This window comes from Lolium rigidum, chromosome 7 (genome assembly GCF_022539505.1).
Source record: "Lolium rigidum isolate FL_2022 chromosome 7, APGP_CSIRO_Lrig_0.1, whole genome shotgun sequence".
In the NCBI taxonomy this organism is placed as follows: Eukaryota; Viridiplantae; Streptophyta; class Magnoliopsida; order Poales; family Poaceae; genus Lolium; species Lolium rigidum.
Genome location: NC_061514.1, coordinates 130131685 through 130198092, shown reverse-complemented (window position 1 = coordinate 130198092; position 66408 = coordinate 130131685). Strand labels below are relative to the sequence as shown.

At 43.8% G+C, this 66408-nt stretch overlaps 4 protein-coding genes across 4 annotated transcripts; 3 read left to right on the top strand and 1 right to left on the bottom strand.

Annotated features, from left to right (window-relative positions):
• Positions 1-9551: 9551 nt before the first annotated feature.
• LOC124675392 (psbP domain-containing protein 2, chloroplastic-like) lies at positions 9552-11022 on the bottom strand. The gene is made up of 3 exons (XM_047211469.1): positions 10687-11022; positions 10366-10521; positions 9552-9998 (listed from the first exon to the last, which is right to left on the bottom strand). Exons 1-3 carry the CDS (start codon positions 11020-11022, stop codon positions 9747-9749), a joined length of 744 nt encoding a protein of 247 aa, XP_047067425.1. The 3' UTR covers positions 9552-9746.
• A 3787-nt stretch (positions 11023-14809) lies between these two features.
• Positions 14810-19378, top strand: LOC124673772 (probable L-ascorbate peroxidase 7, chloroplastic). The gene is made up of 12 exons (XM_047209812.1): positions 14810-15012; positions 15100-15228; positions 16960-17080; positions 17170-17270; positions 17368-17455; positions 17725-17792; positions 17870-17956; positions 18349-18423; positions 18510-18587; positions 18684-18788; positions 18933-18999; positions 19124-19378. The coding sequence occupies exons 1-11, from the start codon at positions 14848-14850 to the stop codon at positions 18951-18953; spliced, it is 1038 nt and encodes a 345-aa protein (XP_047065768.1). The 5' UTR covers positions 14810-14847; the 3' UTR covers positions 18954-18999; positions 19124-19378.
• A 3093-nt stretch (positions 19379-22471) lies between these two features.
• LOC124677416 (kinesin-like protein KIN-7E, chloroplastic) lies at positions 22472-33521 on the top strand. Its single transcript, XM_047213401.1, has 25 exons — positions 22472-22857; positions 22948-23045; positions 23819-23908; positions 24367-24419; positions 24682-24747; positions 24830-24883; positions 25242-25301; positions 25773-25851; positions 26181-26248; positions 26508-26567; positions 26712-26816; positions 27136-27240; positions 27411-27518; positions 27590-27736; positions 27994-28176; positions 29579-29746; positions 30379-30615; positions 31084-31224; positions 31342-31467; positions 31684-31734; positions 31828-31875; positions 31948-32175; positions 32261-32944; positions 33058-33147; positions 33319-33521. Exons 1-25 carry the CDS (start codon positions 22472-22474, stop codon positions 33337-33339), a joined length of 3456 nt encoding a protein of 1151 aa, XP_047069357.1. The 3' UTR covers positions 33340-33521.
• A 6739-nt stretch (positions 33522-40260) lies between these two features.
• Positions 40261-41667, top strand: LOC124669149 (zinc-finger homeodomain protein 8-like). The gene is made up of 2 exons (XM_047205828.1): positions 40261-41101; positions 41210-41667. Exons 1-2 carry the CDS (start codon positions 40369-40371, stop codon positions 41368-41370), a joined length of 894 nt encoding a protein of 297 aa, XP_047061784.1. The 5' UTR covers positions 40261-40368; the 3' UTR covers positions 41371-41667.
• Positions 41668-66408: the final 24741 nt, after the last annotated feature.

The window sequence follows — 66408 nt, the reverse complement described above, 5'->3', positions numbered from 1 at the left end:
TATGTGTTGTTTATGATCTTGCATGCTCTCCGTTGCTAGTAGAGGCTCGGCCAAGTTGATACTTGTAACTCCAAGAGGGGTATTTATGCTCGATAGTGGGTTCATGCCTCCATTGAATGCGGGACAGATGACGAAAGTTTTAAGGTTGTGGATGTGCTGTTGCCACTAGGGATAAAACATCAATGCTTTGTCTAAGGATATTTGTATTGTTTACATTACGCACGATACTTAAAATTGTCTCGTTGTTTGCAACTTAATACTCGGAAGGGGTGCGGATGCTAACCCGAAGGTGGACTTTTTAGGCATAGATGCATGCTGGATAGCGGTCTATGTTCTTTGTCGTAATGCCCTAAGTAAATCTCCTAGTAGTCATCATGATATGTATGTGCATTGTTATGCCCTCTCTATTTGTCAATTGCCCAACTGTAATTTGTTCACCCAACATGTTATTTATCTTATTGGAGAGACACCACTAGTGAACTGTAGACCCCGGTCCATTCTTTTACATCTGAAATACAACCTACTGCAATCATTGTTCTCTGTTATTCTTTGCAAGCAAACATCATTCTCCACACCATACGTTTAATCCTTTGTTTTCAGCAAGCCGGTGAGATTGACAACCTCACTGGTTAAGTTGGGGCAAAGTATCTTGATTGTGTTGTGCAGGTTCCACGTTGGCGCCGTAATCCTCGGTGTTGCGCCGCACTACACTCCTTCACCAACAACCTTCACGTGGCCTTCATCTCCTACTTGTTCGATAACCTTGGTTTCTTACTGAGGGAAAACTCGCTGTTGTACGCATCACACCTTCCTCTTGGGGTTCCCAACGGACGTGTGCTTCACGCGTCATCAGATGCGTGCACCGGAGTGGACCAAGGCGGCAAGCGCTATTGGCAGCGCATTGAGGATCTGTACCACCAGCTAAAGCCTCGCACGAAGAGCATGGCCGACAGATCCTACCGCTCCCTTGAAGGCCGATGGAACATCATCAAACCGGCTTGTTCTCGTTGGAGTGCTGCCATGGATCAAGTGGCCGACAACCCCCTAGTGGATGCGTGCCGGAGGACTATGTATGTTTTCCTTGTTTGTTGCTATCCATATTATGTGTTGATGATGTGGAAACATCACATACTATTGTTGTGCGGCCCAAGTATGCTCAAGCACGGTACAAGGACATGGCCGGCTCCAAGAACAAGGAATTTCAATTTCATAATTGCTTTTCCATCCTTCAACATCTTCCTAAGTGGAAGTTGAGGGACAATGAGCCAAAGTGCTAGAAGGAAGCACTGCTCACCATGGATGATGAAGCGGAGGACATGAGTGGGAGAAACGCCGGCAAGCCCGAGGGCAACAAGAAGGCCAAGGAGAGGGTCAAGGTAGAAGGCGAAGCAGCTAGCTTCCGGGAGAAGTTGGATCAACTCATGAAGTCCAAGGAGGCATTGACGATGAAGACATTGGAGACCAAGCTCCTCATCACCGAGAAGAAGGAGGTGAAGCTTGCCAAGGTGCAAGCAAGGCGGGAAGATGCCAAGTTGAAGGCCGAGCTTGACATGAAGATGATCGCACTCAAAGAAGCCAAGGCCATGAAGGAGCTCTTGGCCGAGGAGAGGGATATCATGATGATGCGCACCGACGACATGGACGAGGATCAGCTAGAGTGGTGGAACGAGACCAAGGCGGACATCATTGCGAGGAAGAAGGCTGCGCGTGAAGCTCGTGCTGCAAGTGCTCAAGGTGAGTCTCCGGCGAGTGGTGGCGCGCCGGCGATGGACTCGTTGATGGTTGATCACATTTGGGAACTTCCGTGGCTTGAACATTGCCTATGATCGCGTTGTGATGTTAAAAACTATGAATTATACATCACATATTTTGGATGTGCTATGTTTGATCTGAAATTGTTGTGCAAATTGTTGTCTAAAACCCTGTTTTGAGGGGTCGAAAACACAGACGAGCTAGCAGAACCCGTATCCCCACCCCGTAAAACAGAATATTCTGTTTTACGGGGTGGGGATAGAATATTCTCGTTTTACGGGGTGGGGATACGGGTTCGCTAGCTCGTCCGAGTTTTCGGCCGTGAAAATCGAATACAGGGCCCTCTACTCGCGTTTTAAGGGGCGAAAAAATACGGGGCCTGTTAGACATGCTCTACCGCCATCACCTGACCTGATCTCATCGAGCACGCATCCATGGTGAGAGAGGAGAGAACGAGGCCGGTGGATAGGAAGGGAGTAAAAGTCGATCACCGTCAAGGTAATATGTGCACTGGAAGACGGCACAGCTGCGGCCGCTGCTTTCCACCATAACCATGGCCACCACACGCTATTGTCGGAGCCGTCGATTCTGCCATCCTTGTAGGAGCCAGACCTCCGATACGTATTATGTAGATGCGTTGACGCCTCACTCCCCTCTTCATCGCTCATGGACCAGAGACCACCGCCGTCGCTCGCCATATCTGGGCGATGCCCGCCGTCGCTCGCTATCGCCGCCGCCAGAGTGGGATTGGGTTTGCGGAAATCCTATACACCGACCAGGTCGGTGCCTACCAGGCACCGCACACCCTGGTCGGGTATTGGGCCTGGCCCATTTTGACTTTTTTTGTTTTCTCTTTCGTTTCTCGTTTTTTCTTTTTTCTTTTTCTGTTTTCTTTTTTGTTTCCTTTCTTTTATGTTTATTTTTATTTTTATTCAAAATCGAAAAAGTTCAAATTTGAAAATAGTTCAAATTCGAAAAATTTCAAATTTTGAAAAATGTTCAAAATAAAATTGTTCAAAGCTAAAAATTGTTCATATCCGAAAATGTTCATAATCGAAAAATGTTCAAATTTAAAATATGTTCATTTTTGAAAAATGTTCAAATTTTGGGGAAAATCAAATTTTTGAAAAAATGTTCACTCTAAAAAATGTTCAAAATTTGTTCTAATTTAAAATTTGTTCCAATTTGAAAAATGTTTCAATCTGAAAAATGTTCAAATTTCAAAAATATTTAAATTTCAGAAAAAACTAAAATAATTTTAAAAAAATCAGGTCTAAAATGAATCAGCCGAAAAAAACGAAAAAAACGAAAAAAGAAAAACTATATTACCTGATGTTGTTGGGCCGCGGCCCAGCTGGCCACTTTGGGCATGCGTGGGGTGTGCAATACCCTGGAAACGCCGACCAGGTTGGTGAATATCACCTCCCTTTGGGGATCCCAAGCTCCAAAGAAAGAAGAGAGAGAGAGAGAGAGGTAAGCGGCCAGGCCAAACCCCAGGCCCGTTTTAGCGTTTCGGGGCCCAAGAAATATGGTGCATCCTAACTCGATGTGGTGAGTAGCAGCCCTGTAACGAATCGAGCCTTTTAAACGAGACCGGTCGACGTAACGTTTCGGTAACGCGAGTTCGGGAATATTCAGAACATCTGGACCCTTGGATGGCTCGATCGGACGGTTAGGAACGTTTAAACGTTGTGGAAGATCCTTGGTAGGCTAGTTTTACTGTTAACTAATTATTATAAAGCAACGGATATTGCTGAGCCAAAGAAACATAACCTAACGAATGTCTTTCTAAAGCCTAGTACTCTTTCCATATGCAATTTTCAAAGATCCACGACTAATTTGTTTATATTTGATTTTCATTAAACCTTTCCAAAAAGGTGAGTTAAGCAGTTTTGTTGTAAGTATTTGTTGTGTAGTAATTCTTGCCACACCTCATCTTCATTTAGGAGTTTAAACATCCACCTGTTTAGTAAGCACTTATTCTTTAATTCTAAGACTTCGATGTATAGCACACCCTCATTCATATTTAGCGCCTTTTGTAAATCATGATCATCGAAGAATCAACACCCCTCCCTGAACTATATGAGGAATGAGGCCATTAAATTGGCCATCCTCTTTGGCCCTCTTAATTATTGTTGCTAACATATCAGCGACAATGTTGAATAGAATTGGTGATAAAGGGTCACATCAAGGCTTGTTGAAAAAAGTGTCAATTAACCTTTTCATAGGCTTTTTCTAAATAAATTTTAAGAAGAATACAGCTTTCAAGTTTCCTTACCAAACAACTTACCAATAGGGCGACGCTCCCCGGCAACAGCGCTATAATAGTGTCTTGATAGCCTCCAAGTGCAGGAGATCAATTGTAGTACTTTTCAATAAGAAAGGTTATTGAACCCACGAAAAACTTACCAACTTGGGCTGGTATTTTTGTACCTAAGAATATAATATCATCCCGAGCTTGTGCATTTTGGTAAGCACGCTCCAGCCGAGTTGCATCGGCTTTCCGTTGGGCCTTGATACGCTCACTTGTTCGCACCCCAAGAACCGCCGACTCCGGAATACCTCCAAAAGCAATCACCTCCTCCTTTGGCTGCCAAGAAAAACTCCAGTGCCCCTTGCGGACTTATGAACCTCTTCGGCGGAGATAGGAGACAATGGAGGTGAGAAAGAATCAAGCCCAGCTCTCCCTTGTGGAGCATGTGGCGAGCTCGACATTGACTCCAAAGAATTGGAGACAAAAGAACAGAAAGAATTGTCACCGGACTGTACCAGCGTAGGGTACATATTCTCCGATGCCCCATCATTAATCTGTTGTAGATGAGACTGCTGCTGAAGAAGTTCCTCGGCCTGAAGCTCGACCGAAACAGAAACTGTACTCAACGGGCAGCAGGACGTTTGGCAGAGAAGTGTCTAGTTTTTCTGCCGCTGCAGCCAACGCAATAGAACTCTGCCGCGGTGCAACATCCGATAGAAGCACGTACTGTGGGCGATCAGCAGCCGGCGGTGCAGAGCGGGCCGCCTCTTCCTCATCCTCCTCAACCATCTGATACCATTTCTTTGATGGTACAGATTTGGACCCACGAAGAGAGGGGGAGATACAAGGACAAATCGGAGAGTCACATCGATAATCCACCGATCCAAACTGAACATGCTCAACCATCTCAACCATATCATCAGCTTTACTAGTATCTTTTTGCTGGCCTTCCGACCTCTGTTCTTTCGGAGTCTCAGTTTCAGCAAACTTGTCCTTATCAAGGTTCACATCATCAGTAGGATCATCGTCCTCCTTATTAGCATCATCCCCAGCGTTGTCATCATCCTGATCCTGATCTTGGTCAGCAAAACCGGCTGGTACGACAGACCCATCAAGCGCCTACACATGGAACTATATAGCATACCCTTCCCCCGAAAATGCCTATCGGAACCTGGCAACGCGCGAGGATGAAAACGGAGCCAATCAGAGAGCGACAGGCCTCTGATAACGTGTGTATTTTCAGCAGTATTTGTTTTGTATGTCTCAGGCCACCGACGTGTATTCGCATTAAATCCTCTGTCTTCTTTCCTCCTTCCTTCCCCACGATTCCTCCTAGATTTACAGACCGCCGCGCGCCGCATCCCCTCTTGGCCTCTTCCTCAAGCAGGTCGCCCCCACGCGCCCTCGCTCCTCCTGCAGCAGATGCTCGCCGCCCCCCACCTCCCCCCATCACCCGCTCCCGCCCCCGATCCCTCGAGCTCCACCTGGCGGTGATGCCGCAGCGGCAGTGCGGCGCTGCAGGGTTGGTCGGGCGTCGGAGGAGGGATTGTTGGCCGAGCTAGCTCGGGTGGCGGAGGCCGACGGGCGGGGCGAAGTGGCCGTCAAGGTGGTGTTCGGCTGGGCGCAGCGGTCGTCAACGGTGAGTCGCCGCCGGATACTCACCGGCACGCACGCCCTCGAGCTGCAGCGTGCCTCCTGGCCGGCGTTGATGACCACCACGACGGCTGTTCGGCGGTGCGGGCAGCGTTGATGACCACCACGGCGGCTGTTCGTCGATGCGGGCTAGCTCGGACGGAGGAGGAGGATTTCCTGGCCGAGCTAACTCGGGTGGCGGAGGACTCCGTCGGGACGCAGTGGCCGAGTCGAGGCGGCGCTTGGCCGCGGTGGGGGCGGCGCCGGATCCGTCTTCATCAGCCGAGAGACCCCCGCCACGGCGGCGGTGCAGGGCCGCGGTAGGGGTGGCGCCGGCTCCGGGCGCATCGGCAAGAAGACGCTCCTGTCGCTGTCGCTGGACACAGGGATGGTCCCTGACCAGATCGTGCCAAGAATCGCGAGCTCATCGCCATGGACTCGCCGACCGAGTTCAGCAACGCCAGGCGGAGAAGAAGGCGACCCCGACCCTGAGGATCTGGCGGCCGAAGTGCTCGCGGCTTGCGTGTGGATGGACGAGGCGAGGTCGACGGCGATGAGCTCGTGGAGCTCCCCCTCTGTTCCCTCGAGGTCGTGGCGGCTGGCCGGGCCGACGGCGGGGCTCAAGCACAACGAGTTCTTGCTGTCGATGCGCAGCTCCGCGCTGGCGTGCTGGTACTGCTGAGCTCCTCGCCCGCTTCCTCTCCCTCAAACGCATCACCGTGACGGACCTCAACTTCAATTTCCTCTTTCTTTTTTGTTTCTCTGGGCTGTGTTGGACAGATTTCCCTTGATCTTATTCCAATCTAGTTATTTTTTTCTTCCGATCCAAATGGCTGTAACAAAATAATGTGTGTCTTTTCTTCCGATCAAAATGGTCCTTTTTTCTTCCGATCAAAATGGTCCATTAATAGTGTTAACAGTTTTTTCATCATTAATTAATTTGGGAGAACTGCTAATGGATATTTCCGTATTTAAAAATATTGTTTCAAAAATAATGTTATAACACAAAACCATTCGTACAAAATGTCCATTTTAGAATTGGTATAAAATGGCATCTTTTTACATTCAACATTCTATCTTGATGTTCATTTTAGATTCGTACAGGCTCAATTTTTTTTTACTATTTCCACCATTAGGACAAAATGGTTTGCAAAAATCTCATCTCGATCTGGTAAGAAGAATGTGTATTTTTTTCTTCCGATTCAAATGTTTTAGCGGTAACAAATGTTATTTTGTTCATGAATTTATCCAGAACTTTGTCAACTAATTGGTGAATTAAATGAATCGATTTATTGACTTAATAATTTAAAATGCAACAACATTTTATTTTCCATCATTGTTTAAAAATTTGTGATCCAAATTTGTCGATTTTGACTATTTCCATCATTAATGGAGAAAACTGCCAACGAATCTTTTCATATTTTTAAAATAATTTTTTAAAAAATATTTTATAACACAAAATCATTGGAACAAAATGCCTATTTTGGATTAGTACATAACGACATATTTTAACATCCTTGATGTTTTTAATATTGTAACGGAGACATAGCAGGCAATAAATGGATTCGCGGGGCACTTGCGTACGAGCCTGCGACGCAAAGTAACTGCTTCTGCATTTACTATCATCCCACTTGCGTACGAGCCTGCGACGTATAAAAAAGAGTATTTGCTAATCGGAAACACACTAATGATTCGTATTTGCTGATTGCTATTTTAAGTGCTAATCGCGGGGCACCAACCAACGCGTGGGATTTTGACCTCGCCCGTTGCCAGGTCCCAATCGTGCGGGTCGACCCTTCCCCATCATAAAAATGATCCAAATATCTCGGAATAAGTTGTGGATTGGCGCAATCAATACGCATACGGGCAATGCCGTATTCACGAGTAAACTTCATATCAACCTCTTTTGATTTACCCACCAGAGAAACAACAGAAAATACCTAATAAATCCCGGCATAGAGTATCCGGGCATCCGAAAACTCTAAGCCAAATATCAAAAACTGCCCACTTGTCTAGCCTCCTAGACGTCCAGTCTTCAAAGTGCATAGTAATGGTTGTACCTTCAACATCCACAGGTTTAAGTCTTCTCAATCTAACCATGTCGGCTTTGCTTGGAAACACCACACGAAATGCATCATTTGCTACAAGTGTAATATCCCATTGGTGGTCCCCCTGGGACTAACCACTCCAGTCCATCGAAAGTTGTTGGATACTCATAGACCCCCCTGTAATACGAACCTTTCCCACCTGGCCACTATCATTCTTCTGTTTCATCTATACTCACATAAAACTTTCTAAGGAACAAATGGAGCCCAGCAGAACACATCCATCCATCCAATAGTGCTACTTTACCTAGTGGGATACTCCATTAGTCCATTGCAAAGATAGATAAGCCAGGAAGGCCTGGTCTCCACTTTCTTTTAGGAATTGCTTCCGCATACAAACAGTTTTCATGTATTTAAAGGTAAGGAGCAACCTGAGTGTTTTCACCCTTCCATGGTCGTCTTGCAAGGAGAAACAAAGCAACTGGGAATGACTCAAATCTTCCAGACAAACCCTTGCTCATCTGCATCAATTTCTAGACCACTTGATTCTGCATCTGGACTCTACAGCCTTCATTCAGAAGGTGGACAGCCTTACGGCCTTCTGGTAGAAGCTGGCTGTTTTGGTTAGAACCTTATCGGCATGTGGCATTTGATTCATGTAAGTTGCCTGTGTCCCTTGAAATAGTGTTGAATCAAACATTATAATGTTCCTAACTTAAATAATACCACTAAGCATCCGTTACTTTTGGTGCCTTTGCAAGACCTGCCAAAAAAACTGCCTTACATCAATCTTCTAAGCTAAAGAACATGGCATCTTAACATACTATTATTAAGCCACCTATGTAGAGATAGCCTACTAAGTAGTGGTACAACATGAGGTTTGCTAGGTTGAGAAACTGGAACTGAAAATTTGAAGCCACACTACATGTGCATGGTTTCAATCTACTATTCCTTTCTGCATAATACTACTATCTATATTAGTATATATTTCTAAAAAATTCAACCAAAGAACCGTAAGGGAGCTCAAACCTTGCCATTTCTCCAATGATGTTCCTCAAAGGCCATTTGACCACTTCCACACGTCAAGCACACAAAACAGAATGATCAGTCACAGGCAAATGACCAGAGTGTTAAGTGCATTGTTTAAGGAGCCCATCTTGATAGGGTGGGACGCAGATAACAGGAACTGGTGAAGAAAAGACACCCAGCATATTGGCTGGCTTAGACATCACAGGCCGAAAGGCCCAGATTTGAAATAATTCTCACACATGATAATACATGTGAATATAACAATGGCTTACTTGTCCACTCACCAAAGTACCCAACAGCAGCATGAAAGTGATGGACATGAACACCGTACTGATCCAAAGGAGGGCAACCCAAGGAGGGAGCTCAAAAAAGAATAAGAGTGACATGGTCTTTGCACTTGCAGCCAACGAAAATGAAACGGTGTAATCCCTTGATAATGTATAACCCACAGTACAAGAAGGAAAGATCACAATGTAGGCATGAACATAATTCAGGTTCAAGTTCTACAAATGTTATGAATTGATCAGAAAAAAGGTGAGCTAGCTGTATGTTCACAAGATGAGTCTTGGTGTGAGGAAGTGTTGGTATAATTTGTGAAATTGATTTCTAACAACTTAAGTTTCATTTTTCCATTGTAACTGATTGTTGCAGGAAACTCAGTGATGCATTACCTGGTTTCTGAAGGTGAGGGCAAGGAAAGGATATACGCCCAATCAAAGTGCAATCTATGAATGTAATCAATCTATGAAAAAGTAAAGGTCCTGGGAACAAATATTTGTACACCTTCGTACATAGTTTTGGTTTCTACAATAAAGTAACTTTCTAAATAAACATACAAAAGCACACAAGAATATATCATGCTGAAATAAGCTAATAACATTTACAAGTGTATTCGAAGAACAATATAGTAACCCATTCTCGTAACTCTTTTACAAATAAACATAAAGAACCAAACGTTTGGATTGAAGTTTGTAGAAGTGAATCTGGAGACAAGAAATGGAGACATGTAACTCCTTTTGAGAGGAATAAATAAACTATACATTATCAAATGAATGGAGGACTTTCTCAAGAACAAGTCTAGTCTGCTTGTCCAAGGGCTTCTCCTCGGTATCAGAGTGGGCTACATTGAGCAGGTAGAGCTTTCTAGAAGCAACAAAGGCCGCCGTGAAGATCCGCTTCATCCCTCCCCTGGTGCTATCCAGTGAGTACTCGATTTCGTACACTGTCAGGCCATCATGACCTGATCTCTCTCCAGTAGAAATCACCTCCGCGGATTTGGTACTTTCCTGAATCAAGGGAAAGGACTCAAACCAACTGCCAATACTAGCATTGAATTTCTCCCAAATATTAGCACTTGAACCTTTACCACCGGCTATAATAAGCAACAACAAGAGGAGCTCAGTTTTGAGCTTCAGTATGAACTGCTCGTTTGAATACATTTGATGCAATTGCCATTACGGCATTAACCATATGCAGATAAGAATAAAAAGAAGTTACTGTATCAAAAAGAAACTCTCTATACAGCACAACAGATAAGCAGTCACATCAAATAAGATCATTACAGACAGCCAACTAAAAAATACGGTAGCAGTATAGCATGGGGCCGGCAAATTGCAATAGCCCCAAACAACACCAAAGTGTTCAGGCATTTACCTTTTTCTTCTCTGCCTGCAGAAGCCTGTCCGCGACGAACTGCGGCGTACCAAAATCCGTCAGCGAGGAGAGGCGGACAGGGCTGACGACAACTCCGATGTTGTTACTCCCCTTCCCTTCCTGCTGAAACAGCGCCGTCGCGCCGGCCTTCTCCACCTTCCCCAATTACACAACAACAGCAACACACATTTCAGAGCTCTGATCCACAATCCTGACTCATCAAAGTGCACAAAGCTTCCTACGCTAATACATCACATTATCAGGTGCGTATTTACACTACGTTGCAGGATTGCAGCACAACGTGGCTTCAGTGCTTCGTACCTTGGGCCATGAGGCGGGCTTGAGGAGGGTGAACCCCTGGTCCTGGTCAGTGTACCGCTCCAGCTCCAGCACCGCCGCGCTTCCTCCTCCTCCCACGACCTCTGCATCCGTTTCCGATGCGGAGGCCACGGGGAGTTGCGGTGACGAGGCGAGGAAAGGGATGGCTGTGAGGAGCAGCGAAGCGGCGGAAACGGCCCGCCTGGTTAGGGGCGGAGGAGGAGAGGAGATGTCGCATTTGGGCGCGATGGTGCGGCGCGGAGGCGGGCGCTGGGTGCGGCGGGCGAGCTTCAGCGGCGGGCCGCGGCAAGGGCAGCCGACGGCGCCGACGAGTGGCATCGATTTGTAGAGGCAAGTTCTCGCTCGCGGCTATGGCCGCCTCTGCCGCTCCGTTCGTTATCGTCATTTTACGCTGGCTGTGGCCCTGCTAATGGGCTCTGCTCTTTTTCCTTAGTGGGCTGGGTGAAAGTGAAGCGGAAATGTGGAATAAACCGTTGTTACAGTTCAAAAGCTCACAGTGTACTCGACCGAAGAAAAAAAATGTTGTTACCGTAAGGCTATGGTTGTAGATAATACTCGGGTGAAGAATACCGAAGTCCTTGTTTGGATGTGCTTGATTTTGCTCATTTGTAATAAAAAGTAGTGTCCAATTTCAAATCATGTTTAGATGTACAAACATGGAATTGTAAATTGTGTTCCTTTTGGACAATATAGAATGATATAGCTGTATGAAAATAAAGATATATTGGAATATTTATATATCGTTTTTAACACATACATAACAAAAATACATCCACACTCTTGGACATGGGGGTCGCGCTCAACAATCAAAATGACTGCATTCGGAGCGGTGTGTTTGAATTGGAACAAACCCTTAAATATATGAGCAACTTACCATAAGATTTAAACTAGGAAAACAATAGATAAATTATGACCATGAAAAAAAGGTTGTATGAAAAGTAAAATAGAAAGAAAAAAAGTCAACTCTGTAGGTTTGGCTCTGGCGACATGGGCGAACCCGCCACCGCCGCCAATCTACGAGAGCTTGTCGGTTTGCCATAGGGCGCAACGAGACTTTGAGCGCATCACGCGACGTGAGAGGAAGGAAGGAGCTCGTGGAGTTTGACCCAGATACGGTGATACCTTGTCGTCTGAAGGGCCATAAAATCCCAACGGGAGGAAAACCTATATCGCAAAACTTCCACCACCACCACCCATCAATCTACAGGCGCTATGCAGGAGAGCAGATTCAACCTATCTATACTGGCGATGGCGTTGCAAGGGGAGACGAATGGGACTGGTGCTGGCCCGAACCAAGGTTCTGGGAGAGGTAGCGCTGCAGGCAGGGCACGGGACTGCCGCGGCGAAATAGCACCTGGTGGACATGATAAAAACTTTTGATTGGCAACTTTGCTCGAAAATTTTCCCCTCCACTCTTCCCCTCGAGGCGGCGGGAGGGCCTAACCCTAGCCACTGCCGAGCGAGCCCCCTAACACATCTCCACCTCCCTCGCCGCCACTAGGGCTTCAGCCGGGCAAAGCCTGCTCGTTGCCGGTGGCGGGGGAATGCTCGTTTCCTCTCGTGTGGGGTTGCGGAATGCTACCCCCATGAAGAACGTGATGCACGTCAGGCATCACGGCGGCGAGGCTTCCCAGGTGGGGCATCGTGACCTGGAGTTGAAGCGACGCGACGAACAATGGATTGTTGGTGATCCTTGGCGGCGGCGGAGGCGCGCCCTTGGTCGTGGTCTCAATGCTACCCTTTGGCTACCGTCAGGTGATAGTGGTGTGGTGCCGAGCCCGTTTCGGCACGTCGGTGCGCGGTTCACGGTGGTTTGGGCATGTCTGAGCCAGAAGGGCCACAGCTGTAGCACCCGTGGATGCCTTGCAGTCGGCCCGATGTCCTCAACCACCGTGTTTCTCGTCGCATGGCGGGCATGGCGACCTGGGTCGTCATCGATCTACCGGCCTTTTCCGGTGGGTCGGGCGCTGGAATGGGCAGTTGCGTGGGGACTCATTTTGAATAAAGGCGGTGGCACTAGGGTTTCTCTTGCAACAAGACAAAGATCTTCCTGATGCATGTCCTCCTTGATCTTGGACGGAATGTCATGTTCTGAAAGGCTCTTCCAATGAACTCTCATGGGCGTGCTATGTTTGCTGGATCAGGTGAAATTCGGTCATGCGCACTCATGTTTTTTTTCACCGTCTGGTTTAGGAGAGAGTGGCACCAAGCTCTGCTAAATCTATTGCCTTCATGGGATATGTTTCGTTCTATGGTGAAGTCAGAGATGGGGAATACCATAGAAATCAAGATTGGAGGACTAGTAATGGTAATTTGAGCCTTTGCGCCAATGAGGAACTTGATTGGAGTTTCGGGATTCGTAGCAGCGGTATGTAAGTGGTGGCGATAGCACATGTAAAGTTCAAAGTCTGAACATCCATGGCATGATCCTGCTGAAGGCATTGCTTTGAGAGCATGGATAATCTTCAGGGCGAAAACCAAAAATGTGCAATCGAATGATGACAGCTCTTGTGCAATGCTTCCTTCTTGGATGCAGTGATTTTTTCTTGGAGACGTTTCTTTTGAAGATCTTGGACTTTATGGTTTATCTTGGTGGTGGTTGGGATGCTACGAGGACTGCAACACTTTAGCAAAATTTTCCTCATTTATTAGTTTTTTTTTTGCTTATGTACTCATGATGCTACGAGAACTGTAACACTATGTTTTGATGCATAGAATTGAAAATGGAATTTAATTGGACTAGAAATTCCAAATCCAAGGTGAAAATGAATTGGCTTCCAACTCAAATTCCAAATTCTGTTGTTTGAATGTGCTCAAAATCTGGTGTTTGAATCAAGTAGTGTACCCAATTCCAAATCATGTTTGGATGTACAAACTTGGAATTTGATGTATTTCTGAATTTTATCCACACCACCTGGCCGGCCGGCGAAGCTGGAAGGGGTGCTCGTCCCAACGTGCTCGAGTTTGCCATGGCTCGCGAGGGAGCCGTGGCGGTGGCCGAAAACGACCTTTAGGGGCACGCGGCGGCGGTGCTTGCAGGGGCACACATCGGCGGTGGTTGGGGTGGGCCAGAGTTGGACGAATCTCCTCTAGGGCACGCGTCGGCGGTAGTTGCAGGGGCACGCCAGATTCGGATGGATCTCCTCCAGGGGCACACAGTGGCTGTTGCAGAGGCATGCGGCGATGGTTGCAGTGTCATGCGATGGTGGTCGCTCGCGTCGGGAGGGAGGCGGCGACGTTGCAGGGGCATGCGGCGGCGGTCGCTCGTGTCGGGAGGGAGGCGTCGACGGTCACGCTCTCTGTTTCTCGAGGGACGAAGAGGCACGCGAAGTTTCCATGGGATTCCGTGGATGTGGGCTTAGTTTCGAGGCTATGATTCAGAGGCCTATCAAAACGGTGAAAACTGACCACAAATTCTAGATTCGGTAATCCCGAGCCCAAATCTACGCATCCAAACACAATGGGTATTACGTTGTTGCAGAGGCTAAATATAATTGGGAGCTTCGCTATATGATACTAATATGTTATCTTTATGAAAAAATAACATAGAACCATAGCTTAGTTTAAGCACAAATCGTCTAATCAACCTAATGAGATACTATTGAGATATGCCAAAGCTAGGTGTTGGTCAACCACGTGCGAGCAACCATCATGGAGAAGTAGTTAGTGATGTTTTTAAATGAGAAATTCACAAGGAGTCAACCAAAAACACAGATGAAGACAAATGTTGCAAGAGCAAATCACGAGGGGCCACTAGACGAAGGCCATACGGCGCAACAAAACTGCCCCTTGCTCACACTTTTTCGTGGCATGCTGTTTGACTTGCTAACTTCGACTGAAATCTGGACGATCACAAGTCAAAACTCTGTCGAGATAAAATTCATTCTTTTTTTGGAACCGAACACATCCTGATTCCTGCCCGCGGCAATGCCACACGCCAGCAGCACCAGGCACCAGCTGATCAGTGCCACCTGTCCGTCCACCGCAAACCCTCGCCGGATCCGGCGCGCCGGCCGCCGCACCAACCACAACTGAGCTGGCTGCCCTATCAAACAAAGGCAGTCGCAGCTTCTCTACTTGCTGCAAAGTCCAAAGTCCCAAGGGCCACGGTCGAACCACACTCTCACCAACCCCGCCACCACCATGGCCGACCGCCTCGCCGCAGCCGCCGCCCTCCGCGCCGCCGCTCCGGCCCGCCCCTCCCCGTCCGCCCGCCGCGCCGGGCCATCCAGCTCCGCCTTCTTCCCCTCCTCGTCCTCGTCCTCCGCGGCTCGCCGCCTCGTCAGCCTCCGCGCGGCGCCCTCCCAGGTTGCGATCGGGTTCGGGGGCGGTTCAGGATTGTGCCCGGATGTTCCGGTTGCTGACTTGTGTTTTTCGTTACATGTGTGATCGCAGAAGGCCCAGGCGGCGGGGAGGGGGCGGTCGGTGAGGTGCATGGCGGCGGCGTCCGACCCGGCGCAGCTCAAGGCCGCGCGCCAGGACATCAGGGAGCTCCTCAAAACAACCCACTGCCACCCCATCCTGGTACGTTGCCGTATACCCCACACAGCCACGCCACGCTCTTACGTTACTAGAAAATAAATATATTCATTCCTTGCATCAGCGTCCTCATTTAGGACCGTAAAGTGAATTTGATCCGTAGAGCAATGCTGGGATTCAGCATCATACGGTACACGGTCCGCCTCTCTCAGAAATGGTTGTCAGCTGTAACCTCTTGCTCCATTTCTCCATCGATTGTTTACCGTGACAAACTGCAGCAAATTTTCTGAATCATACCAGCTGTGCCTCAGTTGTTTCTGTTGTGTTACTGAAGCCCGACTCTAGTGGCCAGTGATGCATCCCGTTCCATTTGAGCACTATGGAGCTTATTATGTCTCCTTTTGTGATGCATAGAGTTTAGCCCTTGTATACTGACAAAACTATGGTTATACATGATATTTATGTGCAAATGTAAACATGTACTTCGTAATAAAATGAAGTCTGTGAAAAAATTTGACCATGAGGGTATCAGAAAACTCTGGTTACTTAGCCATCAAACAGTGCAGACTGCAGAGTAGTTTAAAGCAATGTTAAGGAAATCGGTAATCATTAACTGCTCGGTCGGCTTGGGAGCAGCGATTAATCGGAATTCGGACGATTAACTGATTTAATCGGTCGGCTATTAATCGGCGCAACATACACAAATTAGCACTTAAAATAGTTTATGTAAGAAAAATAATAATATATGAGCCTCTATATGCCTGGACCTACTTGTCTAGAGCCTAATATCTCAGAAAACATGTACTCTTCTCCTCTGTGACCTAATCTTCAAGGTCACGAGCGCGTCAGGATCCACTAGCCGAAGCCGCATTCCTTCCTTCCACTTCTTCTCCTCTCACCTCTGAAGTTTATCTTCTCCCACCACCTACCTTGGGTACGACCCCTCTTACACCTCAACCACCTAACCTATTGAAGGCATCCTCGAGCTCCTGCACGAGCTCCTGTATCTGAGGTCTGGGCAACTGCGAGCAACTGGTCTAGGAGGGCAAGTAACTAGTTGGCGACAGTGGAAATCGAGCTCTTGGAGGCTGCAATCAAGCGGGAGCTTCGCAAAACCTACTTTATTGGGGAGGGGTAGCGCTTGTACTAGCAATATGCATTGAAAATTTTGTAACTTTTTTGACCAAGTGTAGTAGTTAATCGGGAACATAGCTAGTAATCGGACTTTCAGTATGATTAATCGGGCTAAAGGATTAACACAAGCGATTAATGATAATCGACACGGTCAGACCCCTAGTAGCGATTAATCGGCCTAGTAATCGCTGAATCGGCCTAGTTTTTGAAAAGTGGTTTAAAGAGAATTGTCCCATAATGTTATATTATAGTGACTACACTGGTACTTCACAATTAAGATCATCATCATCTGCACTCTTTATGCAGAACTCTCCTTTCATTTGTTATATGCCACATTTTCTTATATTTTACCTTTGTAACCGTCTTGGATATTTCTGCCCATTTTGCACTCGTAGAAGCTTAAGACACCAATAGAGATGCTATATTTTCAAATCAGCACCGTCGATTAAAACTTTTTAAAAAGAAAAATCAGAGAAATGAAACTTTTCATTTTGAAATTTGCAATTACCTAATGCATTATCTTGGCACAAAGTACTTTCGTTTTATCATGCTAATACCTATCAGGGTGTGGAGACTCTTTGAACTTAATTTTTCTATATCTGTTCCAAGATTATTAATTGTTATTTGTTTTACTGCATGAAGGTTCGTCTCGGATGGCATGATTCTGGCACATATGACCGGAATATTAAGGATTGGCCAGAACGAGGTGGAGCTAATGGAAGTTTAAGATTTGATGTTGAATTGAAGCATGGAGCCAATGCCGGTACAGTTACTTGGAATTTCACTATTACATTTCTTCGTTCCTCCTACGTGTACAGCTAGTAACTAAAAGTCCTGATTGTCATCCTTAAGGTTTGGTAAATGCTCTAAAGCTTGTGCAACCGATCAAGGACAAATATCCCACTATCACTTACGCAGATTTATTCCAGTTGGCAAGTGCTACAGCAATTGAGGTCTGACCTTTCCCCCATTATATCTTTCTAGGTTAGAATTAATTTACCAGCGCTCTTTCCAGACTTAATTTCCTTTCGTTTGTCAATCTGGTACCAGGAAGCTGGTGGCCCAAAGCTTCCAATGAAGTATGGACGTGTTGATGTCACAGGACCTGAGCAGTGTCCACCTGAGGGGAAGCTTCCTGGTTAGAAATTTTGTGTCCACGGCACATTCCAGTTTGTTGCATTCTGTACAAATAGCCCTCTCTCTTTTGAGTTCTGTAAATATGTTTTTAAGATACGGAACATCTCATGGTTGCTTGAAATAATACTTGGTATTTCCATAATCTTACTGGGTAATTCTATTGCCACCTCTTGCTAAATAATTTATAGAAAAAAAGATACCTGCTTGTTGCTAAATGCATTTAATATGATGATTGCTAATTCTTCAATTATGTGTTTTGTGTTTTTCCAGATGCTGGCCCCAGTGCACCTGCTGACCACTTGAGGGCTGTATTCTACAGAATGGGCCTTGATGACAAGGTGTGCAAATAATGATCTGAGTCACCTGTTTGCCCATGTTGTTATGTTTCTGAGCTGTGTGTACCCCGTATCTGCAGGAAATTGTTGCTTTATCTGGGGCACATACCCTTGGAAGGTCTAGGCCTGAAAGGAGCGGCTGGGGGAAACCTGAAACAAAATATACTGTATGTTTTTCTTAACTTTTTGTAGTGTATATGCTACCTTGGAGTTTTGATTCTCATGTTCAGTTTAACAATTGCATAGCATGTTGCGGTATCATTGACCATGTTGGATTTATTAATGCTTACTTCATACTCATAGTAAGAATTACCCTTAGGCCTTAATCTCTCCAGGGAGTAGGTGTGATTATTTTCAAGATTTGTACATTGTATGAGTATAGTTGAGCGTCTGCACTCCACATACATCTGATTGTGTCAGTCAAAATATGCATAAAAATCCCACACACTTTATAATATGCACTTCAAAACATAGAAGCTGTCTGCACTCCTCCATGTAATTATAAGTGCATTGTCTACGTGAGTAATGTTCATCCATTATTTTGTTTTACTTTTGACAGAAAAATGGCCCTGGTGCACCTGGTGGGCAATCATGGACACCTGAATGGCTGAAGTTTGATAACAGTTACTTCAAGGTAAGTGCCCCGATCAATATCTTGCATGCCTGGTCAGTTGATCTGATTTTGTTATAGAACTGACCAGCTACCAACAAACTTTATAGGAGATAAAAGAGAAGAGAGATCAGGATCTTCTGGTCTTGCCTACGGATGCTGCATTGTTCGAGGACCCAACATTCAAGGTGATCCTGATGCTCAAACTGTATGCTGTCGGTATCCTATGAAAGTGAGATAATAATTATTAAACTTACCGCCTAAAAAATCCACAACACTTTCAGGTCTACGCAGAGCAATACGCATCGGACCAAGAAGCATTCTTCAAAGACTATGCCGAGGCTCATGCTAAACTGAGCAGCCTGGGCTCAAAGTTCGATCCTGGCGAGGTCAGTGCCATTCTGCGCATAGTTTTCCAACACTCTGCCGTCATTCTGACAAAACCACTCCGCTGAGCTGTGCCAACCTTATCGTCCTTTGTGTTTCGAACTGATGTGGTATGTGGCTAACTGATCTTTGTGGCTATCGTGCAGGGATTCTCCTTGGACGATTAGCGAGCGCCGCGCGTGAACCAGATCCAGCCAAGGGCTCGTCCAAAAGGTATACGCCCCTTACCAATTTGTTGATTCGTGTCAGCTCTTCTCATCCAGTTGTAACATTGATAAAACAAAGTATTCGGCTGGTCCTGTCCACAATAGGCTCACTCTGTCGTCTTCCTTTGCAGGATCAAGCTCATTGTTCCTCCAATTCCGTGTCACCACACAGGACGAGGCATTTTCCCAGCTTCTTGTCATGCTACAAAATAGAGGTTTTTCTTTGCAGCTTCGGCAAGCCGTTAGATTTGGGAACTGAGCTCGCGAGTGTAAAAAATAATAGCGCATCTGCTGACAAACAGATTTGGACCATGTATGTGAAGTTGTGAACCTTCAGAGGGAGCACCCCTGATTCGATGAGGAATCCATTTTTATTCCGAATTTTATGTTACTGCTCTTCACGGAATGCTTTACTTACGTGCCTCTGGGCTGTGGCAGCGTGGTGTCATTTTTCTATCAGTCATGTGGCTCATCGATCTGCAATACATAAACCTCTTGGACCCTACGGCCTCTGAGGAGCTGCCTCCCAGCATAAACCAGGAGTAATTTCCATTTGGCGAGCCCCTCCGTCTTTGTCTCCACAAGCACATGGAATCTTTGAAGCAGTGATCCATGGGTCCATTTGTAACCTAACCAAATGGCCCCTGTCCACGGGTGCGTGCGTATCGGGGGATTAGATTGGACCGATCTGTTGCCCGTTGGTGGGCGTCCACCATTCAGGGGAGCAGTGACGGATAATAAGACGCCATCAGGACAGCAGCAGTGTCGCGAATGAATTAAGAATCCCTATGTGCTGTGGTGGTGTGGTGGTGCCTAGCTAGCCTGCGACGACGGGCGCGGCATTAACTCGGATCGGCCTCTCGTGCCCGCCACGTGCTCTCGTGGCGCAGGCGCACCCAGCCAAGGCCCAAAATTACAAACTCCAAAGAGTGCACACCTCCGCAGGTTCGGGTCTAATCACTTTCCCGGTGGGTGTAATCGCACTTACCGCTCCCTCCCGCCCAAATCACCCACAGTTTCTGTTTCCTTTTTTTTTGTGCTAACAATGGAATAGGCTTGGGACTTTTTTTGAACAGGGATGGGACCTCGAAGGATCCCGAAGCTGCCATTAATTAAGCGTCGATGGGAACATTTTAGGACCCTCAGAAAAAGAGAAAATTACAGCACAACCTAGCATAATTACACAAAGAACCCTAAAATAGAAAACATAAATGCCATCAAGTCCTTGGTCCTCTCCACCAGGATTGAGCCTCCATCACCGCACCGGCCTCCATGACTCCGTCGAGGACGCACCACTTCGAGGTGAAAATGACGCAGAGCTCCAGCGAGAAGCTCTTGAAGGGGCCTCCACCTTGGAGGTTGTAGAATCGCCACTAGGGCGATTAGAGGGGCCGCCATTTCGGCCACAGATCACGGCAGCGGACATAGCCACCTTGTGGTTCACTCCACCCTGCAGCAAGAGCCATCCCCACCACCTTCGAGATGCACAAGACGACGTGCCATTGCTCTTCATCCCCTCGACTCCACGATCGGCCGGAAGAAGCATCACAACACCTCGAGTCCACCGCGAGAGGTGGCCATGAGCCACAGCTTTATTGAAGGAGACGGTGCCCTTCTCCGCCTCCCTCAGCTCCAACCTCTGGAGCAGAAGAAAGAGAGAGCTGAGCCCTACTCGACCCTGCATCTGGCTGCACAAATCCAACGCCCTGCGCCAAACTACTAGCATCACACCACACACCGGCATCATGCTGAAAACGCTAATACTACTATGTGCACGCCGAGCATCTCACCCCTCTCTTCTCCAAGCGGCGGCACCATCGGAGATGAGTCGGGGGAGAGCTTGGGGACAGGAGGCGACTCTCAGCGCAGGCTGACGAGAGAGAAAGGGGAGAAGTGTGAGCCCCCCTAGATGAATTTGAGGCTCCCTATGGTACGAGGCTAGTGTCAAATGTAAGTCATCCTTGCTAACATATACTGTATTTTTTTCAACATGACCTCCCATCAGTTTTTCTCTTGAGAATTTCTCATTTTCTTCTTGCGCGAAGATCTATCATATCACACAACCTCCCCGTCGATTCTTTAGCCCGTAACTAGTAGAAGGGAACCATGACAATGTATATATGACCAGCCAACAAATCATTACCATTCACATGGAAACATTCAAGCTCATTCATGTATACCGTAAAATAGCAATTGTGTCCGAAGAATCTTAGAAATTTTGCGTTTCACTCAACGTACGTATTCCCTTGTTACCTATATATTTGTGATAGGCTATCCGACGATCGCCGCAACCCATTACGTCATCCACTTCTGCTACACTGCATGATCTAAACGGTGGGGTTGCACCATTGCGATCATGTCCTTATGTCTTCTTCTCATCCGTCGTTACTTTTTTCTTCTTTGATTTGAAGCATTTCTTTACTGCCCTTGCCTCCACCACCTGGTGCGGGCATTCACTGTCCTTCTCTTGATATGTGGCCAACCTCCCTCTGGGGAAATGTTTCTTGCCAAATCAAGTTACAATGAAAACTCCATGAATACCATGTTGATAGTTTTTAACAAAAACTCAGAAAAAGGATATGTTAGGAATATTATGTTCATTTGACATCAAAATTTGAAGTCAAGCTTATATTCATTTGGTATAAGAAAAAATGCATGAACAATATTGTTGTATCGTCTACCACTATTCATTGATGAATTTGTTTTCTTAGACTTCCGAGCTTGAAATTCTATAGGTTTGTAGAAACCCCTCTTGAACCACCGCGGATCCAGCATCTCTCAAGCCGGCTCGCCTTAACTCGAGTATTAGTTAGTGATAATGATTTGAACGAAATTTAGCACCCTATTGGATTTGGCTTCAAAGCCTTTATTGGTTTCCACCACAATGCTTAACATAGACACATAATGCATATTTGGAGTTTCTTAGAAACTTTGAAACATACTATACCTCCGTTTCAAAATAAGTGTCACAATTTATCGTTCCTTGGTTTTCGCTGAAAATTTTCTCTTGACGTGCACGTAGGGTGGACCTGCTATTAGACAAGTTTCATACCATGCGACATTGAATCTCATACAGCAAGGTGATCTCGATGTCTTGGGTCCTACACTCCTACCTCATCATTATCATTTCGTAGAAGACTGTTTTGATGTCCACGGAATCGCTGTTTGTTTAGCGCTATCATCACCATTCCAAACCACAAAGAAAAAATAAAGTCAAAATGTGTGATCCAGATAACAGCCGCCGGTAAGCGCACCACCGGTGGTCCAGCCCCAAACCCCAGAAATTTTTAGACCAAAGTGCCAAAAAGGCGGCACGACCAAATCGGCAAACGAGGCCACGGCGACCCAAGCTCCCCTGAGGAAGACGGCGGCGAGCGACACACCAAAGCAAAGCTCCACCCAGCGCTCGTGCTCGCCTGCTCCCCACCAAAACCCTAAACCCACCCGAGGTCCCCCGGTCCGAGCTCCGCTCTCCGGCAATGTCGTCGTCGTCGAGATCGACGCGCTCCAGCATCTCCCCATTCCGATCCCGCCGCTCGCCCGCGGCCGCGGCGGCGGCCGCGGCGCCTCCGCCGGCGAGGACCTCGTCGGGAGGCCGCGGGTCCACCCCGTCCTCCTCCTCCGCGCGGCCCACCACCCCGTCCTCCTCCTCGGGCGGCCGCCCCACCACCCCCTCCGCCGCCTTCGCGCGCCCCGCCACCCCGACCTCCTCCGCGCGGCCCACCACGCCGTCCTCCACCGCCTCCGCGCGCCCCACCACGCCCTCCTCGGTCTCCTCGCGAGCAGCCGGTGGGAGGGCGCCTCCCGTGGACGCGTCCAATGCCAAGGAGAACATCATGGTCACCGTCCGCTTCCGCCCCCTCAGGTGCGCTGCTGCTTCCTGCCACCGAGGAAGTGCGATTTCGAGTTTTCTGCTTGCGTGTTTTTTGAACTAATTGTGTTTGCTGGTGTGCAGTCCTAGAGAGATCAACAAGGGGGACGAGGTGGCCTGGTATGCTGACGGCGACAACATGGTGCGCAACGAGTACAACCCGAGTATCGCCTATGCTTTTGGTGAGTGCTCTTAACTTCGTTTCAGGTAATGCTACAATGCGTCAATGTGGAACGAGTGGCGCTAAGGAAATGTGCGCACAGGAAATGGAATGAATTAGTATCATGTTGGGGGTTTCTTTTAGAAATGAGGGTAGAGTCGTTTGATGACTACATGCTCTGTTGCGCTATCGAGTGTAACTGCAATGGGATATGCCAGTTTTTGTTAGCGAGAATGTTGATATGCTCTGGTAATAAACTGTTAAACCAGTTCCAGCTCTATAGGATGCCTCACCTTGGTCAAGCTTCCTTTCTATTATGCAAATATGAAAGCTCAAGAGAGTGATGAGAATGTGTGCCTGTCACTGAAGTAGCAAAGAAATGGTAAAGAGAAAATGTGCTATTGTTTTGAATCTGAAGTGATGTCCCACCAAGACAGTTTAACATTCTTTTAAGCGGTACATGGCAGACGCCCCCAGCATTTCATACACCATAAGCGCACACACATGAATATCTGCTATATGTGCCAAATGAGCAGGTAGACATTATCCCACTAAATGGGAAAGCACGAAAGTACCTGGAAAATTTGCAATGAACTAGTGCTCGACCAAAGGGTAAAAACTAGCGGGGCTGTCCGCACAACCACATAGCTACCCATCTGAGCAAGGCTCGTTTCGTAAAGCGAAAGCTGTTATTAGTGAACATAGCCTCATACTTTACATTTTTTTATGTCTGCCAGGTATGTGTAGTTTGCTGAAACCTACATTTTCCTTGTTTGCATTTGTGCAATTTTGCAGATAAAGTTTTTGGCCCAGCTACTACAACTCGCCGCGTGTATGATATTGCTTCTCAGCATGTTGTAAGTGGTGCCATGGAAGGAATCAACGGTACTTTTCAACTCTCTTATTGTTTGTATTTGTAGAGTAAGTTATGTTTGATAATGAATGCGAATTCAGCGAATCAGGAACAATATTTGGTAGGAAGTTAAGGCAATTATGTAGATTGGATGGATCTACATTTTTCTCTTAAAGCCTTTATGGGGAAGCTCCGTGCCATGTTTATATCCAACATTACGCCAACTCTGTTGGATCAGACATATCTCATGCCTGTCTTGCATGATTCTTTTGTTACAACCAATAGCTCAGAATTGTTAGAATTTTGGATTTCCACTGCTATCTATACTCCCTTTGCCCCTGAAAAGAAAGCCACCATTCCTCTACCTTTGATTAATACATACTCACTTAAATCATTGGTAATTGCTAGTGTTGCCTTCTCTTACCTGTAGTGTTGTACTTTTATCTTCCAAGATTTATTCAATTCCCTAAAATTGCTCTATTTCTTTCAGGTACTGTTTTTGCATATGGTGTCACTAGTAGCGGGAAAACTCATACAATGCATGTAAGTTTGTGCATGTTGTTATATATCTGCCATCTGTTCCCTTAATTCCTCCAACACGTCTATCGATGTGCCTCTACATACATATTTTTTCAGGAGAGGACATAGCTCTACTGTTAGCATATAGCTGTTTCCTCTTTTTTCTCTTATGTCTACTGCCTATCATGATACACTTGAACTTCACACAGAAGCATGTGCAAATCGTTTTTAGCAGCAGCAATACTGAACTCTCTTTCACCAAACGCTTGGATAACCTTGATTGCAGGGGGAGCAAAAGTCGCCTGGAATTATCCCGTTGGCGGTGAAGGATGTGTTCAGCATTATTCAAGATGTAATATCTTCATATGTTTTTGTCTATAAACATTAAAGAAATCAGGCTCACATGACATCATTATTTCTTATCTTGACCTCAGACCCCTGGACGAGAGTTTCTTCTGCGGGTGTCATATCTTGAAATTTACAATGAGGTGACTTATCTTGTCAAGCCATGCATTTGATTGCTACTCCCTCCGTTCCTTTTTAATTGACTCAGATTTAGTACAAACTTGTACTAAATTCGAGTCAATTAAAAAAGAACGGAGGGAGTACTAATTTGCAACTATTGCTACTTCATAGGAACAATATTGTCTCTTATCAATATACAATAGACATATAAGACCAGAATTGCTGCATGCCCCTGATTACCGTACACCTGATGCAGTAATGCTTACTTAGAAACAGGTTTAATATAGTGAGAGAATATGAAATTGGAGTCAACTTCTGAACTCACTCATTGATATGTTTAATGGTTGTTCATGCTTTTGGTTGTGTCTTATCACCTTGCAGGTTATAAATGATTTACTTGATCCGACAGGACAGAATCTTAGAATTCGAGAAGACGCACAGGTACCTGGTTGTTGGACCATGTCAATTAATCCTGTACAGCATAGCAGTCTATACTACATGGAATTTTATTTCTATCTCTTTTTTTTTTCCCGGGGAAACACAAAGCTTGCGTTTTAATACTCCCTCCGGTTCAAAACAATTGCCAAAAAATGGATGTATCTAGTGTGTAGATACATCCATTTTTTGGCAATTGTTTTGAACCGATGGGAGTATATTAAAAGGTAGAGAGTTTTTACAGGCCTAAGAAAGGCATACTTATTACTTATGAGTTCTTATTTCACATTGTGTGTTGATCTGTTTGATTCCTTGTTCTCATTTCTCGCTGACAAGTCTCTTTGTAATAAAGTAATAACTGTTGATTCTGTTTGATTCCTTGTTCTCATTTCTCGCTGACAAGTCTCTTGCCAATAACTGCTGATCTGTAGACCTTATCAGCTACTCATAATTTTATCACTCTTTCTATTCTCTTAGGGAACTTATGTGGAAGGGCTTAAAGAAGAGGTTGTTTTATCACCTGCACACGCACTCTCTCTGATAGCATCTGGAGAAGGTATTTGGTTTGTGTAGATAACATCCTTTCCTTTCCCCAGATTATCACTAATTGCATCCGAGGAGGTTTTCCATATTTCCATGGGGATTGCTTCATCTCCATGTTGGTCCTTGTGATTTTTTGTACCAAAACTTAAACCTGCAGTGATTTTTTTGGTGAAGTCATATACCTATTTGTGTATCTGTGTCCTTAACTATATGTGGCTGTGTGTGGGTGGGGAGGGGGGGGGGGGGGATGTGACATTTTGGCAATTCATTGATTGTTAGATCTTTGTACACCTTGAATCACATTAACCTTGTGCTAAATTGCTGATGAATTGCATGTGGCAGAGCACAGACATGTTGGATCCAACAACTTCAATCTCGTCAGTAGTCGGAGCCATACTATATTCACATTGGTACTCTCTCACTCTCTCTCGTCTCTGCCACCTGTCCTCTCTCTTGTACACATGTCTGTTGGCTGGCAGGTGTTTACATCCATCTGCCAAATAATTAGTGCTTATTGAGTCTGCAAAGTAATGTAAATCATTCCACGTAGCACTTTACCGAATCTAAAAGTCTGTTCTTTCTTCCAATGTGAAGTTGTTTGATGTAGCTAGTTACTATGGGTTTCAGCTCAGGTAGAATGTTTAAATTTACATTGTTACATGCCTGCAGACCATCGAGAGCAGCCCCGCTGGTGAAACTGAAGAGGAAGAAGTGAGATTATGCCAATTGGTAATTCCTCTCATCCAGTTTGCTTATAATTTCGTACCTTTCAATCATCTTACTTATTATCTTGATTTATTTAGCATCCAGCAGCTTGGTATAGTTTATGTTTTGTGCATGCTCTTATTATTTCCATCCATATGCTTTTGTCAGAACTTGATTGATCTCGCTGGGTCTGAGAGTTCCAAGACTGAAACAACTGGATTACGTCGCAAAGAAGGTTCATACATAAACAAAAGCCTGCTCACCCTTGGAACTGTACGTTTTCCTGCAACCTGCGCCCCTGAGGATTTCTCTTTTTGTGATCTTCTTGAGAAATTAATACAAGATGAACCTTGTGACCCATTTCATTGAGTTATCCCAAATCTGCTAGGATTAACTTGCTGTAGTTGCTCGCAGCACTAATAGAGACAGTGTTTGCATGCATGACTCCTTTGCTAGCTCCTACAACATGAATCCACATGATGCTTATCTCACATATAATTGACTAGTAGGAAGGGGTACTGGGGAAATGATCACATCGTTTTCATTTATTTAGTTCTTCTCATGGTAAGTTGTTGATGGAATTTCGTCGCAGGTTATTGCTAAACTTACAGATGGCAAGGCTGCTCATATTCCCTATAGAGACTCAAAGCTCACACGCTTACTTCAGTACTCTCTGAGCGGCCATGGACGCATTTCTGTGAGTGTTTCGTTTGTACAGTAACTCGTGCTTTCTCCCTTGTTAAGATCCTTTATTTACTTATGTATTTATTTATTGCCTTGGTTTTTGGAAGCTTCCCACATATACGTTTGGGCGTGTAAGTGTAAGCAACTTATGTTCGTATAATCTCACCCTTTTCTTTGTCACAGCTTATTTGCACAGTTACTCCTGCTTCCAGTAACACTGAAGAGACACATAATACACTAAAATTTGCCCACAGGAGCAAGCATGTCGAATTGAAAGCTTCTCAAAATAAGGTAATAATCAATCAGTCTGAAGTCCATATTCTAAGAATGATGCTTGGTACTGATGCTAATTGTCTTTCCAGATAATCGATGAGAAGTCCTTGATAAAGAAGTATCAGAAGGAGATAACATGCTTGAAAGAAGAGCTGCAGCAACTGAGACGTGGCATGATGGGAAATGGGTACATTCTTCCGACGGATCAGGAGGATCTTGTTAACTTAAAACTTCAGGTTTGTTTTGCATGTTTTTCAGCAACAGAGTACCTTCCTTCTTAATTTCGTGAGAAGTTATTCTCCACCAATATAAGTCACTGGAAGACTAACTTCTCTTCCACCTAAGCATCCTTGTACTCTATGCAATATTGAGACACTTACCTTCCAGATGGCATGCTGGAGATTAAATTCAACATATTCCATCCGTACATGAACTTGTTGGCCTTGCTTCCATCCAAAATGATTAATCTTTGTAATTTCTCTTTGTGTGATAGCTTGAAGCTGGCCAAGTCAAACTTCAGTCAAGGTTAGAACAGGAAGAAGAAGCAAAAGCAGCATTGATGGGTAGAATTCAGAGGTTAACAAAACTGATATTGGTGTCAACCAAAAGTTCAATATCCGCAAATGTTTTAGGAAAGGCTAGCCTCCGCCGACGGCATTCATTTGGCGAAGATGAGGTTCTTAAGCTCAAGCTCTCTTCTTCTTTGTTTGGTTGCAACATCTTAGTCCATTAATCCAACTCAGAGTAAATTCTGAAGAGCCTTACAACAAAATCTGGCATAGAAACTGAGAATATGGTGCAAGTGTGAAAGAGCAGGATTGCTGCCTTTTCTGTTCTATTGTTTTTGTGGATCGATTTTGAGGATTTACTTTATCTCACTTTTCCTGACGTTGCAAGTTGCAGCTTTTGTTCACACTAATATGTAAAATGTGAGGTTACTTTGTGATGATGCATGTTTCCTACTTAATGCACAGCTTTATTGTGCTGTATGCTTCATAATTTTTGGGGGTGCCTCAGATTACGAGTGCTCTATAGTTCTCAGCTGGATTAATTTAATTAAGAAACGAAAAAACACATAGTTCATCTCGAAATTTAGCCTACCATACCAAATTTCTTATTTTGTTTGCAACTTCTAGTTTTCAGTTCCATTAAGATGTGTGGACTTTTTGGCTGTGCCTTGGTTCCTGTGAAATCTTTATAATTTTTTTATGTAAGCTACTTGCCAATATATTTCCATAGGTCTCTCTACTACTGTTTTCATTAAAAGAGAAAAATAATAATGAAAAAGCACCAATGCACTGTGACCTTGGCGAGTATTCATTTGTACGGATGTGGGGCACCCTATCTTGTGGCCGCTTAGAGCTCCGAAGGTGGTAAGGGTGGTTAACGAGAGGATGAGTTCGTAGTCTGCGCGCAGGTGTCATGATGGAGTCAAGAGAGATAACAGAGGTAGATTAGAGAAATAAAAGAGGCAGGGATTAGCATTAGGAAGATCAAGGGTTTATTTCTGCTTGCCCTAGAACACACTGGATACACATCCTCTTATAGGAGGACCAGCCGCCAGGAGACTGGTATTCAAAACTGACTCCAATACCTGTAGTCCACAACTAGGACTCTATTTTCACTCTGACACAAACCAACTCACGGTAGCCTATTTTCCCTAATTATTTAATCCGGCAGTAATTGAACTGGACTCTAACTATGGCTATGGCTATGCTACTAATGCCACAACACCCTACTAATCCCATTTTGTACAAGAGATCATAGTTGATGGACCCTGGCCATATGCAACGCGAACACTCTTTTGGACTGTACGTTACCTGAATGATTGAGAGCTGTATGTATCTGAAATGCTCATCTACGCACAAGTAACAAATCGAATGGAGCATAAAAAGTTGCTCTATAGTAAGATTTTGAACTGCATATTATGTTGTATATTGGCGCTTTTGTAGAAGGAAACAATATTTCTTATCGTAAAAAAACACTATATTTCCTGATGATTTACCCTGCTTCATTCATTGGGGAGCGCCTACTTTCTTGGAGAGTGCCTATTGATCTTATTTGGTTTCATTTTGCAGCTTGCTTATTTACCCGACCGAAAGCGGGAGTACGGCGAGGATGATGATGTTAGCCTTGATTCAGAGTTTTCAACTGAAGCAAAACTAGATTCTCATACTTCTGACGAGCCTATTAGGTTTGATAGAAGGAATCGCAAACGTGGTATGCTTGGTTGGTTCAAACTAAAGGTGATTTTCTTGCTATGTACTTATATAGTTTGTGTTTCTCAGCTTCTATGTTAAGTTTTGTATTGCCATCAGTGATCTTCTGTTCTCTCCTGGAAAAGGATTGTGTGCTTACAGTAGGCAATATAGCTTTCCTGGTCGTTAGAAAAAGATACAATTCCTGGTCGCTAGGTTGCTTTATTGCAGTCTTCTTGTTCATTTTATTCTAATTTGTTCGTTTCATATGTGCTTCCCTCTACTTGCATTTGCTTAATTTTTAAAATGCCTCTCCCACGATAGTAATGCAGTACACCTAGGAATTACTTGCTTGTGGGCTTCTAGACACTGAAAGATGTGGAAGACCATGTACTGTGGACTGTGGTAGAGAAGTATTCGGTTTTGGTGGTTGAGAACTTGAGATCACAAGTATCAGCTCTATCTTCTAGCTGTTTGAAGATGTGTAGCTCCACTTATGTGTCCCTCTTCTTTTATATATACAAGGAACAACTCGTCGCTGGATGCTGTCTAATTGTTCGAATATCTTTGTTGATGTTTCTTATAGCTTTGCGAGCTGTCTTGTCTTTATAACTTGTACTCTGGCTTTGATATATAAGTTATAGGTTCAGTCATTAATATATTTTATTTTACTTATGCAGAAGTCAGAGCAATTATCTGGACTGTCAGCTAGTGTCGATAGTGACAGCACAGCTAGTGGCTCGCCTTCCTTCTCCAGATCATCACAGCAAAAACACCTATTGCTTGACCTGAAGGATGGTCACAGGAAATCTGTGACTAGGAAAGCAGATGATCCAGCACTTGGTGATTCTTTTCTAGAGAGGACTCAAGCTGGTGATCTATTTAGTGCTGCACCTATTGCTCGACACCCATTGCCGGTGAGTCGGTTTTCTGACTTTTTACACTTTCCCCATTTCCTCTCACTCTACTTCACTGCACAATTCCAAATTCTTGCATTCCTTCTGTGGAATATGCTGGAAACCTTCCATGTTAAATTGTAATAAAGCATTCTAGTTCTGGATTGCTGCTTGCTGAAGAACACTGGCTCGTGGGTAGCCTACAAAGTGCTGGTTGTTGCCCATTTAGGGAATGTGATTCCACATTAAAATAAGTCGATAAGTGGATTCATGTTTAATGGAATTTGGTTACAGTAAGTTTACTTTTGGCTCTGAACTGTGAGATCTTCCTTGTCCTATGCTCCTTGTCTGGCTAGCACTTCTGGCTTGAAGCAGCACGTGGTCTGTGACTTCCTTGCTAATTTGAGATTGACCCATGTTGTTTTTGTTATAGAGAGTGCTCTGCTATATTCACTGATCTGGACACTAACTGACATGTTACATGTATAGAGTGGAACAACTATCGTGGATCAAATAGACCTTCTTCAAGAGCAGGTCAAAATGCTGGGTGGGGAAGTCGCACTTTCTACAAGCTCACTCAAAAGGTTGTTGGAGCAAGCAGCCAACAACCCTGACGATTCACAAATTCATGTAAATATATCTATAATCTTTTCTGAGCTAGCTGGGCATATTTATCTACCCTAGATCCTCAGCCATTTATTTTAAGAATATCCTTATCTGAGCATTCCCGTTTCTCTTTTTCTACAGAGCCAAATTGAGAGGTTCAAAAATGATATCGGTGAAAAGAAATCACATATGCATGCGTTAGAACAGCGTATAATGCAATCACTGGAAACTACAGATGACCCAGCTATTAGGACTGAGATGTCCCAGGTAATAGTTGCCAAGTGATGCTAAACTGGAAAGTTTGAATTCATCTGATGTTGACTTACATGGAATTTCTAGAGATTTTCGTTTGAGCATATTCTACTTATGTTTTGGTTTGTTAGGTCTACCTTAACTTTCTTGATCTGTGGCTAATGAGTCATATGCTACAGTGTTTTGGATTTCTTTGTTAATGATTGAAATGTTTCCTATAATATTTTTCAGACCTTTTCAAAGTTGACCACGCAATTGAGCGAAAAAACATTTGAACTGGAGGTTTGTTCAATGCCACTTTGTCAGCTAGTGTTTGTTTCTCGGATTGATATCTATCATAGATTAATTACTGTTTTACCTGGGTGGTTTCTCTAGATCATGTCTGCAGATAACAAAATCCTTCAAGACCAGCTACAAGCAAAGGTGAGAAAGGGTGGGAGAACAACTATTTTTCTTGTCCAACATATCAGTCTGACGTTTTCTTTGTTCAAATAGGTATCGGAAAATGCAGAACTCCAAGAAGCTGTTGCGCAATTGAGGCAAGAGAACAGTAAATTATTGAAGGCTTTTAGGAGTGAGTCTGCTACGCAGTTTAGTGAACCATCGACGGCAAGAAGTGATTCTAGGGATCAGGCAGATGAATTCTCAAGTCATGCAAACATTCCCTCTAGAACAGTGGAAGATAATAGGGAATCACCATTAAAATCTCAAGTACTCATGCAGGTAAACATCACATGCCTGCAATTCATCTTCGTCCAATTTTGATTGTCACTTGAATAGTTGAAACCTAAAAGAATCAATGCTGCAGGCTGCAGAAATTGAGAATTTGAAGCAAGACAATCTGACGCTGACGGAAGAGAAGGATGGCTTGGAAATTCACAGTCAAAAGCTGGCTGAAGAATCATACTACGCAAAAGAATTGGCAGCTGCCGCTGCAGTTGAACTAAAGAATTTGGCTGAAGAAGTCACCAGGCTTTCTTATGAAAATGCAAAGCTGGCTGCAGACTTAACTGCAGCAAAAGAGCTTAATTCATCGGTTGCAAGGGGCAGTATCCACAATGACACAAAACGCCGTGATCAGGAAAATGGATATTTTGCCGAGGAGATGCAGAAAGAGTTGGTTGCTAGTTGTGAGAGGGAGGCTGCGTTAGAGGACACATTATCCCAAAAGTCCCGGCGAGAAAATGAGCTTTTGAAGATAATTGATGATGGGAAGTGCCATGAGCAGGATTTAGAAAATGAGCTGGCAAGCATGCGGGTCCTTGTTTCGAAGATGAAGAAAGAAAACTCTCAGGAGGATTTGTTTGAATTCAAATCAAAGCAAAATGGCTTTCATTCAGCGAAGAATGATACCGGCAGAACCCTAAGCGAAATGGAAGCTTCGGATAATTGGAAATATGATGGCGTCAGTACTCTAGAAGAAGCAAAAGCTGCGTACAATTTTGAAAGAAGGCGCTGCAAAGAGTTGGAAAACGCAATGTCCAGATTGAAGGTAACCATATATTTACTTTGCTAGCAAGCTTACTTATGAACAACTGAACACAATATGTGGGGATGACTTGGCTGCTTCCGTTCTTCTGATGCACCTGTATTGGACCTTTTCAGGGTGAAGACATTAGAGGGTTAGAGGTTAAAGTCCTTGAAGAGCTACAAAACTTTCATGTGGAAGCACTGTCAAGGATTTGCCAAGAAAAGGTATTCTTTTCCATCATCCATATCTAGTTTGTACTAAGTTTTCTGAACTTTCTGCGGGATGTAGAGCATGCTGCATTTATTTTGCGGAGTGCTGCAGCTTGACTTAAGCACATATTGAGACAAGGGCTTCCTTTCACCCCTACTTACTACATTTTCTCTTCTGATTTACAGATGGCAAAACAGATGCTATAGCAGGCCTTTTTTCAAGTTTAGAGGCTGCTTCCACCTCTCCTCATGTTTGTCGGCTGCTGTTTATTCACACCATATATTGCTGCTACAGCCGAAGCAATGCTGATCCTAATGCGTTACGACTTACCACACTGGAGTAGATAACCTGGAACGGCCAGCCCTCGCCTGTGTCAACAGAAACAGAGGGGGGAAGCAAAATATAGTTCTGACTTCTTGCCCTGATGCTAATCTACCGGTACTTACTCTCCTGTACAGTTTACTGGATTAGAAAGACCCACTTGTAGATTTGTATCAACTGGCCGTATGGGCTAGCAAAGAAGACGCCCAAGGCCTAGCTAGACCGGGCTTTTGCCAGTTGTTGTTCGCGGTACTTGTAGCCTGTGTAGACGGACACGTGATCCCCCCACCCCCACAATTGAACGGATGAAACTGTAGGTCCTCTCGTACTTGTTGGCTGAAGCAAAGCTGCAGTTTTCGCATATTACTGTTCGTTTTATGTCTGATCGCCGTATCATCGGCGTTGGACATTATGTCGGTTGACTTCAGTGATGAGCAGCAGCACGGATTTCCGTCGCTACGGATCATGGGATGCGAAGATTGGAGGCATCCGTGGAGACGATGGATGCTGGGTTGGTGGTGGTGGTAGTTGTGGTTGCGGTACGGTGCGGAGAAACATTTTTTCTTCTTGCACGGTCGATCCAGGAGACCAGTCGTGTGCCTGTCGCCCGGGAGCTACGATCCATGTTATGTGGATGTACGCCTGCACCATTGACAAGGAAACATGAAGCTCACGTGGAGTGTGTCGATTTGAAGGCTGAACTACATTTATCTTTTTATTCTGAAAGACTCAAAAATTATATTTTAAAGTTTTTTTAAAAAATCGAAACAAAATTCTGGAGGTAGCCAATAATGTATGCTAGAATGATGTAAAATCTCAATGCAAAGTGATTTGTATTCCAGGCTATACGAAATTGACAAAATCTGATAAATCTAATAGTCTTGAAATGTGTACTATTCACTCTAAAATTTATCAGTGTTTATCATTTTTGTGTAGTCTAGAATATAAAGTATTTTTTATGAAGATTTTACATCATTAGCTATCTCTAGAATTTTAATTTTTTTATAAATAAAATAAAATACGAATACTAAATGTTTAGCCCGGTCTCCATTTTAAGTATTCCTATTATGTGGCAGCCCGCTATCGTGCACTAAACGGTCTCGAATTTGCTCAGTAGACTAAGAACTGGGGTCCTCATTGCAATGCCTTCTGAACTTGAGGGATGTTGTAAAAAGTAAAATGTCGTTTGCAACAGAAACTACGGGTGGGAACACTTGACAAACAAACAGCAGAAAACTCAGGCAAATAAGTGAGAATCCATCCAATACAAGACTAGAACAGTCTAACTATTCACACTACTAGCACTAGCAAATAAGTCCACTTGGTAAAAAAGGCTTCTTGTCTGGAAAACGAAAAAGCAAGAAGACGCGATGATCATGCCCAAGTTCCAAAACATGTGCAACATGATCAACGACGTGGACAAGGCAGAGGGTGAGGGGAGCTAGGTAGGGAACAAAAAGCTCAGGCGGCATCGATCAATCGGTCAGGGCTGGAAATCCAGAAAATTAAGCCGAGGGGGAGGAGTGAGCAGGTGTAGAAATGATAGCCAAGCGTCAGCTTTTTGATCCGCGCAAGCAAGGGCAGGCAAGCAAGCGAACAAAACCTAAAGCTAAAGCCGCACGGCAGAGGCCAGCAGGGGAAGGGACGACAAGATGTGAGCTACCTGACTCATCAGGCCAGGGTTCGAAAAGAGCAAGCTACTTGTACTAGCTCTGTTTACCCATAGGCTAGGTACCATGTTAACCGGCGTGGGCCGCGTGCTCTCTGCAGGGCGAGTGAGTGAAATTACACTGTTACCGCATGTTATTACCAACGGGTGGCTGCTGGGAAAATATCTAGTGGTACCACACTTCACATGACTATGATATAGCTTTTTGAAATTTAAATTTACAAGCGTCTACAAAATTCAGAAAATATTGTAAGTGTCCAAAAGATGTGCCTTTACCATATATTTGGTTCTGAAAATTCTGAAGACTGTAAACACGTGTTTTGTGAGCATTGATATTATTCTTTTAAATTACTAAATAATGGTAATGGAAACATGTAGCCCCCTAATAGCTTTTATAAAATGGCAATTGTTTCAGCGACTTGCGGGAAACCGAAGGGTGCACGCCACCTGTCCGCGTGCGTGATCACAAATCCACCCAAAATTCAGGTCATCCTTTTTTTTTTTGAAACAAAAAAAATTCAGGTCATCCTATTAAACCGCGCGCCTGAACACCAACATAAAACTACTCCCTCCGTCCCAGCCCACATTGAATAGAAAGAATTTCACGTTAAGATTTTGCACCCACGAATAAAAATAAAAATTCAAACTTTAAAATACTCCGTATGATTTTTTAGTTTAATTTATAAAAAGTAAACTACTGACTGGACCGGCGGCCCGGCGGGGCGACATGAAAAAAGAATGCGGGGTGGGACGTGGAGGCGCATTGATTGCCGCTCCTCAACTGTGACTGACATCACGCGCACGCAGGTGGCTGGCAGGCACGGGCGGGCGTGCATGCAGCTTACGTGCGGGATAAGCGTAGCATTTCATTTTCATTTGCTGCTACACTCACCCAAACCCAAAACCAACCCAGCACAGCACACACGAGAAGAGAAGATCCATCCGATCAATCGATGGAATCGATCCGGAAGCATTTCATGCCCGAGAACCTACCCACCGGAATCCACCGGAGTACGTACGTGGTAGTAGTACTAGCACTCTAGCAGCATCGATCGGGATCTGTACGTAACCTAACCACGCGCATTATCACGGATGGATATCCGCTTGTCTTGATGACCGTGTACTACCGTCACTGTAGCTGCCGTGGATTGATTGCAGGTGCGGGAGCGAGCTGCGAGCGCCGTGTGACGGGCTTGAATGAAAGGAGTAGTTATTGCGCTCAGCCGCTGCAAATGGCCTGCCCCCGTCCCCTAAACTTTCTGTTTATGGCGAGGCCGCCCATCAGCCGCAACGCGTGATCCCCCTTCCCGTCGAGCATCTCCTCCGTCGCACTGCAGTAATGGCGCTTGATTATCCTCGATGCGATCTACGTACGCGTACCCATGGAGAAAGCGGGGTTTGCATTCACATTGAATGGAAAAACGGATAGCCCTACGGTTTAGCCCGAGCGAGCGTCATATATATTCTGTTTTGTTTTCATAATTCAAAAAACAGCATTTTAAAAAAATGTCACAGCATTTGTTTTCATAGATCGTTTCTAGATATTTTTGATCCTGCAAAATGTTGCTTTTTATTTATTATTTTGTACAGATGGGCTATGTTTTGATGGCTAGATGGCTTTTCCCCCTCTGCGTAGTTCACTCTTATCCCTCCATTCTCGAACAATTATTCATCTATCATTTGTCATAATTCAAATTTTATCAATAACCAACTTTATAATAGAACGGTGGCTGTTGTGGGTATACTTTATAGGTATGTCAGCGACGTGGTCTAGATTCGGTAAGCCCGAGTGACCCACAGATGGTGGTGGTGACTTACGGCCCACCGAGCGGCCCAGTTGCTGTTGATGAGAAGATGAAGAAAATCTAGCCCAGAAACAGAAGCCGGATCCCAACCGATATACGCAGGAGTCAGATCCATGAAGCCCATGAAGGTGTCCAGATACATGATGACAAGTTAGATGTAGATGGATCCTTGACGTGCACGATAATGTATATTCCATAGTTACGCATCTTGTATTTCGGTTAGGACTCTCCGTAAAAATCCTAGATCTTGACACCTTTATAATCTAGATTTCAAGACACAACCACAACTCATTGTAACCACACGAAAGCGCCCAGATAATTTCAGACAAGCAGCAGTAGACCCTGCCTCCGAGCAGCGTGTTCCAAATCTGGGTTAATCGCGTACCACCGTCCGATAGCTCTCCGCCCAATGTCCTCTACTTCTTCCCCCCCTTTGTGACGACCTCTTCTCCGTTACCGTCGATTAGGCAACGACAGTGGCCGCATTTATCACGCTAAATCAGTATCACCTGATCCATTTGAAATATTGTTTCGCAATGTACCGATTTGATTTTTATATGTTGCTAATTTTTATACATATATTTTCTTATTAAATTTCAAAACTAAAATAAAAGCAAAAGGTATACGTACACAGTGCACTCATTTAAGGAACGAGAGAGTAGAGCACTAGTGAAACAATGTCCTAGCATCAACGCCAAGCAGGCCACACGAGCTGCAGCAGGATCAGACAAATGCAGGTGGGGCACAGAAGATCTCGGGTCGCTCCCGTGGCAGTTAGCCCATACCTGACTCATCCCCCCACCACCCGACCCCGTCCGATCGCATCACCGCCGTCCGTCCGCGCGGGGCCCACCTCATCATCTGACACCGCATAGTGCACCACGGCACCCCCACACGTGGTGGGCCCGGGAGGTTTACTGTACTAGCCGGTAACAATAGTCTCAGCCTCCCAGTACTCGCTCGACACGTTGCCGCTGTTACCACGCATCGTCTCGTCCCGTCACCACCGCCGTCTCACGTGGCGCCTGCAGGCCCGGGAGGCGCGCTCTTAAGAGGCCACGTGGCACAGCATCAATGTGACCTCGCTAGCTAAATTAAGGCAAAACATGACCTCCGTACTTAGACCAGCCCCATTAGTATCATACTACCTCCATTTCAAGGAATAAGGCGTCCTCGTTTTACGAGCTTTTTGTTTAACCAAGAATTACTTCAAATAGATAAAAATTATTTGTATGAAATTAATATCATTAAAAAGTGCTTTTCAATACGAATCCAACGATACTAAATACATATAATATAATCAAGATTTTGTTGCTCAATTTTTATGGTCAAAGTTCGTCTTCAAATACGCGTGCGCCTTATTCCTTGAAACGGAGGTAGTAAGTAGTATCATGCATGCTATGTTGGTAAAAATCTGATGTGACACACCAATTAATGAGGTGAGAGATGGGAGTGGTATCATAATATGATACCGTATCATAGCACGTAAAACTAGAAAACTTAGTGGCAAACACATCATGTACACAAATCTGCATTGAGATTCTACAAAACATTAAATGTGATGATACTATGATACTATCTTATGATACTATGCATTATGAGGTAGTATCATAAACTAGTATCATGTGCATGATACTAGTGTATGATACTTTCCATTGTGACTAGTCTTAAGCCGATTGATTTTCTAACTACTTCTTCTGTTCCTATCAAGAAGGATTCTAAATTTAGTACAAAATTAGACTTTTTTACAAAGGTTGACTAATGATATAGAAAAAGGATGAATTTTTTTTACAACATTAATTAAGTATATAAAAATTGGGCACGTCAAATCTCGGACGACTTAGACTTAACTAAATATCAGCCAGTTGTAACTCATATGCAACTCATATGCTAGCACGAATCTTAAACCAAATTCAACGGCGTCGATTTTTATCTTTGTTACAACCTAGGTGTAACACGTAAAAAATCTTACTCCCTCCGTACCGGTTTAACTTGCGCGCACGTAGTTCAAGAAATCTCTTTGACTATTATTTTAGTCAGTAAAATATAGAATATATGTCACAAAAATTATATTGTTGGACACCTTGTTTGAATACGAATTTAAGATATAGATTTGGTAGAAATATAATTTATATTTTGTTGAAAAAATTAGTGGTCAAACTTCGTCTTAAACTGCGTGCGCCTGTTAAACCGATATGGAGGAAGTTGTGAACCCATTTGCAACTAGTAGAAAAATTTCAGTTGTAACTCACCTATAACTAGGAAAATTCTCAGTCACAATTCACTTACAAGTGTCATATCAGCACGAATACTAGGCAAATCTAATGGTTAAGAAGTCGATCGAGACAAACTAGTTAGATTTTTTTATTGTGAATCTGGCGCTTTAGCAAATCCATATGACAATATATTTTATTGTAAATCTATTGATATTGATTTGATATAATATATATACTTCCTCTGATTCATATTAATTGACTTCAATATGAATGTATGTAGAACTAAAATATGTCTAGATACGTCCATATTAGAGTCAATTAATATGAATCGGAGCGAGTAATATTTTTATAACAACCAATGGTTATACTTAGATGTTGTTGACTTTGACAAAATTTGTGAGCCTACTTTATTTAAACAGAGGGATATAGTGTTAATGTCATTTATTTTGATCGCATTGTTTTAGAAAACATAAGAACACAGAAAACCGCATAACTGAGATGTACTACGTCACATCAAGTGTATTGGATTTCTTAAAAGTAAAGTTAGAATGATGTTTGGGCTTATGCTGAGATTCCTATGAAATGAAGCTAGATGAATGAATTTCATATAAATTTGGTAACCCAGATCCTATGATCCAAAAGAATTTTACCGAGAAATTTACTTAGGATTCTCCCACGATCCTATGAAAATTCTACAATCACAAGGAGGCCCTTAAAAATTGTACGGTTGCTTATATGTGTTTGGGAGTAGCCTGATCAAAAATATTCTGTGCAGTAAAGATCACATGTGCTGTTTGAACTTGTGCTCTGGTTAATCAGATAATGTACAGTAAATATCACTTTACTACAAGTACCGCCGCTTTGATTCTTTCCAGTACTACTATACTGTAGTAACTACTCCCTAGTCCGATTAAAGTAACGTTATTCTTGCTCATTCTTGAGTACCATGACATCCAAAGTCGTCGCATTAACGAACTAATCTAATCCTTGACTCACACCTGATGGTATAGCTGACTGTGGTCGCTGCAACGCGCAGATAAAACCCCCTACCTAGCTCCCTCCTTGGCCGGTGCTCGCATCTCTTCTACCGCCGCTTCGAAAGCGATAGCCAAAGCCCTCCTGATCTTCCAGCAAGCTAGCTAGAGCGGTGAACAGAACACGCGCGTCCACGAGCGAGCGAGTGGTGGTGGTGAGGCAGCGTCTCGTGCGTGCGGGCGGACGGACATGATGGATCACCTGAGCCTGGTGCCCTACGAGGGAGGCAGCAGCGCCGGCGGTGGCGCCGGCGGAGGGGCCAAGTACAAGGAGTGCCTGCGCAACCACGCGGCGGCCATGGGCGGGCAGGCCTTCGACGGCTGCGGCGAGTACATGCCGGCGTCCCCCGACTCCTTCAAGTGCGCCGCCTGCGGCTGCCACCGCAGCTTCCACCGCCGCGCGGGCAGCGGCAGCGGAGGCGGCATCACGGCGCCCTTCTTCTTCAGCCCGCCTCCTCCGCCCCCGCCCCAGCACCACCACCACCACCCCGTGCTGCAGGGCTTCGTGCCGTCGTCGGCGCCGATGCGGCCGCCGCAGCTGGCGCTGCCCTACCACGCCGTGCCCCCCGCCGCGTGGCACCACGGCCTGCTGGACCCCGCCGCAGGCGCGCGCTCCGGGTCGGAGACGCCTCCGCGGGCGGACGACTGCAGCCCCGGGTGCGGCGGCGGGAGCGGGAGCTTCGGGCGGAAGCGGCACCGCACCAAGTTCACCCCGGAGCAGAAGGAGCGGATGCGCGACTTCGCGGAGCGGCAGGGGTGGCGCATCAACCGCGACGACGGCGGCGCGCTCGACCGCTTCTGCGTCGAGATCGGCGTCAAGCGGAACGTGCTTAAGGTGTGGATGCACAACCACAAGCACCAGCTCGCCTCGCCCACCTCCGCCGGCGCCGCGTCCGCGGCAGCTGCGGCCGGCATCGGTATGGGCGTCGGCATGGGCGTTCATCCAGGAGTCCATGTTGGCGCTGGCTCTGACATTGGCCTGGGCGCGGGCACTGGCCTTGGCGTAGGCATGGGCAGCGGCCTTGGCGTAGGCATGGGCAGCGGCCTCGGCGGTAGCATGGGCGCCGGCCTTGGCGTAGGTATGGGCGCCGGAGTCGGGGACGGCGACGGCGATGATGACGACGACACGGACGACGACTCGCCTCCACGGGCCGCCGTGTCGTCCCCTTCCCCCTCCCCCATCAGCGTCTAGCAATGAGCACCGAGCTAATGTTTCACTCGGGTAGGGATTATTAGGTCTAATTAACGTACTGTCAGCATGCAGCCTGTGTAAGCGACCCCCTGATCTCCCGCATGCCTCCCCCGCAGCGGCCGTGCCGTACGCCGTGGTACCGTAACCAAGCCGAGGGCTACTAATTCTAGCTTAGCTAGTAAGCGCTGCTGTTCGTTTCTAGGCTCATTATTTTTCTTATCTTGCTTTAATCGTAGTACTCCTAGCTGAAGTGAGTGAGTGACTAATCCTGGTAGTCCAATCAATCAAGATTATTAATGCTGCGTTAATCTGTCCGTGGCTGTGCCAGCGCTTTGGGGTTAGTGCCCCGGAAGCTTCTTGGATCTGTTGCAGTTTCTGAATTTCAGTGTGTTTGTTTGGTCTGCGCCGGTCTAGGTAGCTTTAGACTCTGCCATCGCCGGTCCTGCCGTGGCGGTGGCCGGTGGCGGTGGGTATGGCCGGTGGTGGTGGCCTGAGGCTTTTGTTCCCATTTGCGCCCTCCCGCCCGGCCGGCGGGCCACTCTCCGGCCGGCAGGGCAGACCTACCAGCTACCACCACGCCGGCCGTGGTCGTGGTCGTGGTGGAGCCGGAGCTTGGCCGAGCAGTGCGGTTCCCGTTCCAGTAAAGCTTTCACTGCTCTTGTGTGGTGTCAGTTGTTGTGTGTCCGTCCGGGCCGTGCCGTGTCGATCGAGTTGTCTTATCGGCGCCCTCTATGTCGCCTCAGGCATGGGCGTGTGCGTGATGATGGAGATTAGGCACGCATCGTGGCTTTCGGTGCGGGGCAGGATCCGACACGATCTATTCCTCTTCTCCGAGCTGCTGATTTGATTTGGCCTCTCGCGCCGACTGGTTTTCTTGTCGCCAAACATTGCTGCAACCCTGCCGTGCCGCTTAAGCATCTCTATCAAATCTTGTAACCGGAACTCGAAACCAAAACCACATACATTAAATTAGGTAAAATTGCAGCAAATGCGACGATATATGATATTGTTTCCTAACAATGTTCGCATCAAACATTCAAAATATGCGCAAATCGTTGTTTTTACGTAAACATCCACTCGCTGTAGTGGCATCCACCATAGCCGTACCACCATCACATCCACCGCGAGTGTCATTCACTAGAGTTTCATAGCATTCTCCTTGTAATGATCTCGAGCCTTCTCATATCCCACAATTCTTTAGTGAAGGAATCCATGTTGTTCAGATCTAACATCATCGTCCTGTTCTCCTCCGCAGCAGGGTCCATCATTGCCTTCTCCTCTAGAGCTAGCATCCTCTCCTTGAAGTCACGAATTACTTGTCACCTTGCTTGCTTCATCTTATTTTTCTTCTCGGTCATGGCTTTCTTTGCTTCCAAAGTCTTGAGTTTCATGTTTTCCTTTCACCTCACGAATTCATCGATTTTGGAAGCCAAGTTCGATGCTTCGGTTTGAAGCTTGATCTTCTCCTTGGCCTTCTTGTTTATCCGGCTTCCCCTCGTTGGACCCTCCTTCCTCATCACTTGCATTGTCCAACATAGCATAGATCCTTTCTTTGGTGGTGTTTCTTGCTCCCTCAAATTTCCAATTGTCAAGATGCTCAAGCAACTTTCCAACAATGTTGTAGCATGAGTGGTCTTCCTTTGGATGCCGACATTGCTTTGTACTTCTTCATTGCAACTGTTTCCTACATTCATAATCACAATCACACAAATGAAAAATGTAACGTAAAATGCATGTCTTGCAACACAATCACAGAAATGCAAAATGCGAAGCACTCACATAGTCAACGATAGAGACCACTCGGAGGTGCGTTCCGAACTTGCTCCATTACTCCACTCCATCAGCTACAACAAGCCTTGATCATAGCCCTCCAGCCTTGTTCGGATCGATAAGAGATGTAGACCGTTGTGGCCAATACCACTTCCCGGTTTAGTCAGTGTCGTGCACCGCATCGATGGATACTTGCGACCATACCCGCACCAAGAAAGTGTCTTTGATTTTGGTGCAGCTCACAACTCTCTTCTTCTTCCCCTTTGCCACATCGAAGACCTCCTCGTCGATCTCCTCCACCGTGTCTTGATGGTAAGCAGTACCATCCTCAACCTCTTCGTCATCATCCTCCCCATCCAACTCATACACATCAAGGGGCGGCTCGGTAATGCTCACCTCGGCCTCGTTTCGCATATCCAAGAACGAGTTTGGGTCGTCGTACCTCGGGAGCATTTCAACGAACACGTTGGCGGCACCGACGTCATTGTCCTAGGATGTGTCGTTCTCGGCCGCTGGTGGAGCGGGTGGAGGAAGGCTGCTCGCTTCATGGTCTGTTTCCTCTTCCCGCCGTCTACCGTGTTCATCTATGTCGCTCCCATCTTCGGCCGAGCTCGCGGAACAGAGTTCGCGCAGCCTTGGCTGGGCCAACAACATCAGCGGTGGCTGGGGAAGCACCTGGGGCGATAACGTGGCTGCCCCCGCGCCTCCTCTTCTTAGAAACGGCGGGGGCACCCACGTGAACTGGCGGAGCCGCAGGAGGTGGTGGTGGTTCACGTTGCGTGACCTGGTTGGCGGGAGCTCAAGGAGGTCCATGACATCGAGTTCGGCTAGCGGTGGTGAAGAGGCGGATCGGCGCTGGCGATGGCGTGGAAGCGGGAAAGGGAGGGCCTAAAACTTCCGTCCGACCAAATCAAGATGGGGAGTGCAGAGCACGCTTGGTTTCTCCGGAGAGATAGTGTAGGGTAAGGAATTTTTAGAGCCTGTTACATTTTTTACGGGTCGCATCCTTTTATGGGGTCTGATCGGCGGGCTAAACCAAACGAAAACCAAAACTTAGCGGTTATTTTACAGTTTTGGGCAATTTAAGAGATGGTCTAAGGTTCTTGTTGTTGCCCTTTGTCGATATCTGCATTTGTATATTATTAATCCACGAGGATCTCTCACAAATCTCACTCGAATTCTCAGTTTTTTATTGGAATTTAGCCTGATCTAGTGGGATCTCACCTAGGTCGCACTTATGGCTTATTGTATTGTTTGAACTATAAAGTTTTGGTATCTCTACCCCTGAGGCAAGTCTTCATGACATGGGCCTCTAACGCCAAAAAAACTTGTAGGCATATCGTAATATATGTAGACATATATGTGTTACTTTTACTTGCAAAATATTAAAATTAACATCCAACCAGGTATTCTTGCTATGAGATGTAATAGTTCTTAAGCAGTTACACAATGTCATATTGATGCATCTCACATGTATTTGATAAACATATTTGTTGATTTTGTAGGTGATAGTCCTCCGCTAGCGTGGAGTTGGTGGTGACGATGCCTTCGGTTTCCCCTCGTATGAGGCCTAGAACTAGCATGAGATCTGCCATCTCCCGGAGAAGGAGAAGATTTTCGCCTCCACCGTCTTTGTAAATTTCGGGTAAATTATGGCGTAATTATTTTTGCGATACAAGCTCCCCATAAAAGACGAAGGTGAGGCAATACACGAGGGCCAGATGCTGCCCTGGCCGGCAAGGGTATTAGGCCGCGCCATGGGGCCCATCTTAGGCCTCGTGGCCCTCCCCGTTGACTTCTTGTATTATCCTCAATTTAATTGAGTCCTTGAAACATAAAAAATACAAAATAGCAGGTTTTCTGCCTCTCAGTAATTAAATACCAAAATAAAGGACTTTATAAAAATCCTCTAAATCATATAAATAAGTGAAAATAATGCAATGTCAATGCAAATAACAATATAAACTATCATATATAACACAAATATGATGATATAAAATTCATGTATTAGAGAGATACTTACAGATGAATTTCAATGAGTGGTTTAAACCCCACAATTCTACTACATAATACATTCAGGAAGGAAACACCAACATCTTGCTAAGGTGAGCTTCTTCTACTTATGAAATCATGTTATGACGTTTAAGAACTAGCTACTCATTAAGTGTTGCTTCGCTTTTGTTATGACCTTTGTAGGGTTAATGGAAGGTGAAGGAACAACGAAGAGTTGCCAAACCATTCCTATTCAAGAACGACCACATCGTAATCCTTAAGTTCAAGCATATCTATCTACCTCATCTACATGATGATGTCGTGTTATCGTCAGGGATGAGACTCTCTTTCAAGTGAGTGGAGAGATATACATCCTTAGTTACTATCATCACCATTCCAAGTGCTTCAACACCTAGTGACACGCTAAAGTCGGATATCATAGAAGTATGGAAGATAAGAAAGAAGAAAGCTTGTGTGAAGCACCAAAAGCTCTAGCCTCGGATGACCGGAATCTTCCGCCCTCACTTACCCCCGAGATTCTGGCCTGCACGCACGTCTCAGAGAATAGGGTCCCAGCCCATGTACCCCTTGGTTGTCCCATGTATGCCCTATATACTCTCTCCATATGGGAACCATTTTCCTTTATAGTATATATAGGCCCCTACCCCCCTCATATGTGAGATAAGAAAGATGTTAAGATATAACTAGGCATGTGCCTATTTCTCATGGGGGAATCCATCTGCCCTTTCCATAGATCATCCATGTATTTTTTTGCGAATTCAGAGAGCTTTATTGATTAACTGATAGGATTACAATCACTCGTAAGAGTATCTACGAGAAAGCCTGGGTTGTAGTTGATCCACAGACATCTCTTCCTATCAACACTAGCCTGCTTAGCACATAAGTGGGCAGCCATGTTTGCATCCCTCCCAACTGAAACAGTGCTAAAACTAGAAAAGGCTCTCCTAATCTCCCTAATCTCTTGACAAATAGAAATTAACTCTGATCTATTTATACCATTTCCATTACAGAAATTGACAGCTATCTGTGAATCACTCTCAGTGATCACCCGGCTGTAATTCCTCTCCATGGACAATCTTGCACCATCAAGGATAGCCCTTGCCTCCATCATAAGAGCATTAGCACCATGCTCATACCAGATAGCTTGTCCTCTAATTAAACTGCCCCGGTGGTCACGGACAACCAACCCGGTGCCCCCAGACATTGTGGTATCAAAGAAACTAGCATATGTACTGATTTTAATAACCCCTTCCTCGGGTGCTTTCCAACATTCTTTTTTCTTTGGAATTCTCTTCACCTTCTCTTTCCTAACCTGAGACAAATCGATAGTGGTCTGCATCACCCAACGAACTGAATCAGTCACTGACCTATTGAGTTGTATCAATATGCTCTTCAAGGATTTCGTCTGTCCCCCATGGTGATTGTAGTAGTGCTTGGTCTCTCCCTTTGGAAGGATTCTATTTAAGTTGTTACTCACTCTCTCCATGAGTGATTCGACCACCTTTTTGCTGATCTCTTGCATGGGATTCTACATTACAGTCTCTCCCTCATGATTCTATTGGTATGTTGGTTCGAACCGTTGAGGCCAACGCGATTTGCATTGAGGTGTCCGTTTGTATCTTGTTGCGTTCTCCATGCTCTTCACCTTGTTCTTCGCATTCTTCCCCAAATCCACTCTAATCCATAAATATCGGTCCACCCTAGGTCTTGTCCCATATCAAGCTCGCTCGTGAGCATGGACTTGACGTAGTCGAGATAGACGCGGATTCCGGCTTAGAATGCTTCAAGGAGGCACCCAATTCCTTGATCTTGTCGCCATCATCTCTTATGAACTGGCGCACCGCACCGAGCATCTCTTTTTTTTGTATGAAGTGATGAACTTGGTCTCATAGATCTTATATGTCTGGGCCTTGAGCATGGTGTACAAGGTCTTGGACTCCGGCAACTATTCCTCATGATGATCTCCTGATACATCTCCAACGTATCTATAATTTCTTATGTTCCATGCTAGTTTTATGACAATATCTACATGTTTTATTCACACTTTATAATGTTTTTATGCATTTTCTGGGACTAACCTATGAACAAGATGCCACAGTGCCAGTTCCTGTTTTCTGCTGTTTTTGGTTCCAGGAAAGCTGTTCGGGCAATATTCTCGGAATTCGACGAAACAAAAGCCAAACCTCCTATTTTTTCGACGGACACACGGAGCCAGAAGGGCAAGCCCGGGGGAGGCCCACGACCTCTTACCCATGCAGCCGCGCGGCCGGGCCCATAGGCACGCCGGCGTGTGGGGAGCCCACCTCAGGACTCCACCGACATCGCCCCTTTGCCTATTTATTCCCCCACGATGCGAAAACCAGAGAGATATCTATCATACTCCAGAAAGACTCCCGGAGCGTCGCCGCCATCGCGAAACCTAGTTTCGGGGGGTCAGAAGTTCCTGTTTCGGCACCCTGCCGGGACGGGGATCGACCCCCTGAACCTTCTCCATCGACGCCACCGCCTCCATCATGCTCCGTGAGTAGTCCCCCCATGGACTACGGGTTCTAGCAATAGCTAGTTGGTACTCTCTCTCCCATGTACTTCAATACAATGATCTCATGAGCTGCCTTACATGATTGAGATCCATCTGATGTAATCGGTGTTGTGTTTGTTGGGATCCGATGAATTGTTACATTATGATCAGTCTATCTATAAAGTTTGTGAAGTTATTGTTACTGCAATCTTGTGTTTAATGCTTGTCACTAGTTCACGAGTGGCATGATCTTAGATTTAAGCTCTATAATTATTGCTTAGATTGTATCTACAAGTTGTTTGCACATGTCTATGTCCGGAACCCGAGGCCCCAGAGTGACAGCAACTGGGATAACTGGAGGGGATGGCTTAGATATGAGGATCACATGTTTTCACAAAGTGTTAATGCTTTGCTCCGGTGCTCTATTAAAAGGAGTACCTTAATTACTAGTAGATTCCCTTGAGGCCCGGCTGCCACCGGCTGGTAGGACAAAAGATGTTATGCAAGTTTCTCATTGCGAGCACGTATGACTATATATGGAAAACATGCCTACATGATTAATAAACTGGATGTTCTATCTTAATGCTATAATAATTATGTCAATTGCCGAACTGTAATTTGTTCACCCAACACTTGTTATTGGAGAGTTACCACTAGTGTAGATAGTCTGGGAACCCCGGTCCATCTTTCATCATCAAATACTCACTCGGTCCTATATGCCATTAGAAGTAGTATCAACTATTTTCTGGTGCCATTGCCTCTGTGTTACTGCTACTGCTGTTGTGTTACTGTTAGTATTGCTCTCATATTACTGTTGCTTTCACATCACACCTGTTACTAGTGCTTTTCTAGGTGCAACTGAATTGACAACTCAGTTGTTAAGGCTTATAAGTATTCTTTGTCTCCCCTTGTGTCAAATCAATAAATTTGGGTTTTACTTTCCTCGAAGACTGTTGCAATCCCCTATACTTGTGGGTTATCAAGACTATTTTCTGGCGCCGTTGCCGGGGAGCATAACTCTACTCATAAGTTCACCTGGGGAGTACACTCTACCTCTCTCTCTGTTTTTATTTTATTTTGTTTTGCTTAGTTTACTTTTGTCTAATTTATTTGTGCTTAGTTTCTTTCTGTCTAGTATTATTTTGCTTAGTTTACTTTTGTATAGTTTGTTTTTGTCTTTTTTTATTTTTTTTATATACACGTAAATCCATAAAAAATTGAAAAACCAAAAAATTAAAAACTGTTGTTATGGAAGAACCCACAACCTTTATGGAGCTTATAGAATTATATATGAATTATAGAGAATCAAGAAAGGGTAAAGTCATGAGTGCCGTGTTAGAAAAATTGAATACAATTGCTAAAATCTTGCTTAAATGCCATGATATAAAATGTTGCTCTAAACAGGATACTAAACATCTTAAATTTCAATGTGTTTTTAGTGAAGAAGTTTTAATTGTGAACTATCATTGGAATAACTATATTCATCTTGGGTTCGAGAAGTAGAACAATTTGTTTTATTTATGGGAGCCTCTGAGATAGAATCCTTCGTGGCTAAAAATTATGAAACTTGTATTGTTTGTAAGGACCTTAAAGATTATGTCTCTTCTATCCTTGATTATTGCATAGAACATTACAGCAATAATCCATATATCATTGATTATAAAGAGAGACTCATTCATGCACAAGAATGCACTCACAAATTGCAGGAACCTGTGAAAGAAGAAATTAATGAACCTGAAAGCTCATTAGATGAAAAAGAGGAGGAGAGTGATGAACAAAAGGAGGAAGAATGGATTAGCTACCCATGCCAACCTTCTAAGGAAGTAACTCTTTATCTCTTACACTATTTGATTGTCCTCCATGCTTACCAAAGGAGGATGAATGTTATGTTCCTGTGGATTCTCTTGAAATATTCCCTATGAGTAAAACTTATGAGAATAATTGTGCTACTGTTATCTATGATAATCCATGCTATTTTGATAAATCTTATGATAATGCTTTGTTTGTGCCTGATATCGAAATGCATGGTACTAAAGAGTTTTGCTTAGCAAATGTTTATGATAAAGCTCTAGATGATGATCATATGTTACTTTATAACATTAATTGTACTACTAATGAAAATGGGATTGGAGAGGTCTTGACTTTATCTAGGAGTCCCATATCTCTTGAGAATGATCAATCATCCTGTTACAAACTTTTAAAAAGTGGGTTTGAAAATTTTGATCCCACTATTTTTGAGCTTGATAAAAATTATGTGTTTGTAGATCATGAAAAACATGATGTATGTGATAGTTATATTGTTGAGTTTGTTCATGATGCTACTGGAAATTATTATGAAAGAGGAAAATATGGTTGTAGAAATTTTCATGGTACTAAAACACCTCTCTACATGTTGAAAATTTTGAAGTTACTCGTGTTTTATCTTCCTATGCTTGTCACTTTGTTCTTCATGAATTTATTTGTGTACAAGATTCCTATGCATAGGAAGCGGGTTAGACTTAAATGTGTTTCGAATTTGCTTCTTGATGCTCCTTTTGCTTCATTTTCTATTTTCATGTGAGCATCATTAAAATCTTCGCGCCTAGCTGAAAGGCGTTAAAGAAAAGCGCTTATGGGAGACAACCCATTATTTTATTTCTGCAATTTTTGTTTTATATTTGAGTCAAGGTGCTTGTTACTACTGTAGCAATACCTTTGTATCTTTATTTTCTTTCATTGTTGTGCCAAGTAAAGTCTTTGATAGAAAGTTGATACTAGATTTGGATTTCTGCGCAGAAACAGATTTTTTAGCTGTCACGAATTTGAGTTTTTCTCTCTGTAGAAGAATCTAAAAATTCTGAAAAAATTCATGAGTAACCCACATATATGTACGCAACTTTCATTCAACTGGAGCTTTTCCATATGAGCATGTTAAGTGCCTCGAAAAAATTCGTCTTTACGGACTGTTCTATTTTAACAGATTCTGCCTTTTATTTCGCATTGCCTCTTTTACTGTGTTTTAGTGGGTTTCTTTGCTCCATTAAATTTCAGTAGCCTTGGGTAATGTCCAGAAGTGTTGGGAATGATTGTGTCCTTGCTGAACATGTGAATTTTTGATTATGCACTAACCCTCTAATGAGATTTTTTTGAGTTTGGTGTGAAGGAAGTTTTCAAGGATCAAGAGAGGAGGATGATAATATGATCAAGAAGAGTGAAAAGTCTAAGCTTGGGGATGCCCCCGTGGTTCATCCCTGCACATTTCGAGAAGACTCAAGCGTCTAAGCTTGGGGATGCCCAAGGCATCCCCTTCTTCATCAACAACTTATCAGGTCACCTCTAGTGAAACTATATTTTAATTCCGTCACATCTTATGTGCTTTACTTGGAGCGTTTGTGTGCTTTTATTTTCGTTTAGTTATTTTCATTCTCTGAATAAATCGGATCCTAACATGCTTGTGTGGGAGAGACACACGCTCCGCTTTTTCATTTGAACACTGGTGTTCTTCGTTTTATTTTTCATTTTCATGACAAAAGCTGAAAGCCGCTACACTTATTACTATTTGGTTGGAAACAGAAAATGCTTCATGTGGTAATTGGTATATTATCTTGAATAATTTGATACTTGGCAATTGTTTTGAGCTCTCAAGTAGATCATGTTTAAGCTCTTGCATCATGTAGTTTAAACCTATTAGTGGAGAACTACCGTAGAGCTTGTTGAAATTTGGTTTGCATGATTGGTCTCTCTAAGGTCTAGATATTTTCCGGTAAAAGTGTTTGAGCAACAAGGAAGACAGTGTAGAGTCTTATAATGCTTGCAATATGTTCTTATGTAAGTTTTGCTTGTACCGGTTTATACTTGTGTTTGCTTCAAACAACCTTGCTAGCCAAAGCCTTGCACCGAGAGGGAATGCTTCTCGTGCATCCAAAACCTTGAGCCAAAACCTATGCCATTTGTGTCCACCATAACTACCTACTATGTGGTATTTTTCTGCCATTCCAAGTAAATACTTCATGTGCTACCTTTAAACAATTCAAAACTTTATTACTCCTTATTTGTGTCAATGTTTTATAGCTCATGAGGAAGTATGTGGTGTTTTATCTTTCAATCTTGTTGGGCAAACTTTCACCAATGGACTAGTGTCATATACATCCGCTTATCCAATAATTTTGCAAAAAAGAGCTGGCAACGGGGTGCCTAGCCCCAATTAATTAACTTTCATTAATAATTCTCTTCACATGTTTTGCCCTGATTTATCAATAAGCAACTTAATTTTGCAATAGACACTCCTCCATGGTATGTGAAATGTTGGAAGGCACCCGAGGATTCGGTTAGTCATGGCTTGTGAAAGCAAAAGGTTGGGAGGAGTGTCATATATAAATAAAACTAAAATACATGTGTAAACAAAAGAGAAGAGGGATGATCTACCTTTCTGGTAGAGATAACGTCCTTCATGGGAGCCGCTCTTTGAAAGTCTGTTTGACAAGGGGGTTAGAGTGCCCACTACCATTCGTTGACAACAACAAACACCTCTCAAAACTTTTTTTTTATGCTCTCTTTATGATTTCAAAACTTGAAAAGCTCTAGCACATGATTTAATCCATGCTTCCATCTGCGAAGGGCCTTTCTTTTACTTTATGTCGAGTCAGTTTACCTACTTCTTTCTATCTTAGAAGCAAACACTTGTGTCAACTGTGTGCATTGATTCTTACATGCTTGCTTATTGCACTCATCATATTACTTTGTGTTGACAATTATCCATGAGATATACATGTTGAAAGTTGAAAGCAATTGCTGAAACTTAAATCTTCCTTTGTGTTGCTTCAAAACCTTTTATTAAGAATCTATTGCTCTATGAGTTAACTCTTATGCAGGACTTTTTGATGCTTGTCTTGAAAGTACTATTCATGAAAAGTATTTGCTATATGATTCAGTTGTTCAGTCATTATCTTTTTGATAGCAAACTATAGACCATTGCTTTGAGTCACTTCATTCATCTCATATGCTTTACAATAGTATTGATCAAGATTATGTTGGTAGCATGTCACTTCAGAAATTATTCTTTTTATCGTTTACCTACTCGAGGGCGAGTAGGAACTAAGCTTGGGGATGCTTGATACGTCTCCAACGTATCTATAATTTCTTATGTTCCATGCTAGTTTTATGACAATACCTACATGTTTTATTCACACTTTATAATGTTTTTATGCATTTTCTGGGACTAACCTATTAACAAGATGCCACAGTGCTAGTTCCTGTTTTCTGCTATTATTGGTTCCAGGAAAGCTGTTCGGGCAATATTCTCGGAATTCGACGAAACAAAAGCCAAACCTCCTATTTTCCGAGGGACACACGGAGCCAGAAGGGCAAGCCCAGGGGAGGCCCACGGCCTCCTCCCCATGCAGCCGCGCGACCGGGCCCACAGGTGCGTCGGCGTGTGGGGAGCCCACCTCGAGACTCCACCGACATCGCCCCTTTGCCTATTTATTCCCCCACGACGCGAAAACCCGAGAGATATCTATCATACTCCAGAAAGACTCCCGGAGCGCCGCCGCCATCGCAAAGCCTAGTTTCGGGGGTCAGAAGTTCCTATTTCGGCACCCTGCCGGGACGGGGATCGACCCCCGGAGCCTTCTCCATCGACGCCACCGCCTCCATCATGCTCCGTGAGTAGTTCCCCCATGGACTACGGGTTGTAGCAGTAGCTAGTTGGTACTCTCTCTCCCATGTACTTCAATACAATGATCACATGAGCTTCCTTACATGATTGAGATCCATCTGATGTAATCGATGTTGTGTTTGTTGGGATCCGATGAATTGTTACATTATGATCAGTCTATCTATAAAGTTTGTGAAGTTATTGTTGCTGCAATCTTGTTGTGTTTAATGCTTGTCACTAGTGCACGAGTGGCATGATCTTAGATTTAAGCTCTATAATTATTGCTTAGATTGTATCTACAAGTTGTTTGCACATGTCTATGTCCGGAACCCGAGGCCCCAGAGTGACAGCAACTAGGATAACTGGAGGGGATGGCTTAGATATGAGGATCACATGTTTTCACCAAGTGTTAATGCTTTGTTGGAGACATGCCCAAGAGGCAATAATAAAGTGGTTATTATATATCTTTATGTTTATGATAAATGTTTGCATACCATGCTACAATTTTATTAACCGAAACATTGATACATGTGTGTTATGTAAACAACAAGGAGTCCCTAGTAAGCCTCTTGTATAACTAGCTTGTTGATTAATAGATGATCATAGTTTCGTGATCATGAACATTGGATGTTATTAATAACAAGGTTATGTCATCGATGAATGATGTAATGGACATACACCCAAATAAGCGTAGCATAAGATCATGTCATTAAGTTCATTTGCTATAAGCTTTCCGATACATTTTATCTAGTCCTTCGACCATGAGATCATGTAAATCACTTATGCCGGAAGGGTACTTTGATTACATCAAACGCCACTGCGTAAATGGGTGGTTATAAAGGTGGGATTAAGTATTCGGAAAGTATGAGTTGAGGCATATGGATCAAGAGTGGGATATTGTCCATCCCGATGACGGATAGATATACTCTGGGCCCTCTCGGTGGAATATCGTCTAATTAGCTTGCAAGCATATGAATGGTTCATAAGAGATGACATACCACGGTACGAGTAAAGAGTAGTTGTCAGAGATGAGGTTGAACGAGGTATAAAGATACCGATGATCAAACCTCAGACAAGTAAAATATCGCGTGACAAAGGGAATCGGTATCGTATGTAAATGGTTCAATCAATCACTAAGTCATCGTTGAATATGTGGGAGCCATTATGGATCTCCAGATCCCGCTATTGGTTATTGGTCGGAGAGTAGTCTCAACCATGTATGTATAGTTCACGAACCGTAGGGTGACACACTTAAGGTTTGATGTCATTTAAGTAGATTTGGAATATGGAATGGAGTTCGAAGTTTTGTTCGGAGTCTCGGATGGGATCCAGAACATCACGAGGAGTTCTGGAATGGTCCGGAGAATAATATTCATGTATAGGAAGTCATTTTCCAAGTTTGAAAATGATCCAGTGCATTTATGGAAGGTTCTAGAAGGTTCTAGAAAAGTCTGGAAGAAATCACCATGGAAGGTGGAGTCCCGGAGGGACTCCACCTAGCATGGCCGGCCAGCCTAAAGGGGGAGGAGTCCCAGGTGGACTCCACCCATGGTGGCCGGCCACCCCCCCCCCCAAGGAAGGGGTGGGAGTCCCACCTTGAGTAGGAGTCCCATCTTGGGTAGGTTTCCCACCTTATGGCAAGTTTTGTGTTGGGGTCTTATTCGAAGACTTGTAGTCCAACTCTTGGGGGTTCCACCTATAAAAAGAGGGACAAGGGGAGGGGGCCGGCCACTCAAGCCACCCACCTTGGTCGCACCCCTTGAGGCCGGCGCCCCCCTCTCCCCAAACCCTAGCCGCCTGATACGTCTTAAAACGTATCTATAATTTCTTATGTTCCATGCTACTTTTATGATGATACTCGCATGTTTTATACACACTTTATGTCATTATTATGCATTTTCTGGCAATAACCTATTGACGAGATGCCGAAGAGCCCGTTGCTGTTTTCTGGTGTTTTTGGTTTCAGAAATCCTACAAAGGAAATATTCTCGGAATTGGACGAAATCAACGCCCAGGGTCTTATTTTTCCACGAAGCTTCCAGAAGACCGAAAGGATTACGAAGTGGGGCGACGAGGCACCGACACCACAGGGCCGCGCGGCCAAGGGTGGGGCCGCGTCGCCCTATGGTGTGGGGCCCTCGTGCCTCCACCAACCCTACCCTTCCGCCTACTTAAAGCCTTCATCGCGAAAACCCCAGTACCGAGAGCCACGATACGGAAAACCTTCCGGAGACGCCGCCGCCGCCAATCCCATCTCGGGGATTCAGGAGATCGCCTCCGGCACCTCGCCGGAGAGGGGAATCATCTCCCAGAGGACTCTTCATCACCATGATCGCCTCCCGATTGATGTGTGAGTAGTTCACCCCTGGACTATGGGTCCATAGCAGTAGCTAGATGGTTGTATTCTCCTCATTGTGCTCTCATGTTAGATCTTGTGAGCTGCCTATCATGATCAAGATCGTCTATTTGTAATGCTACATGTTGTGTTTGTTGGGATCCGATGAATATATGGAATACTATGTCAAGTTGATTATCAAACTATCATATATGTGTTGTTTATGTTCTTGCATGCTCTCCGTTGCTAGTAGAGGCTCTGGCCAAGTTGATACTTGTAACTCCAAGAGGGAGTATTTATGCTCGATAGTGGGTTCAAGCCTCCATTGAATCTGGGACAGTGACAAAAAGTTCTAAGGTTGTGGATGTGCTGTTGCCACTAGGGATAAAACATCAATGCTTTGTCTAAGGATATTTGTGTTGATTACATTACGCACCATACTTAATGCAATTGTCTCGTTGTTTGCAACTTAATACTCGGAAGGGGTTCGGATGATAACCCGAAGGTGGTCTTTTTAGGCATAGATGCATGTCGGATAGCGGTCTATGTACTTTGTCGTAATGCCCTGATTAAATCTCATAGTAGTCATCGTGATATATGTATGTGCATTGTTATGCCTTCTCTATTTGTCAATTGCCCAACTGTAATTTGTTCACCCAACATGCTTTACCTTATGGGAGAGACACCACTAGTGAACTGTGGACCCTGGTCCATTCTTTACATCTGAAATACAATCTACTGCAAACTATGTTCTTTACTGTTCTTCGCAAACAAACATCATCTTCCAAACTATACATCTAATCCTTTGTTTACAGCAAGCCGGTGAGATTTATAACCTCACTGTTACATTGAGGCAAAGTACCTTGATTGTGTTGTGCAGGTTCCACGTTGGCGCCGGAATCCCTGGTGTTGCGCCGCACTACACTCCGCCACCAACAACCTTCACGTGTTCCTTGACTCCTACTGGTTCGATAACCTTGGTTTCTTACTGAGGGAAAACTTGTCGATGTACGCATCACACCTTCCTCTTGGGGTTCCCAACGGACGTGTGTCTTACACACCATCAAGAGAGTTTTCTGGCGCCGTTGTCGGGGAGATCAAGACACGCTGCAAGGGGAGTCTCCCACATCCAATCTCTTTACTTTGTTTTTGTCTTGCTTTACTTTACTTTATTTACTGCTTTGTTTGCTCTCTATATCAAAAACACAAAAAAATTAGTTGCTAGCTTTACTTTATTTACTGTCTTGTTTGCGCTCTCTATATCGAAAACACAAAAAAATTAGTTACTTGCATTTACTTTATTTAGTTTGCTTTATTTACTACTGCTAAAAATGAGTAATCCTGAAGTTGAAGTTCGTTCGTTTAAGCAACAAGGTGGAGAAAGTTTTAAAGATGCTTGGTATAGAATTAGTGATGCTCATCATAGGTGCATTAAGAAACACTCCACTATTATACTACTTAGGAACTTTTATGTTGGTATCTCTAGTTGGAATAGGTATGTTCTTGATACTCTTGCGGGAGGTAATTTCCTAGGCACCCCTGCTTTAGAAGCTAGTTGCATTATTGAGAGTCTAATTGGAATACCACTTGTCAATGAAGCTAAAATTGAAATCTCTCTTGAAGATGTCATGAAAAAGTTGGAAGCCATAGAGAAAAATCTTCCAAGTGTTGAGACTAAATTGGGAATATTACTTAATAACACTGATAAACTTGATAAAACTCTAAGTGGAATCAATGAGAGAATTGCCGTTTTAGAAACTTGTGCTACTCATGATAATCGAACCCATAGGATTAGTGAACTTGAAGAAGCTATGGGAACCTTGGGTTCAACTTTTTCCTCTCTTAAGTTTAAGGAGAAAGCTTATGTGGGTAAGGAGCAAAAGTTCATGTATGTCTCTAAAGTGCCTAAGCCAAAAAACTATTATAGGCCTAAAATTGACAAAGCCCTTAGCACCACTATGGATGATGGAGCACCTAAGATACCTATTGTGAAAAATTGTGAAAGTTATGATGTTGATGCTTCATCTCTTGATAATACTTGATTCACACTTTCTGCGCCTAGCTGAAAGGCGTTAAAGAAAAGCGCTTATGGGAGACAACCCATTATTTTACTTCTGCACTTTTGTTTTATATTTGAGTCTTGGAAGTTGTTACTACTGTAGCAACCTCTCCTTATCTTTATTTTATTGCATTGTTGTGCCAAGTAAAGTCTTTGATAGTAAAGTCAATACTAGATTTGGATTACTGCGCAGAAAACAGATTTCTTGCTGTCACGAAATTTATCAGCCCCTTCTGTAGGTAACTCAGAAAAATCTGCCAATTTACGTGCGTGATCCTCAGATATGTACGCAACTTTTATTCAATTTGAGCATTTTCATCTGAGCAAGTTAAGTGCCCCTGAAAAATTCGTCTTTACGGACTGTTCTGTTTTGACAGATTCTGCCTTTTATTTCGCATTGCCTGTTTTGCAATGTTTGATGGATTTCTTTGTTCCATTAACTTTCAGTAGCTTTGTGCAATGTCCAGAAGTGTTAATAATGATTATGTCACCTCTGAATATATGAATTTTCAATTATGCACTAACCCTCTAATGAGTTTGTTTTGAGTTTGGTGTGGAGGAAGTTTTCAAGGGCCAAGAGAGGAGCATGATACAATATGATCAAGAAGAGTGAAAAGTCTAAGCTTGGGGATGCCCCCGTGGTTCATCCCTGCATATTTTAAGAAGACTCAAGCATCTAAGCTTGGGGATGCCCAAGGCATCCCTTCTTCATCGACAACTTATCGAGTCACCTCTAGTGAAACTATATTTTTATTCCGTCACATCTTATGTGCTTTACTTGGAGCGTATGTTTGCTTTTGTTTTTGTTTTTATTTGAATAAAATCGGATCCTACCATTCCTTGTGTGGGAGAGAGACACGCTCCGCTGTTGCATATGAACACATGTGTTCTTAGTTCTATCTTTAATGTTCATGGCGAAGGTTGAAACTGCTTCGTTCATTGTTATATGGTTGGAAACAGAAAATGCTTCATGTGGTAATTGGTATAATGTCTTGAATAATTTGATACTTGGAAATTTTTGTGCTCATATAGATCATGTTTAAGCTCTTGCATCATGTACTTTGTACCTATTAATGAAGAACTACATAGAGCTTGTTAAAATTTGGTTGCATGATTGATCTCTCTAGGGTCTAGATATTTTCTAGTTGAGGTATTTGAACAACAAGGAGACAGTGTAAAGTCTTATAATGCTTGCAATATGTTCTTATGTAAGCTTTGCTGTACCGTTTTATACTTGAGTTTTCTTCAAACAACCTTGCTAGCCTAGCCTTGTATTGAGAGGGAATTCTTCTCATGCATCCAAATCCTTGAGCCAAAAACTATGCCATTTGTGTCCACCATACCTACCTACTACATGGTATTTCTCTGCCATTCCAAAGTACATTACTTGAGTGCTACATTTAAAATTCTATTCTTTTCCTTTACAATATATAGCTCATGGGAAAATAGCCTTAAAAACTATTGTGGTGAAGAATATGTAGCTATGTATCTTATTTCTTATAAGTTGCTTGTTGAGCGGTAACCATGTTTCTGGGGACGCCATCAACTTTTACACCTTTGTTGAATATCATGTGAGTTGCTATGCATGTTCGTCTTGTCTGAAGTAAGGGCGATTTTCATGATCAAATGGTTTGAGTATGCATATTCTTAGAGAAGAACATTGGGCCGCTAACTATAGTCATGAATCATGGTGGAAGTTTCAGTTTGGACAATCAATCCTCAATCTCTTATGAGAATATTATCTGTTGTTGAATGCTTATGCATTAAAGAGGAGTCCATTATCTATTGTCTATGTTGTCCCGGTATGGATGTCTAAGTTGAGAATAATCAAAAGCGAGAAATACAATGCGAACTTTCTCCTTAGACCTCTCGTACGAGCGGCATAGAGGTACCCCTTTGTGACACTTGGTTGAAACATATGTTATGCAATGATAATCCGTGTTAATCCAAGCTAATTAGGACAAGGTGCGAGCACTATTGTTAATCTATGCATGAGGCTTGCAACTTATAAGATGTCTTATACATAACACATATGATTTATTACTACCGTTGACAAAATTGTTTCTATGTTTTCAAAATGAAAAGCTCTAGCACAAAAATAGTAATCCATGCTTCCCTCTGCGAAGAGCCTATCTTCTACTTTATTGTTGAGTCAGTTTACCTATTTCTTTCTATCTTAGAAGCAAACACTTGTATGAACTGTGTGCATTGATTCTTACATGTTTACCTATTGCACTTGTTATATTACTTTGTGTTGACAATTATCCATGAGATAAACATGTTGAAGTTGAAAGCAACCGCTGAAACTTATATCTTCCTTTGTGTTGCTTCAAAGCTTTCTACTAAGAATTTATTGCTTTATGAGTTGACTCTTATGCAAGTCTTATTGATGCTTGTCTTGAAAGTACTATTCATGAAAAATCTTTGCTATATGATTCAATTGTTTACTCATTGTCTTTAACATTGCTTCGAATCGCTGCATTCATCTCATATGCTTTACAATAGTATTGATCAAGATTATGATAGCATGTCACTTCAGAAATTATCCTTGTTATCATTTACCTACTCGAGGGCGAGTAGGAACTAAGCTTAGGGATGCTTGATACGTCTCAAACGTATCTATAATTTCTTATGTTCCATGCTACTTTTATGATGATACTCACATGTTTTATACACACTTTATGTCATTATTATGCATTTTCCGGCACTAACCTATTGACGAGATGCCGAAGAGCCGATTCTTGTTTTCTGCTGTTTTTGGTTTCGAAATCCTACAAAGGAAATATTCTCGGAATTGGACGAAATCAACGCCCAGGGTCTTATTTTTCCACGAAGCTTCCAGAAGACCGAAAGGATTACGAAGTGGGGCGACGAGGCGCCGACACCACAGGGCCGCGCGGCCAAGGGTGGGGCCGCGCCGCCCTATGGTGTGGGGCCCTTGTGCCTCCACCAACCCTACCCTTCCGCCTACTTAAAGCCTTCATCGCGAAAACCCCAGTACCGAGAGCCACGATACGGAGAACCTTCCAGAGACGCCGCCGCCGCCAATCCCATCTCGGGGGATTCAGGAGATCGCCTCCGGCACCCTGCCGGAGAGGGGAATCATCTCCCGGAGGACTCTTCATCATCATGATCGCCTCCGGATTGATGTGTGAGTAGTTCACCCCTGGACTATGGGTCCATAGCAGTAGCTAGATGGTTGTCTTCTCATCGTTGTGCTATCATGTTAGATCTTGTGAGCTACCTATCATGATCAAGATCGTCTATTTGTAATGCTACATGTTGTGTTTGTTGGGATCCGATGAATATGGAATACTATGTCAAGTTGATTATCAAACTATCATATATGTGTTGTTTATGTTCTTGCATGATCTCCGTTGCTAGTAGAGGCTCTGGCCAAGTTGATACTTGTAACTCCAAGAGGTAGTATTTATGCTCGATAGTGGGTTCATGCCTCCATTGAATCCGGGACGAGTGACGGAAAGTTCTAAGGTTGTGGATGTGTTGTTGCCACTAGGGATAAAACATCAATGCTTTGTCTAAGGATATTTGTGTTGATTACATTACGCACCATACTTAATGCAATTGTCTGTTGTTTGCAACTTAATACTGGAAGGGGTTCGGATGATAACCTGAAGGTGGACTTTTTAGGCATAGATGCATGATGGATAGCGGTCTATGTACTTTGTCGTAATGCCCTGATTAAATCTCATAGTAGTCATCGTGATATATGTATGTGCATTGTTATGCCTTCTCTATTTGTCAATTTCCCAACTGTAATTTGTTCACCCAACATGCTTTATATTATGGGAGAGACACCACTAGTGAACTGTGGACCCCGGTCCATTCTTTACATCTTAAATACAATCTACTGCAAACTATGTTCTTTACTGTTCTTCGCAAACAAACATCATCTTCCACACTATACATCTAATCCTTTGTTTACGACAAGCAGGTGAGATTGACAACCTCACCTGTTACGTTGGGGCAAAGTACTTTGATTGTGTTGTGCAGGTTCCACGTTGGCTCCGGAATCCCTGGTGTTGCGTCGCACTACACTCCGCCACCAACAACCTTCACGTGTTCCTTGACTCCTACTGGTTCGATAACCTTGGTTTCTTACTGAGGGAAAAATTGTCGTTGTACGCATCACACCTTCCTCTTGGGGTTCTGATGTCTATGCACGCTTCTATTCCTGTAGACAGTGTTGGGCCTCCAAGAGCAGAGGTTTGTAGAACAGCAGCAAGTTTCCCTTAAGTGAATCACCCAAGGTTTATCGAACTCAAGGAGGAAGAGGTCAAAGATATCCCTCTCAAGCAACCACTGCAATTACGATACAAGAAGTCTCTTGTGTCCCCAACACACCTAATACACTTGTCGGATGTATAGGTGCACTAGTTCGGCGAAGAGATAGTAAAATGCAAGTGATATAGATGGTGGTAATATTGCAGGAAATAAAGATGCAGTAAATAAACATGTAGCAGAACTTGTTGGAAACGGTGCCAGAAAATAGCTTGCTAGCGTGGGAGGCAATTCTCTATGGTGTAACTATTCGGAAACAAGGCCTAGGGATCATACTTTCACTAGTGGACACTCTCAACATTGATCACATAACTGAATAAACAAATACTACTTTCTCTACACTCTCTTGTTGGATGACAAACACCATTAATTGTGTAGGGCTACAAGAGCACCTCAATGCCGGAGTTAACAAGCTCCACAACATTCGATGTTCATATTTAAGTAACCTTAGAGTGCATGATAGACCATTGCAATTATACCGAGTACTAACATAGCATGCACACTGTCACCATCAGGCTATGAAAGGGGGAATAGATTGCATCAATATTATCATAGTAATAGTTAACTTCATAATCTACAAGAGATCACAATCATAGCTTATACCAAGTACTACATGATGCACACACTGTCACCTTTACATCATGGAGGAGGAATAGACTAATTTAATAACATCACTAGAGTAGCACATAGATGATATTCAACTAGATCACAAAGCTCATGATCACATAAAGATCACATGGGAGAGAGAGATAAACCACATAGCTACCGGTTCAGCCCTTAGCCTCGAGGGAGAACTACTCCCTCCTCATCATAGGAGACAGCAACGTCGATGAAGATGGCGGTGGTGTCGATGGAGATGCCTTCCGGGGGCACTTCCCCGACCCGGCGGCATGCCGGAACAGAGACTTCTGTCCCCCGAATCTTGGCTTCGCGATGGCGGCGGCTCTGGAAGGTTTCCCGTATCGTGGCTTATTCCTCTAGGGTTTTCGCGACGGAGTCCTTAAGTAGGCGGAAGGGCAGCCTCGGAGGGGCCCTGGTGGGGCCACACAATAGGGGGGCGCGCCCCACCCCTTGGCCGCGCCGCCCGGGCGTGTGGGCCCCCTGGCTCCCCTCGGTCTCTCTCCGGTGTTCGGAAGCTTCGTGGAAAAAATAAGATATCGGGCGTTGATTTCGTCCAATTCCGAGAATATTTCCTTACTAGGATTTCGAAACCAAAAACAGCAGTAAAACGAGAACCGGCACTTCGGCATCTCGTCAATAGGTTAGTGCCGGAAAATGCATAATAATGACATATAATGTGTATAAAACATGTGAGTATCATCATAAAAGTAGCATGGAACATAAGAAATTATAGATACGTTTGACACGTATCAAGCATCCCCAAGCTTAGTTCCTGCTCGCCCTCGAGTAGGTAAACGATAACAAGGATAATTTCTTAAGTGACATGCTATCATAATGTTGATCAATACTATTGTAAAGCATATGAGATGAATGCAGCGATTCGAAGCAATGGTGAAGACAATGAGTAAACAACTGAATCATATAGCAAAGACTTTTCATGAATAGTACTTTCAAGACAAGCATCAATAAGACTTGCATAAGAGTTACTCATAAAGCAATAAATTCTTAGTAGAAAGCTTTGAAACAACACAAAGGAAGATATAAGTTTCAACGGTTGCTTTCAACTTCAACATGTATAGCTCATGGATAATTGTCAACACAAAGTAATATAACAAGTGCAATAGGTAAACATGTAAGAATCAATGCACACAGTTCACACAAGTGTTTGCTTCTAGGATAGAAAGAATAGGTAAACTGACTCAACAATAAAGTAGAAGAATGGCCCTTCGCAGAGGGAAGCATGGATTAATATTTTTGTGCTAGAGCTTTTCATTTTGAAAACATAGAAACAATTTTGTCAACGGTAGTAATAAATCATATGTATTATGTATAAGACATCCTATAAGTTGCTAGCCTCATGCATAGTATACCAATAGTGCTCGCACCTTGTCCTAATTAGCTTGGATTAACATGGATTATCATTGCATAGCATATGTTTCAACCAAGTGTCACAAAGGGGTACCTCTATGCCGCCTGTACAAAGGTCTAAGGAGAAAGTTCGCATTGGATTTCTCGCTTTTGATTATTCTCAACTTAGACATCCATACCGGGACAACATAGAAAACAGATAATGGACTCCTCTTTAATGCATAAGCATTCAACAACAGATAAAATTCTCATAAGAGATTGAGGATTAATTGTCCAAACTGAAACTTCCACCATGGATCATGGCTTTAGTTAGTGGCTCAATGTTCTTCTCTAACAATATGCATACTCAAACCATTTGATCATGAAAATCGCCTTTACTTCAGACAAGACGAACATGCATTGCAACTCACATGATAATCAACAAATGTGTAATAGTTGATGGCGTCCCCAGGAGCATGGTTACCGCTCAACAAGCAACTTATAAGAAATAAGATACATAGCTACATATTCTTCACCACAATAGTTTTTAAGGCTATTTTTCCCATGAGCTATATATTGTAAAGACAAAGAATAGAATTTTAAAGGTAGCACTGATACGTCTCAAACGTATCGATAATTTCTTATGTTCCATGCTACTTTTATGATGATACTCACATGTTTTATACACATTATATGTCATTATTATGCATTTTCCGACACTAACCTATTGACGAGATGCCGAAGAGCCGATTCTTGTTTCTAGTTGTTTTTGGTTTCGAAATCCTAGTAAGGAAATATTCTCGGAATTGGACGAAATCAACGCCCAGGGTCCTATTTTTCCACGAAGCTTCCAGAAGACCGAAGAGGACACGAAGTGGGGCCACGAGGCGGCCACACACTAGGGCCGCGCGGCCTGGGCCTTGGCCGCGCCGGTGTCACATCCCGAAATTTTCTAAATTTTGGAATATCAAATAAAAATAAATTTGATGCTTGATTGTTTGAACTTGATTGAAAATTCACAAAGAATTATTTTTTTTAAAGTTACTTACAAGTTAAACCCAAAATAGTGTTTTTAAATACTTTTGGTTTCAAAGTATTTTCAAAACTAAACATATTTTGGTTTTCAAGGTTTTCAAATCTTTAATGGATTTGTAATTGAGAAACAATACCCTAGAAAAGTTTTCATAAATTATTGTTTTTTTCTAAAAAAGATTTTCCAACTATACTCTCGTCCCCGAATTTTGTTCGAAGGTTTTGAAACTTATAAAATATTTTATTTAAGAAAACTTTAAATCCTAAAAAGGCACTATAGCCACATAGACATGTATGTCAAATTTTGTTTTTATAAATTTTATATTTTTGTTCCAAATTTAGTCTCATATTGAAGTATTTTTCATAACGAATACAACGGTACCTTATTTGCATTTTTCCGATTTTTTTGAAGCACCAAAGTGTATTTCCAATTTTGTTAAAAAATAACAAAAACAAAGGACGCGGCCGACCAAGCGGCCCAACGCCTCTCCGCGGCCCAGCAGCCAGCGCCGCCAGCGCGGCAGCCAGCACCGCTCGGCCCAGCTCGCCCCTGCCCCGGCCCATCTCCCGCCACCAGCTCCCGCGACGCTGCTCCATTTTCGTTTTCTTTTTCTTTTGTTTAGTCCCACATCGCCTGGTTAAATAAATTGCCTCTAGCCGATAGCCTATAAATACTACCATGAGGTAGCCCCAAACGCACAGCCAGCGCCGGCGCCTCCACACGTCTGCGCAGCGCGCCTCCTCTCTCCTTGGGCAAAGCGTTTTCTTGTAGCGTTTGGCGTGTACAAACGGCGACGCAACATCTGCAACGGTTATTTGGCGAAACGTCGCGACTTGACGCAACCCTCGGCCGGTAATAAATCTATTTTCGCTCTTTTAGATTGTCGCACGTAACTTCGTAATTTTATTTACTTAGATCTACACCTCCGTTTAGAATAGTGGTTCTTCCGTTAAAGTTGTAATTAGATTCTCTATAACTTTCATGTAGGAAGTTTTTCCATCCGACCAACTTGTTCGGACAACTTTTCGTGCAACATTAGAACTGTAACCAATTAGGTCTAGTTTTGTAAAATTCATATCTTAAGTTCTATCCGTTGGATTTCTACAGACCTTATATCGTTGGAATCAGCAACTCACGTAGATCATGTTAGATATTTTGCATGTCAGTTTCGCCCACTTTATTTCCGCGGTAACCCTTTGTTCCGTAACATCGTCTATGAAATAAATCCTACAAACTTTTTCCGAGAGATTCTTTTGGCGATACGCTTGTAATGGAATTCTCTACAACTTCCGTGTAGAAAGTTCTTCCATCCGGAAAACTTTTTCTAATAAATTTTCACGAAAAGTGTAGTCCTATGCCTGGCTTCAACATAGGTCCTTTAGCCAAGTTGATCCTTATGATCATA

Excerpts from the sequence above, each read along its gene's own strand:
- LOC124675392 (XM_047211469.1), bottom strand. The coding sequence starts at position 11,022 with ATGCCACTCGTCGGCGCCGTCGGCTGCCCTTGCCGCGGCCCGCCGCTG. Across the intron at positions 10,522-10,686 it reads AGCCCGCCTCATGGCCCAAG|GTGGAGAAGGCCGGCGCGAC; the intron begins GTACGAAGCACT and ends TAATTGGGGAAG. Across the intron at positions 9,999-10,365 it reads TGCAGGCAGAGAAGAAAAAG|GAAAGTACCAAATCCGCGGA; the intron begins GTAAATGCCTGA and ends CCCTTGATTCAG.
- LOC124673772 (XM_047209812.1), top strand. The coding sequence starts at position 14,848 with ATGGCCGACCGCCTCGCCGCAGCCGCCGCCCTCCGCGCCGCCGCTCCG. Across the intron at positions 15,013-15,099 it reads TCCGCGCGGCGCCCTCCCAG|AAGGCCCAGGCGGCGGGGAG; the intron begins GTTGCGATCGGG and ends GTGTGATCGCAG. Across the intron at positions 18,588-18,683 it reads TCGAGGACCCAACATTCAAG|GTCTACGCAGAGCAATACGC; the intron begins GTGATCCTGATG and ends CAACACTTTCAG.
- LOC124677416 (XM_047213401.1), top strand. The coding sequence starts at position 22,472 with ATGTCGTCGTCGTCGAGATCGACGCGCTCCAGCATCTCCCCATTCCGA. Across the intron at positions 27,737-27,993 it reads TTGTTAACTTAAAACTTCAG|CTTGAAGCTGGCCAAGTCAA; the intron begins GTTTGTTTTGCA and ends TTTGTGTGATAG. Across the intron at positions 33,148-33,318 it reads CAAGGATTTGCCAAGAAAAG|ATGGCAAAACAGATGCTATA; the intron begins GTATTCTTTTCC and ends TCTGATTTACAG.
- LOC124669149 (XM_047205828.1), top strand. The coding sequence starts at position 40,369 with ATGATGGATCACCTGAGCCTGGTGCCCTACGAGGGAGGCAGCAGCGCC. Across the intron at positions 41,102-41,209 it reads TGCGGCCGGCATCGGTATGG|GCATGGGCAGCGGCCTCGGC; the intron begins GCGTCGGCATGG and ends GCCTTGGCGTAG.